Below are 55,030 nucleotides of genomic sequence, written 5' to 3' on the forward strand. Positions count from 1 at the left end.
ACGGAATAATCGTTACTTTCTCTGGAGTAATTATGTTCATTTGCGATATTAATTCCTATGAAAATTCGTCACAGCTCATCTTTATAAATTAATTAAATTATAGATAAGTGATTACCACTGAAGTGAAATTATATCACCACGTCATAGTAGCCAATCATCCTAAGACCTAGAGCAGACCGCTTCCAGAAAAGCTGCAAACCGTTTGAAAGAACTCAGCTCATGAACAATACTAGGTTGCCCATCCTTAGCCGGTAATCGCGTTGCTTACCTTTGATTAAATACTACAGAATAAAACTATTATATGTTTGACTTTCCTCGCTTGCCCGACCATTTTAATCGAAATGAATGATATAAATACTTGTTTCTGAAGTAGATTACTTTTTATTGAAGAATTCACCGTCTTTGACACTGCTTTTTACAATCGCCACATCAATCAACATAATCTCCACTCAAGCTTTTCACAGCCATTTGATACACGCCCTCTCGCGATGCAGCACCACCAATAAAACCCGTTACATGACAAAAGTTTGCATCTTCAACACCTGATGCCTTTCTTAATTCCTCAGCACGTATTCCACGCCAGTCCTTATGCAAAAATTTTCTACAAATAAAACTATCTGGTTTGATCGGAACACACATAACCCGCCAATCATTTGGTTTAACGTCTTTAAACAGGACATATTTCGTCTGACCCAAGATTTCACGCTCCTGTTCTAAATCGAATAAATGCTCCTTCCATGGGCAGCCACTAGACAGCTCCATAATTGATAAACTTTCATGAATTTCTTTCGCATTATTCAAAGCATCGGATACAATATCGCGAGCTGGGAGCCATACGGTCGCGTAATGTAAGATTTTGTCCACCAACTCTGCGCCTACGTACGATTTGGCCTTTTCGAATTGCTCATTCTCCTTAAGTGTGCCATCATGATTCCATGGTGGATTGAAGTAGCCAACTCTTGCGCTGATGCCAGTTGTAATTTTGTATTTTGGTTCGCCGTCGCATATTGGAACACCATTGTCGATGGCATCTATTTCTTCAATGAAGTTCTCATAGATTTTTCGATATATACTGTGGAGAGATTTTGGGGGGAGCTCGATTTTCCGAGATTTTAGGATATTCTTGATGGCTTCTTCACCGAAGAAAGTGTAAACTAGACCAGCTGAACTTAATCTGAAAAATGAATAAACTTTAGTTTTTAATATAAATCCAAACGTAAATTTCAAAAAATAAAGAAAAATTGTTCCTTAAATGATGATTTTTCCTCTATGAATATAGTGGAATGGAATTATTCAATTCTGGCAGACCTGACAAGGGGAAGGGGTGTAGAACAGGGGGCTGATGCCTTTTTTGGGGGGCCTGAAATGGAAATTTGAATGAAAAAAATGGAGAATGGGTTTGTGGGTAGATTTCAGTTCAGCATTCAAAATGGAATATCAATTAAACAATTCGAATTTCGACGCAGGTGTTGAGGCGTGGGGTCAATTTATGATTACCTCAAAAGTTTCTCGTCACCCCCTGCCGTCGGTTCTTCAATTCCTCGTCTGTTGAAAACACTTTCTCCAACCATATGCACCTTCAAGGATGTGAACAGATAGCAATCTAAAGACGCCAGACCAGGGAATGTATCAAAACGTCCCATTTAAACGAGTTCAAGAGATCCTTCGTGGTGTTGGTCGTGTGAGGTGTGGGAGCATTCTCGTGCAGCAGGCAGACTCCCTTTGTTAGCGTGCCCCTCCTTTTATTCTGAATCGTCCTGATCATTCTTTTGTAGATATTTACAGTGTCTTGCCTAGGTAATCGCCTCCCCCTAAGCCAATGATATTCAATCAAAATTATGTTTTTTGGGCCCCAAAACGGAGATACCATGATTTTTTGGCTGCTATTGTGCACTTAAGTTCGTATAAGGACTTCAGTTGGGAGCAGTGTACACAGGAACAAGAAAAAGAATCACGTGCATAAATCAAGAAGTTGTGTTTGATGAAGACGACGTGTTGCAAGGTGAGCATAAAATTAACTTTGAGGACATTCAAGTGATTGGTGCCACCTTCTCATATTATCACCATTTATATAATAAAGCGAATGAAATTTGAAACAGAAACAAGGATGCAGTCTTAACGGGCTAATTACACTTTTTAAAATGATATTCGGGGAGTCCACAAACCAGAATAAATATCAGAACGAAATCTTCATCGCTAACCACAGTGGTATGTTGAACGGAGGAGAGGGTAGAAATAGTTCACGACTTCCACCACCACCCTAATTGACCGTAAGCAAAGAAAGAGAAGACTATGGCAAATTCCGCGTCGCCTTTGAGAATATCTCCCGATGTCTTCGACGATGTCAGTTAAAAATACCACTCGGCACGAAAGTTGCTGCTCAACAACTTGAATCTTGAATTTAATTGAACTAAATTGAATTAAATCTGTCTTATGCATCACATTCAAAATTATTCCTCAGATAATAGACTTCAATATTCTGTTCAAGGTGGCCAAAGGTTAATATAGGTCCCAAGACGAAACGTGAATTGGTACCCACGACGGAGCATAAAACCTGGGAAACGCCTGTTGAACCAACACCAACAGGTCTACTACCAAACTCTATCTCCATCTCCACGTGGTGACGGCTGGGAGCTCTTTCTTAACGAAAAGCTGCAGACGGAGAAGGATGAAGGCGAGTCTCGCGCGCCGAAAAACGGGACAAATTGTACCAACTGGTCCTCCAGGTTGGGGGTTGGGTAGGGCTGACAAACCTACATGGAAAGCAACTTGTTACGAAGCCACAACAGGAGCCTTGGACTAGACGGATTATACAACGACGAACCCGGCAACGACAACGGATTAACGATTTGCGCATTTTCTCATGGAAGGTGCGCTCCCTGTACAGAAATGAAGCTGCTGAGCAGCTAGCCGATACCCTGTCCCAATATAGGGCTGATGTAACAGCGTTACAGGAGATGCGTTGGACAGGGATCGATTCCATGGAGAAGAGCCGCTACACCATATATTATAGTGGCCATCCAGTAAACCATGTGCCCGGAGTAGGTTTCTTAGTGTGCAGAAAGCGGTCCAAAACCTACGTGGCCCTCTCCAGACGGAACCACTTTGAACCATATGACCACGTGTTGATCGAACGCCACCACCTCTCAGCCTTGATGAATATCAGAACATATAGAGGGACCAATATAGACTCGGATCACTATGTCGCTGGCATGGTGCTCCGAGCTCGAATAACAACACCACCCAGAATTCCCTCTGACAATCAGGTGAGAGTTAACACTGAAGCCATCCACAACACAGCCCTCCACAACACTTATAAGAGGGAAATGGATGCCGCAATAACCGCAGTCAACAGTGATCCTAGAGATGAAGCATCAACAAATGATCTTCACAATTATCTGAAGAACACTATCATAAATACGGCCACAAAAATACTTGGCCCCAGCCGCAAAAAGAGTCAGAACGGCTGGTTTGACGATGAATATAAGCTAGCTATGGAACGGAAGAATGCTGCATTCCGCGGGTACGCGCGGAGTCTTATCACGAACTCCGGCTAGCGTTGAAGCGACTTCACAGAAGGAAAAAGGAAGCCTGGGAGAATCAACAGGTCTGTGAACTCGAAAAGTACAGGGAGCAAACGCACCAGGCGCGCAAGTTTTACCAACAAGTCAGCAGGATGAAGCCTTACACACCTCGATACTCACCCTGCCGAGACAAAGAGGGAAATCTGATTTTCGACAGAATGGGCATATTGGAGCGATGGGTTGAGTAGTTCTATGAGCTACTGAACAACCAAAACATTGGCGAGTTGGAGGTCCCGCCAACTGAAGACGACGGACAAATACTGCCACCCCCTAGCATAGAAAAAACAGTCCGTGCAATTCACCGACTTACAAATCATAAGTCGCCAGGCATCGATAGAATTACAGCCGAATTGGTGAAATATGGAGGCGACCAATTACACCAAGTGGTCCATCAACTTGTGCTCAAGGTGTGGGACAGCGATCCAATGCCTGACGATTGGCAAAAAGGCATTATCTGTCTCATAGATAAAAAGAGATATCACACAGTCCAGCAATTATAGAGGTATCACGTTGCTGAGTACCATCTATAAGATATTCTCCGCTATCTTGCTAGGCCGAATAGCCCCAAACGCCCAGAACATCATTGGCCCATACCAAAGAGGCTTCACTCCAGGCAAATCAGCAACAGATCAGATTTTCTCTCTAAGACACGCGATGGAAAAAATGTTGGAATATAGCCATCAGTTGCACCATCTATTCATCGACTTTAAAGCATCCTATGACAGCATAGCCAGGGTGAAACTATATACGGCCATGAGAGAATTCGGTATCCCGACGAAATTGATAAGACTGACTAGGCTGACCCTGACCAATGTGCGATGCCAGATAAAAGCACCAGCATCACTTTCCTCTTTAACCTGGCCCTGGAGAAAGTGATCTATGATGCTGAGGTAAATGCGAGGGGTACGAACCTCTTTAAGTTCACTCAATTACTGACCTATGCTGACGATATCGACATCGTGAGAAGAACCACCCGAGACGTACAAACTGCCTTCATCCAGATCGAGCAGGCGGCGCGAGGTCTTGGGCTGCACATCAATGAAGGTAAGACAAAATATATGGTGGCAAGGTCAGCACCAAAAACCAACCGACCAGCAACATCAATACAACTTTGAGACCGTTGATAACTTCTCCTATCTAGGATCGAAAATCACAACCGCGCACGGTTGCTGTCATCCAACAGAGCCTATTTCAGCTTTTACAAAAACTGCTCCGCTCGAAACGTCTCACCATAGGGCCAAAGCCTTTACTGTAAAAGACTATGATCTTGCCAGTTCTCATGTATTCCTCGGAGACTTGGGTTCTTAGCAAGAAAAATTTCGAACTCTTGGCCACGTTCGATAGAAGAATCCTCCGAAGAATTTTTGGCCCCGTACATGAGGATGGACGATTCCCTAACCTACATAACGACGAAATCTATGAACGATACCATGACCGTCAAGTTGTGGATAAAATGCGGCTCAATAGGTTACGGTGGCGGGTTACTTAATGCGTATGGATGAGGGTGATCCAGCCCGGAAAGTCTATAAGGGCAATATCTATGGTAGAAAAAGAAGACGAGGCAGACCCCGCCTGAGATGGAGCGATAGCGTAGGTCAAGACGCCAGATAGCTCTTAGGGATATCGAATTGGTGGACCTCGGCGCAAAATCGGGATGTCTAGAGTTCCTTATTAAGGCAGGCCTAGACCGGATACCGTCTGTTGCGCCGTTGATGATGATTTTTTACAGAAAACCAAACAACAGTTCGAAAGGATCGAGCAATTAAGAGGAGGTCCAATTGGGAAGTTTGATTCTATTATTACAATGGAGACAACGCACAAGAGCAAACAGAAGTTCGCTGGCAGATAGGTGGATTTGGTGCATTAATGATAAAGATGTTCCCTCAGTGAAGATCTTTAACTAAGTTGTTGATTTTAATTAACGTTTGAGAGGACACTCACCGGATATTGTATTTATTACCCAATTCTGGTCGCAAGCTGCTGAGGGTCTCTTGAAACGACTTCTGATGATGGTCGAACCGCTTCCGTTCCGGATCGAAAACATCTCCAACATCCACGACAATATCACAACCATTCAAAGTGTCAATATCACGTGTACGAATGATTTCAGCATCTTTATACTGGTCCAATTGTTGCAGCATGAAACAAGCGAGCGCTTCATCGCAATGGAAATTGCCGCTGTGAGTACCGATTTTCTGAACGCCTGTTTTCATTTTTTTCGCTTCAGTGCTCATAGCCACCTTAATCAAAATATTATTTGCCACACTTCCACCACAAGTTATCTCAGGAAACACACGGCATGCAGTTTTGTTTAATACGTCGGCGAACTTCCTTGCCGCCAATAAACACCTTGGGCTGTGGAGCATATTGACCACTCAAATGTCATGCTTTCGGGGTGCCAGATGAGTATGAATGATCCGAGCTCACCACGAAAGGTAACCAGAGCCCAGCAGAATCAACTGGCCATATATTGCCGACCTCGTCCTTATTTCTATAAAACTGTACCTTTGTCTTCAATTAGTTACTTTATTCAATAAAACTGTTTACATTAAATGTTTGGCCTAACAATTCTTACACTTAATGGTATTCTCATCGAAATATTTGTTGAACTTCTTCCACTCCCGTCGCTTCTTTGGGTCCTTCTTGCTGTTCTCTGGGGTTAGATTTGGCATGAGGCCAGCTTTCTGTGCCATAGAGACCATTGTCCCTATTCGCTTCTGTTGTCTTTTGCAAAGGCCCGTGATCCGGCGAGGGAGCATGCAGCCATCAGACCGGACGAACTGACTGAGTACGAGGACGTCGGTGTGCTTGATATTCAATCCTAGTGTGCACTCTGGACAAAAATTCGGTTGACAAACATCTTTCATTAATTTTGCAGACCTTGGAGATTCCATGGAGACTGCTTTGATGACGATCGCGTTATTCTCCTGTCCAACTTGAACTGGGGGGAATGGAGCAAAGTTATTCGGTGATTATGCATGAAGAAATGACTTACTTTCCTTAATGTTGCACGAAGGTGTCGTAGAAAGGCTTCGTACTATTCCGGGCCGCACAAAAGGCAATATTTGTCTCTGAATGTTTCGAATTAAGGACATTTTCGCTTGGTTCTGCGCCGCCTGACTTCAGAGGAGATTGACAACCGGTTTGACAGTGACAGACAATCTCTTTTGACACTCGACTTCACGTGCAGCATGGCAGTGCGCTACTGATTGTTTACATCGGTCTTTCTTAGAGCACTTTCCTGATTTTGACTATTAAAACGGCCCCTCCGTGCGAGAAATGCTAATTCTGCGTAAGGCGCTTCAAACTATCAAGGCAGGTAAATCCTAACATAAGTAATTTTTCTATTTAATTCAGAACAAACACGTTCCCTCTAGACACCTCGATTCGACACATAGGAAGCTTTAGCGCGGCAATGGCTGAAGCTCTAGCAAAACATGAAGCCGAACAAAAGGCATTTCAGGCGAAAAAGCAGCCATATAAGCCACGCTACAACGGCCGAGTAAAGAAAAGACAATGGGAACAAAGTTCCGAAACAGAAGAAGGCGCGAGCAAGCGACCGGCCAACTTCGATCCGGCTGACCGCGTGAAACGACGTAAATATGCAATGCTCCTTGGCTACAGTGGGGCAAACTACTTCGGAATGCAACGGAATCCCGGCATGAAGACAATTGAGGAGGATGTATTTAAAGCAATGTTCGAAAACAAACTCGTCACTGAAGAAATGTTCAACCAGGCGCAGTTGATTCAATTCCAACGAGCTGCTCGCACTGATAAAGGAGTCTCCGCTGCCCGACAAGTTTGCTCTTTAAAATTCCGTAAGTAGTAGGTTTTCCATATCAAGGAAACACCCATGTAAAAGTAATGTCCTAATTCTAGCTGACGAGTTTGATTTGAAGGCCCTAAATGCAAGTCTTCCGGACGAAATTCGGATTTTTAGTATTGTCCGCGTGACGAAAGGATTCAATTCGAAAGATCAATGCAATTCTCGGACCTATACATACACCTTGCCGACGATCTCCTTTGCTGAGCACCAGGAAAAGGAAGTCCAAATGGAAAGTTATAGAGCACCGAAAGAGAGAATCGACCGTCTCAATGAAATTTTAAAGCAGTTCGAAGGCACGAAGAACTTCCACAATTTTACAAGTCGAAAGTAAATTTGCTTAGGTTTTACATAACTGCAATCCCCAACTGAACATATCCACACTTTTCATTGCAGAGATTTCATTGATCCATCGTCCAAACGCTACATCATGTCCTTTGCATGTTGCGAACCATTTCTCAGCCCCGATAATATTGAATTCGCCACAATCACAATCCAAGGACAAAGCTTTATGTTACATCAAATCCGTAAAATGGTTGGTTTATCTCTGGCCGTCCTTCGTGGCCATACAACCGAAGAAACGATAAAACGTTCATTCACAGAAGAACGTCTTGACATACCAATGGCTCCGGGTCTAGGGCTGGTACTTGACCGAATTCATTACGATCGATATAATGAACGTTACGGACAAGATGGTGTGCACGCACCATTGACGTGGGAGAAAGAGGAACCTGAAATTCAAGAGTTTATTAATAAATATATTTTTCCAACTATTTATAATATTGAAATGAAGGAGAAACCAATGGTGGCGTGGCTTGAGACGTTAGGATTTCATTCATATGATGTGAGGACAGATCAACAAGTGGATGAGGCGGAGGAAATCCGTGAGATTAAGGCTTCGGAATGCTCAACGGAGACGGCTGAAGTGCAAAATGACACTGAGACATCTAACTTGCAGACAGTTTAGCTGTAAATTGAACAAGTTTTGTAATGTGGGTGAGAGTAAATGTACGGCTAGCGAATGCATTGTAACGAATAAAGCTCATTGTTTTATAAAATGGAATCAATTTCAATTTTCTCTGATCTTTTACGTACGAATCAATATAAACAGCATCTAAACTTTCCTCTTGAAACAGTTGAGTGTAAGGAAAAGACTTACAACAGTTTAAATGCTCGTTTCGATCAATCTCCGTTTGGCCGCTCTGATGAGTTCAATTAGCACTGTGGTGCTGTAGGGAGGAAAAGGGGAGCAGGGTCCAATCGGCTCAATGCCGGTCCGTAGCGTATACAAAAGATTACAGCTCCCCAGAGATCTCTTTGAGGTTCTCGAGGAATTATTTACCTGGTATCCGCAGTCTGGCAATCGCAAAGGGAGTGGCTGTGATTATCTCCCCTCCTCTATGCAACTTCAGCAAGATATGGGTATGTGCAACTCTTCTTCTGCGCTGTGTGAAAGCGTTAGCCGAAACTATTGACAACAGTTCATAGCAAACATGCAGACTAGGGTTATAATTTTTTTTTGAAATTCAAATGCCTGAGGTGGCATACGATGAACTTTTGTATAAAACTTAAAATTGAATTTTTGTTGAGGATCCAGGGAGTCCTGTATTGAAGTGAAATCCGTCGTATGTTGAAACCTACTAAGTCCTTAGGACCCCCTGCATCCTCAACAAAAATTCACTTCGGCCTAGTTTAGGTCTGAATATGACGGATTTCATTCCAATATAATTCGTACGACGAGCCGACCTCGCGTGTGAATGGGACAAAGGCTGAAGAAAAAGAAGAAGATAATTCGTACTCATGTTGTATTTACGATTATATATAAAATGGAGCGATTACCACCTGTCGCCGCGTTCGGTCACGCTGCTGCCAGGGCAGAGGTAAAGCAGCGTGTGAAGAGTTGGTTCTGCCCTGGACGAAACCGTCAGTCAAACTTTTGCTTTTTTTTACTAAAAATTGATTTGAATTTTGTAAAGGTATGAAACATGTCCGGATAGCTGAGTGGTTAGAGCGCAAGGCTGTCGTACGGAAGGTCGCGGTTCAAATCTCACTGGTGGCAGTGGAATTTGTATCGTGATTTGACGTCGGACACCAGTCGACTCAGCTGTGAATGAGTACCTGAGTCAAATTAGGGTAATAATCTCGGACGAGTGCAATGCTGACCACATTGCCTCCTAGTGTACCGTTGCGGTCTTGAATGAAGTGCTCTAACACACTTCAAGGCCCTGATCCAACATGGATTGTTGCGCCAACGATTATTATTATTATTATGAAACAAATTCCCGTGTTAATAACATGGCATGCTGGTCCCAAGCTCAGGTAAAGGAGGAGGGTTTGAGACAACGTACTTTGTACTATCCTCAGTAAAATAAAATGCTAAGGTCAGGAAAAAAGATAAATAAAGTATAGTTGGAGTTATATCACTATGCGAAATCCTATCTGATCTTTTTTAGTCACAGGTACCGCGACAGGCCGACCAAAAAAATGCATCCAATGTCGTTACAAACAACATGATCGGATCGAGTAATAAGCCTCGGAAAAATACTAGGGCGTCCAACTCAGTCGAAATGGGCAAGGGTTCTTGACGCATGAACGGCTTCAGGACGTAAGCTAGTTCGAGCAGAACAAATATATGTCTGCACGCTAAATATTGGCACCCTAACTGAGAAGACCGACGAATTTACAAGAGTCCTTCGGAAAAGACATATTGTTATCAGCGCTCTGCAAGAAACCCGATGGTTTGGTGACAAAAGCTGTGACATTGAACGCGAATGCGGTAAAAATTGCTATAAATTTCTCTATTTTGGTAGCCCACACACTCAATATGGTGTTGACATTGCCATCTCAGAGGGTTTCCATTATCCCATTAAAGAAGTCGAACGATTTGATGATCGGCCGATGAAGCTCACCATTATATCAGCTGATCGCACTATTCACTTTTTCACCGCGTACGCACCACAGACAGGTCGACCTGATCCCGAGAAAGATGCCTTTTGGCCACTTCTCGATGCAAAGACTTGCAACGTGCAACTGCTGATGACTATACCGTCATTGCCGGCGACCTTAATGCGGGTCATGTGGGTGAAAAGGTAGAAGATAACAAATGCCATGGGGGAAAGGGATTTGGAGCGAGCAATGAGGGTGGCGGGCGTATAATCGATTTTGCGAAAACCCATGACCTTGTACTTATGAATACATGGTTCATTAAACGATTGTCTCATCTTCCCACATTTTATAGTGGGAATAGTAAAACGCAAATCGAATATATACTCATAAAACGCCGACATTTTACCACCGTCACTGATTGCAAAGCCGTTCCTATGAAACCATTGCATTTCAATATGAACCGTTGATTGCCGACCTGCAAATCAAGCCACCTATAAAACAACATGAGGAATGCACTGCCGGCCGCACATTAAATGGTGGCGATTTCATGAGAAGACGGAAGAAATGATCTCACTTACGCGATTACCAACCATTAATAATAATAATCGTTGGCGCAACAGCCCAATTGGATCAGGGCCTTGAAGTGTGTTAGAGCATTTCATTCAAGCCCCTAACGGTACACTACAGGATTATAGTACCCTATAGTACAAGTCTTGTAAAGTAAGAGTTTTGACCGTATAGTGAGACGTTTCGAGCGAAACAGTTTTTGTTAACTGAAATAGGCTCGGTTGGCAACCAACAACCGTGTGCGGATTTCATCATCATAGCTGTTATCGGTTGTGATTTTCGACCATAGAAAGGTAGATTGTTGTCTCCTATCGTTATTGTTTTCGTTTGACCAGTGCGATTCAATGTTGCTTGTTCTTTGGTTTTTGGTGCTGATGTTGCCACCATGTATTATACTTCGTCTGGCCTCCATTAATGTGCAGCCTGAGATCTCGCCCCCGTTGCCGCCTGCTCGATCTGAATGAAGGTAGACTGTACATATCGGGTTGTTCTTCCCATAATGTCAATATCGTCAGCGCAGGCCAGTAATTGGGTGGACTTAACGAGGATGGTGCGTCTCGCATTTACGTCTGCATCGCGAATCACTTTTTCCAGGACCAAGTTGAAGAGGACGCGTGATAGGGCATCTCCTTGCCTTAGACCATTGTAGATATGGAATGGTCTCGAAAGTGATCCTGCTGTTTTTATCTGGCCTCGCACATTGGTGAGGGTCAGTATAGTCAGTCTTATCAATTTCGGCGGGATACTGAATTCTCTCATGGCGGCTTTAAAGTCGATGAAGAGATGGTGCAACTGATGTCCATATTCCAACAGTTTTTCCATCGCTTGCCGCAGAGAAAAAAAATCTGATCTGTTGCTGATTTGCCTGGAGAAAAGCCTCTTTGGTATGGGCTAATAATGGTCTGGGTGTATGGGGCTATCCGGCCTAGCAAGATAGCGGAGAATATCTTATAGATGGTACTCAGCAACGTGATACCTCTATAATTGCTGCACTGCGTGATATCCCCCGTGATAACGCCTCTTTGCCAGTCGTCAGGCATTGATTCGCTGCCCCAAACCTTGAGCATCAGTTGATGCACCACTTGGTGTAGTTGGTCGCCTCCATATTTAATCAATTCGGCTGTAATTCCATCGGCTCCTGGCGACTTACGGTTTTTAAGCCGACAGACTGTGTCTTCCATGCTTGGTGGTGCTAGCATTTTTCCGTCATCTTCAGTTGCCGGGACCTCCTACTCGCCCATATTTTGGTTGTTGAGCAGCTCATTAAAATACTCAACCCATCGCTTCAATACATCCGTTTTGTCGGAAATCAGATTTGCCTCTTTATCTCGGCAGGATGAGCATCGGGGTGTATAAGGCTTCAAACTGCTAACTTCTTGGCAACCTTGCGTGCCTGTTGCGATTGCTTTCTGTACTTTTCGAGTTCACAGACCTGTTGTTGAAGTCTCCAAGTATGATTTTGATATCATACTTGAGACAGACTTCGAGGGTCCGCTCAACTGCCTCGTAGAAGGTATCCTTTTCAGACTCTGCAGTCTCCTCTGTAGGGGCGTGAACGTTTATGAGGCTTACATTTCGAAATTTGCCTTGAATAGCCTTTCGCTTATATTTTCAAAACCGATAACAGCAGGTTTAATTTTTTGGCTGACTAAGAAACCCATTCCAAGCACATAGTTTACTGGATGGAGGCTATAATATATGGTGTAGTGGCTCTTCCCACAGAAAAGTGGTCCCTGTCCGGCGCATCTCTTGTAATGCTGTTACATCAGCCCTATATTGGGACAGGTTATCGGCTAGACGCTACACAGCATTCGGTCTGTACAGGAAGCGCACGTTCCATGAGAAAATGTGCAAATCGTTATTCAGTTGTCGTTGTCGGCTTCGTCGTTGTGTTATCCATCCAGTCCGAGGCTCTTGTTGTGGCTTCGTAACTTCGGTTTTCCGTGTAGGGTTGTCAGCTCTACCCAACCCCCAACCTGGAGGACCAGTTGATACGATTTGTCCCATTGTTGGGCGCGGAAGACTCGCCTTCATCCTTCTCCATCTGAAGTTTTTCATTAAGAGAGAACTCCAAGCGATCACCACGTGTAGGTGGAGATAGGGTTTGGTAGTAGAACTGTTGGTGTTGGTTCAGCAGGCGTTTCCCAGGTTCTATGCTCCATCGTGGGTAATCCAGGTTTCGCCCAGGGACCTACCTATGCTACCCTTTGACCGCGAATAGAAAATTGTCCTTAAATTACAACCAATGAGGTCGGTATATCTCAATCATATGACGTTTAATATCTGGGAACACAGCTGGATAGTAGGCAAACAGCTGGATGCTACTGCTGTGAGTTTGAAGCTCCGTGAGAGAAATGAGAAAAAACTGAGGTAGTGATGAATTTCAAAAGATACTAAATATGGTACCTTTGGTAACAAAAAGTCAGCACTGCATACAGTGCTACTCACCTTTAATATTTAGAAATCTTGTCTTACTCCATTCATAGAAACATTTTAGTTATCTGTCCTAGGGCACCCAATCTTCCCCTGCACTATTTTCAAGCGAAATTAAACCTTTATGTACCCATTATATGTTTCGAATCCTATTAAATTAATATTGACAATTCTGGTGCGTATTCTGTGACGTAATTTCATCAGATTCACTTGTGCGTCTTTTGACTCTTGACGAAAACAAAAATCATAGGAAAACCCTCCACTAAACGATCCCTCATGACCATTTCCATTCGCCAAATTCACACTGAAATCTCTTAACACAAATCTCTGTAGGTGTCCAGTTTCAAATAGTCACTTTCCGTACCATTTCGCATTGATGTAATGTTTATTTCTCCATTTAACGTCTCCGGAGTCCAAATTATTTATTTTTTAGCGTTTTGTGCATACTCGGACCTCAGACTATTTTTAGTGCAGTTTCGACTTTTAATACTTTAAGGTGTCTGGGCTTAGCTTCTGGAAGAGGTTGTAGTTGTGCTCGAATATTTTGTTTAATCCGGGAAAAGTGGTTTCTTTGTTTATGATTTGATAATTAGCAACAAATGGAGACTCGATTTCGTTCCAACCGAATAGCAACGGGTAAAAACCTTCCGCAACCACCAAAAATGTAAGCCAAAAAGTATCTTCGTCTGAATATGAATGTATCCCTCTGCGTCAAAAGTGCGCAAACTAAGAGTGCCCAATGCTCCTCTTGAGAGTGAACGAAATAAATTAATATCTATGAATAATTTAAAACTCCTAAACAATTTTTCCTTAGAATATGAACAAATTTTCCTCTTCGGTACTGATAAACGATTGTTCCCAATAATTGAAGCTCAGTGAATCAGAATTTCAAATAAATATTTGCTTGAAGCAAATAACGAACTCCGCGTAAAGTCTGCTACGCGTGATCTATTGGGAAATCTAAATAGCAAATTTTTAACAATAATAAATGCAAATACGAAATCTGTAAATGGAGATTGGATTATTTGTTGACTTTATAACTTTGAAATTGGGTTGGGATTAGCAGTACTAACTGCTAATAGGGGCGACAAACCCTCCATATGATTTAAAATATTTGAATAACATATGTAAGTTATAATTGGTATAATATTTAAGATAAATGTTTGAGTAGTTGTAGCCTATCATCATTGCTACAAAAAGATGTTTTCCTGTTAGCGCTTTTCATGCATTTACGAGGTCTAGCAATTCGATATCCCTAAAAGCTCTGCGGCGTCCTAGCCTACGCCATGGCTTCATCTGGGGCAGGGTCTGCCACATCTTCTTTTTCTACCATAGATATTTCCCTTCTAAACTTTCCGGGCTGGTGACCTGCCCAGCGCAACCTATTGAGCCAAATTTTTGACTACGAGACAGTCGTCGACAGTTCCTCGTTAATATAGACTACAGAACCATCCATTTCTTCAGTAGGGGATTCTTTGGAGGATTCTTCTCTCCAAGGCGAATAAGAGTCTTTTTACCAGGAGCCCAAGTCTCCGGGGAACACATGAACATTGGTAAAACCCTATCGTAAGATATTTCAAGCGGGATAGTTTTTGTAAGCTGAAAAAGGCTCTGTTTATTACCAACAACCGTGCGCGGATAGCAGAAATTACATTTTTATTGTTCTCAGTTGACCTAACATTTGATGTTGTTTCTTTCGTTTTTGGTACTGTTGTTGCCAACATCTATCCCATTTTGAAAATATAAAAACAATAAACTAAATTATCTAAATGCTTACAACCATCTCCCAGCTGTTTCGTGATGAAACATTCGATAGCGGAATCGTTGAAATTTGCAGCAGCTTCTGCTTCCCAGACCAAGGTAATGGTAGGGTAGGTAGGTAGGTATCAGTGGTCGCTCCGTGGAGCCCAATTAGCGCTGTGGTGCGCCGTTTTGATGCCACAAACTCCTAAGACCGTGACTGTTGTTATATGAGCAGGGAGGCGCAGTATAGCCGGCTCCAATCTTCAGAGTCAGCTCGTCGCATTCACGAAGAAAAGCAGCTCTCCCACCCTGCAGCTAGAAATCTCTCTGAGGTCCCCAAAGAATGGTTTACCCAGTGTTCGCAGCCTGACTCTAGCTAGAGCTGGGCAATCGCAGAGAAAGTGCATGAGGGTTTCAGCCACCAGCGGAACACCGACTGTATTCACCGAAGGGCTGCCAAGAGCAGAGCTTCGCCTGGCCAATCCGTCAGCCCGCTCATTCCCCTCTATGTTCCTATGCCCGGAAACCCAGAGGAGGGTAACATTGAGCGTGCCGCCCAGACGGTTCAGCGCGTTTCTGCACTGCTCCACCAGCCTGGAAGTTGTCGTCGCTGAATACAAGGCCTTGATGGCCGCTTGGCTGTCGGTCAGAATGGCTACGTAAGGCTTGGGGCTCGAATCTCGTTCCAGCCATCGACAGACTTCCAATATCGCCAGTACTTCCGCCTGGAATATACTGGAGAAACCTGGGAGACCATACGTCTTGGATATACTGTGTATACTCAAGGAAACCCCCACGCCGACCCCACAGGCCATCTTTGATCCGTCGGTAAAGAATACTGAGTCATGACCTTGCAACACGCCTTCACTATTCTCATGTAGGAAAATGAGACAATCATTTGATAAAACATCTATTAACAAGTGCAAGATCATGGGTGTACACAAAATCGACTATACGCTGGCCACCCTCATTGCGCACTACAAACTCTTTTCCCCCATGGCACCTGCCATTTTTTTCGCAATGCAAGTTCATCATCATCATCATCAACCCCCGCAACAACCGGTATTCGGTCTAGACCTGCCTTTTAGTTTAATATAGTTTAGTTTACTGGGGGAGCCGTAGCTCCGAGCACTCAGGCCATTGTTAGGCCCATTGTACTATCCCCGTAAATTGCCTATTCAATGACTTCCCGCCTACAATGTTCGCAGGCTTTAGCGAATCTGAGAATATTCTCCAGAGGCAGAGAGTGTGCAGATTCTTCATTGAAGAAAACCTTGCCAAGGTGTCTTCTTCTGAGATCTAAGGATGCCGGGCAGCTACATAAAAAGTGCAGGGTCGTCTCCTCTTCCTCCTCACATTGGCTACACATAGCCGAAACCACTACCCCAATCTTTTCCATATGGTAATTTAAGGAGCAGTGTCCCGTTAAAAGCGCTTCTAGGGTTTTCATTTCCCACTTCTTAAGGGACATCAAAATTGCCGCTCTAGTGGCCCTAGGCTCTTTCACAAGGATTCTCGTTTGCCGACAAGATTCTCCACGCGGTTGCGTGAATCCTTACAATTTCACCCTTCAGAGTAGGCTTGACCGTAGATGGTCGGATTCCAAGAGCTGGTTCTGACCCCACCATTGTGGATCCAGACCCTCGGCGAGCCTCGTCATTACCGGCCATGTTAGAGTGCCACGGCACCCACATCAGGAATGTTTCGTTCAGTTGGTCAAGTTTCAGCAGCACCTGATGACAACTCCACACCAACTGGCTTGATATGTCGTTGCCATTTAGCGCTGATAATGCCGCCCAGCTGTCGGAACAGATTCGAAGTGCGACCCTCCACTTTTGTCGCAGACATTCTTCTGCTGCCAATGAAATGGCATGTATCTCCGCCTGGAATATTGTCGTCATTTTTCCGAGGGGTCGGGCCAGTTTTCTAATCAGATTCTGCGAGAACACTCCTGCGCCCGATCCATCCTCCATGACTGACTCGTCGGTGAAGATTATTAGGTCTGTAATCTGAAAAGACTCACGGCCACTTGCCGACCATTCTTCTCTTTCGGTGATAACGACAGTGTATGTGTTTTCAAAGACGCATCTGGAAACCATATGATTGGTCAGCATCAGGGCTACCGGATATTTTTTCGAGGAATTTCCAGATAGATGCATGACCGTGTGCCTTAATAAGGAACTCCAGACATCCCGGTTTTGCGCCGAGGTCCACCAATTCGATATCCCTAAAAGCTGTCTGGCGTCCTGACCTACGCCATCGCTCCATCTTAGGCAGGGAGTGCCTCGTTTTCTTTTCCTACCGTAGATATTGCCCTTATAGACTTTCCGGGCTGGATCATCCTCATCCATACGGATTAAGTGAGCCGCCCACCGTAACCTATTGAGTCGGATTTTATCCACAACTTGACGGTCACGGTATCGCTCATAGATTTCGTCGTTATGTAGGCTACGGAATCGCTCGATCTGGATGAAGGCAGTTTGTATGTCTCGGGTCATTCTTCCCATGATGTCAATATCGTCGGCATAGGCCAGTGGTTGGGTGGGCTTAAAGAGGATCGTACCTCTTGCATTTACCTCAGCATCACGGATCACTTTCTCCAGGGCCAGGTTAAAGAGGATGCATGATAGGGCACCCCCTTGTCGTAGACCGTTCTTGATGTCGAACGTTCATGAGAGTGATCCTGCTGCTTTTATCTGGCCTCACACATTGGCCAGGGTCAGCCTAGTCAGTCTTATCAATTTCGTCGGGATACCGAATTCTCTCATGGCCGTGTACAGTTTTACCCTGGCTATACTATTATAGGCGGCTTTAAAGTCGATGAAGAGATGGTGCAACTGATGTCCATATTTTTTTTGAGAATTGTGGGGTCCTAAGTTCGGATCAACTTAATGGTGGACCGGACCAAATGGGGACCAACTTACCCCTTGCTTAGGGCTTGCACCCAAACATTACAAAAATGTCAGGCGATGACGGCTTTACGGTTTCTTACCAGGGCAGAGGCAAATCGTCAGCCGCTGCCTCACCTCTGCTCTGGGAGCACCGTGACCGAAGCGGTTCGCAGATGTTGAAAACTCCTTTATATAATTCGCAGAACACGACATGACTACGAATCGTCAGGCATTGATTCGCTGTCCCACACCTTGGGCACAAGTTGATCAACCACTTGGTGTAATTCGTCGCCTCCATATTTAACCAATTCGGCTGTAATTCCATCGGCTCCTGGCGGCTTATGGTTTTTAAGCCGATGAATTGCACCGACCGTTTCTTCTATACTTGGTGGTGGAAGTATTTGTCCGTCGTTTTCAGTTGGCGGGACCTCCAACTCGCCGATGTTCTAGTTGTTCAGTAGTTCATCAAAGTACTCAACCCATCCCTCCAATATGCCTATTCTGTCGGAAATCAGATTTTCCTCTTTGTCTCGGCAGGATGAACATCGAGGTGTGTAAGGCTTCATCCTGCTGACTTGGTGCGGTTGCTCCCTGCACTTTTCGAGTTCACAGAAATGTTGGTTCTCCCAGGCTTCCTTTTTCCGTCTGTGAAGTCGCTTCTCCGCTCGCCGGAGTTCGTGATAACTCTCCGCGCGTGCCCGCGTTCTTTGAGAATGCAGCATTACTCGGTATGCAGCATTCTTCCGTTCCGTTGCTAGGTTACATTCATAGTCAAACTAGCCGTTCCAACTCTTTTTGCGGCTGGGGCCAAGTATGTTTGTAGCCGTATTTATGATAACGTTCTTCAGGTGATTGTGAAGATCATTTGTTGATGGTTCATCTCCAGGATCTTTGTTGACTGCGGTTATTGCGGCTTCCATTTCCCTCTTATGTCGTGGAGTGCTGTGTTGTGGATGTCTTCAGTGTTAACTCTCACCTGATTGTCAAAAGGGATTCTGGTTGGTGTTGTTATTCGAGCTCGGAGCACCATGCAAACGAGATAGTGATCCGAGTCTATATTGGCCCCCCTTATATGTTCTGACATTCAATAAGGCTGGGAGGTGGCGGATTTCGATCAACACGTGGTCAATTTGGTTGAAAAGTGTCCCATCTGGAGAGCCCACGTATGTATGTTTGTGGACCGCTTTCCGCGCAAACCAGTACTTCCAACAACCATTTCGTGCGACACTGCTAATTGAATGATCCGCAGTCCGTTATCATTTGTATTTTGGTGTAAGCTATGGGAGCCAACGTATCGCCTGAATACTAGCTCCTCCCCTACTTGGCTGTTAAAACCCCCAAATATGATTTTGATATCATATCTGGGACAGGCTTCGAGTGTTCGTTCCACTGCCTCGTAGAAGGTATCTTTCTCCGATTCTGCAGTCTTCTCTATAGGGGCGTGAACTTTGATGAGGCTTATATTTCTAAACTTGCCTCGCAAGCGCAGAGTGAATAATGCATAGCCGTTCGCTTATATTTTCAAAGCCGATAACAGCAGTTTTCATTTTTTGGGTGACTAAGAAACCTACTCCGAGCACATGGTTTACTGGATGGCCACTATAATATATGGTGTAGCGACTCTTCTCCAGGAAACCGGTCCCTATCCAACGCATCTCCTGTAACGCTGTTACATCAGCCCTATATTTTGGACAAGGTATCGGCTAGCTGCTCAGCAGCTATACCTCTGTACAGGGAGTTCACGTTCGTCGTTGTGTAATCCGTCCAGTCCGAGGCTCCTGTTGTGGCTTCGTAACAAGTTGTTTTCCGTGTAGGGTTGTCAGTCTTACCCAACCCCCAACCTGTACAGTTGGTACAATTTGTCCCGTTTTTAGACGCGGGAGACTCGTCTTCATCCTCTTCCGTCTGCAGCTTTTCGTTAAGAAAGAACTTCCAGAGGTCACCACGTGGAGGTGGAAATAGGGTTTGGTGGTAGAGCTGTTGGTGTTGGTTCAGCAGGCGTTTCCCAAGTTTTATGCTCAATCGTGGGTACCAATCCACGTTTCGCCCCGGGGCCTATACTACTCTTTGACCACCATTAAGAAGTTGTCAGAAGATATCTTTCTCGGCATTAGGTCGTTCTGTCTGTGGTACGTACGCGGTGAAGAAGTGAATAGTGCGGTCAGCTGATATAATGGTGAACTTCATCAGCCGATCATTAGATCGTTCGACTTCTTTAATGGCACCAGAGATGTATTGAGTGCGTAGGCTTCCAAAATAAAGAAGTTTATAGCCATTTTTACCGCGTTCGCGTTCTATGTGTCAGCTTTTGGCATCAAACCATCGGGTCCCTTGAAGGGTGCAAATGTCTATAATTGATTTACGTTCTGACGCCGTCCATGGATCAAGAACCCTTCCCCATTCCTCGACGTGACCGGGGCCCGTGTCGCCGGAGTTAGACGCCCTAGCATTTTTCCGAGGCGTTGGATATCTCAACACGATCATTTTTTTTTAACGACATTTAATGCGTTTTTTTGGTCAGCTTGTCGCGGGATCTGCCAACAAGGCATAGTGGAGTGACAACAACTATATTTTATTTATCTCTCTTCCTGACAAATAGATTCGCCTGAAAAACAATGGTATGTTGACCTAGAGGCTGTAACATGTCGTGCCTCGGGTTCACGCCCCATGTTTCAACCCCAGTTCCGTCTTCTGTCTTAGGTCCACCTGTGTATCACTGTATGCGATTCCTCAGATGAATGATTCCAGATTGCTTCGTTTATAAAATTTCACTAATTCAGCGCAAATAACCTGATCAAAATGAAAGTTATATGGGTATCATACGCTCGCCAGGTCCTACTACTTCATGGTTAGCGGATGAGTGATGCTACCTGATTTACAACCAATCAACCTGCACAACATCTAGCGCTTACCTCATCGTATTCAGGGGGAATCTGCCACCTTCCGCTTAATTTAATTATCGACTTCCGATCATTTTGTGTTTATTTGCTTCTTTCTATTGAGCACGGTACCGGGGACTGTTTGCAATGCTGTAAATAGCGTAGAGTCGATCGCTTTGCTGGTACCAAATGGGAAGAATCAAATGGAAATTCAATTCCCATTATGGAGCCATGACCCGTTTGTATTCACTTATGCAAAATTTAACCATCGCTATCACGTGAGTACAAGAAAGTAAAATATAAATGGTTCGTGGGTTATTTTGCTTAGTTTCTTCACATGTTTTGCTTCTTCGCTCTTGTGTTTCCATAGCTTTTTCCGCCCGTTTGGAATGAGAAACGGAAGGTCGGCTTTGGGCTAACTAATAGGGGATTGAACTGAGTTGCAACAGATCCCAAATCCCCTATACAAAATTAATTATCATCAATTATCCACGGCAGATATCAGTGTCTAAAGAAGCTTAAAATTATTCACAACAATGGAATCTCGTTGGTTACCGACGGCAATTAGTCTGACTTGAGCTTACTCAACATCAATAACAATTTCAGATACAACCATTAATGCTAATTAGATATTCAACAATAAATCCAAGTACTTCTGCCATTGCAGTGCTAGCAGTGGATCGAGAAATCAAGTGTGAAATGGGGTGCGTGGAGAAGTGCTCAAAACGTATGCTAGGGTTCTTTGCTTGCGAGTAATTTCACTTTATTGATTCGTTGCAATTTAAAAACCTCAATGTGGTTCTAATAATTCTACCTTTGTTTCATTCCCAGATTTGTCAACGATCGCCCTCACAATTTCTTTCGAAATGGTACTAGACGCGTTGTGGACAACCAACCGGAACTTGGCGAATTTCGACGTGCCTTACCACAATTTATAGCTGTTGGTGTAAAAAACATTTTGCTCTTTGGTAAATATTTTCATTTAAGTTATAAAATTTAGATGTAAAATTATATGGGTCGGTTACTACTATTAACTATTGGTAGTGATTCCGGTCCTTAATGTTTATGTTTCTTTTTTTGGGTGGAGGTGGAAATCTTAAAAAGACGCTACGCTGCACCAGGTTGCAGCAGTATGTGGGATTCTCACCCACTAAAACCACCCCCACTTCTCCGCCCCTATCCCCGCGGGACCACCGTGGAGTATTACTTCGCGAGTAGGGCTTTGGTTTACACCAGCACAACTAAGTCGCGCTTTCTTTTCTAGGCTCGGTTCAGCTCCTGCAGCTTTCCTTGTATCGTAGTTATTGTTGCGTTTATCGCACTCCAATTTCCTTCAGATTTCACCATCTCCTCCACCAAATTGTGGTATCCGATAATTACGTTCATTTGTGAATCTCGGACAATGGAACATAACATGCTTTGGGTCCTCGGATGTAGCGGCGCATTCAGAACAGTCTGGGACTCATCGAATTCGAAGCGAAGCAAGTACTTCCTGTATCCACCGTGTCCCGTAGCGAATTGCGTTAGATGGTAATTCAACTCTTCATGCTTCCGCTCGACCCATCTCTCAATACCAGCAGCCTTTCTCGGAATTATCTCACCGTTGCTGTCATCTCCTGTACAACTTCTTCCCAGTGGCTTTTCAGAAGCCCACAATTACTTCAGCCGGATTCGCCATCTTTCTCCGGTGAAGACAGTGTGCCTCATCCGCCAGAAGATCCAAGGTAATCGTCCCCGCGACACACACTACCTCATCGGATACTGTCCTGTATGCACTGCACATCCTCGGCGCGATTAGCCGGTATGCCGAATTTACCCTTCCCTGGTTCACTATGTTATTTAGTGTGCACGTCCAGACAGGAGGCGCGTATATCAGGACTAGATCATCCTTGCTAGAGATGAACTAGTCTTTGGTTCAGTTTTCCCATTTCCAGTTTCACCATTTTGGAGCCATGCTTAGATGGCATGAATTGTTTCACTTCCATACAGTTCCGCGTCCTGGGACTGTTTTGTAACTACTACCACCGCCAGGTCGTCTGCAAACCAATCAACTTTACCTCCTTTCGCATACAGAGGCCGAGGACTCCGTCATACAATATGTTTCACAGCAGGGGCCCCAATACGGAGCTTTGGGGAACAGCTGCTGTCACAACATATTCCTTCGGTCCGTCGTCGGTTTCGTACGAAATAAGGCTCTTCGAGAAGTAACTCTCGATTATCCGAACTATCTAAGTGACACCTAGTTTATCCAGGGTGCCTTAGTCCAACCTCAGTTGACTGAGTTAAGGGCATTCCTGACATCCAGCGTCACCGCCGTGCAGCACTTACCGGCGGCGAATGCCTCCCGAGCCAGGTCCACTACCGTTGCATCGACAGTGGACCCTGCTCTGCGAAACCCATACCGCCGCTCCGATAGACCACCCGTTCGCTCGACGAAGGAAAGCAGCCTGTTGTATATCACCCTCTCCAACATCTCTCCCACAGTGTCTGAAAGACAGACATGAAGAGGGTGCGCTAGGTGGTTTTTGAGGCTTCGATAACAGAACCACTAGGCGGAAAACACTCCTTCTGCCATGCACGATTCAAATGTGCTTATGAACTATGTGGGCTTGATTTTAGCAGCCAACTTCATGGTTTCGTTCGGAATCCCATTCAAACCCGTAGCCTTATTATCCCCAATACGTCTACAAAACCCTCGTAATTCCTCCTCGGTCACCCAGAGATTGTGAAGATGGCCTGTTACATCGTTGGTTGAGGTCCATTTTCTTCCTGCTGGGGGAAAGGGATTCCGATTATTTTGAACAAGAGTCGCGAGAACATCACTTGGGGTGATTTTCGCCCACGAATCTTGTTCATTACAACCTTGTAAGTAGCGCCCCGTCCGGATAGCTGAGTGGTTAGAGCACAAGGCTGTCGTACGGAAGATCGCGATTCAAATCTCACTGGTGAAGTGGTATTTGCATCGTGATTTGACCTCGGATACCAGTCGACTGAGCCGTGAATGTGTACCTGAGTGAAATCAGGGTAATAATCTAGGGCGAGCGCAATGCTGACCACATTGCCTCCTAGAGGGTACTGTAATCCTATAGTGTACCATTAGGTTTTGAATAAAGTGCTCTTCACACTTCACCTTTCAAGGCGCCGATCCATTTGGATTGTTGCGCCAACGATTCTTATTATTATTAAGCAGCGCCCCGCGGGTTCGTATTTGCCTCAAGTCACAACTCATCATCATTCATCATCAACGGCGCAACAACTGGTATTCGGTCTAGGCCCGCCTTAATAAGGAACTTCAGAAATCTCGGTTTTGCGCCGAGATCCACCAATTCAATATCCCTAAAAGCTGTCTTGCGTCCTGACCTACACTATAGCTCCATTTCAGGCAGGGTCTGCCTCGTCTTCTTTTCCTACCATAGATATTGCCCTTATAGACTTTCCGGGTTGGATCATCCTCATCCATACGGATTAAGTGATCCGCCCACCGCAACTCGTTGAGTCGGATTTTATTCACAACCTGACGGTCATGGCATCGCTCATAGATTTCGTCGTTATGTAGACTACGGAATCGTCCATCCTCATGTAGGTGGCCAAAAATTCTTCGCAGGATTCTTCTCTCGAACACGGCCAAGAGTTCGCAATTCTTCTTCCTAAGAACTCAAGTCTCCGAGGAATACATGTGGACTGGCAAGATCATTGTCTTGTATAGTAAGAGCTTTGACCCTATGGTGAGACGTTTCGAGCGAAACACTTTTTGTAAGCTGCAATAGGCTCTGTTGGCTGCCAAGAATCGTGCGCGGATTTCATGGTCATAGCTGTTATCGGTTGTGATTTTCGACTCTAAATAGGAGAAATTGTCAACGGTCTCAAAGTTGTATTCTCCTATCTTTATTCTTCCCGTTTGACCAGTGCAGTTTGATGTTGTTGGTTGATTGGTTTGCGGTGCTGATGTTGCCACCATATACTTTACCTTGCCTTCATTAATGTGCAGCCCAAGATCTCGCGCCGCCTCCTTGATCTGAATGAAGGCAGTTTGTACGTCTCGGGTGAATCTTCCAATGATGTCGATATCGTCAGCATAGGCCAGTAGTTGAGTGGACTGGTCGTACCTCTTGCATTTACTTCAGCATCACGGATCACTTTCTCCAGGGTCAGGTTAAAGAGGACACATGATAGGGCATCCCCTTGTTGTAGACCGTTGTTGATGTCGAATGGTCTTGAGAGTGATCCTGCTGCTTTTATGTGGCCTCGCACATACGTCAGGGTCAGTCTGATCAATTTCATTGGGATACTGAATTCCCTCATGGCCGTGTACAGTTTTACCCTGGCTATGAAGAGATGGTGCAACAATTATTCATATTCCAACAGGTTTTCAATCGCTTGCAGCAGACAGAAAATCTGATCTGCCGCTGATTTGCCTGGAGTGAAGCCTCTTTGGTATGGACCAGTGATGTTCTGGGCGTATGGGGCTATCCGGCCTAGCAAGATAGCGGAGAATATCTTATAGATGGTACTCAGCAATATGATGTCTCTATAATTGCTGCACTGTGTGATATCTGGTATGAGAGAGTAAGTTGCTCTCCATTTGGTCCGGTCCAACAGCAAGTGGTTGTGGACTTAGAATCCCTCACTTATCCTAAACAATGAGATCTATAAACAGTGCAAAGATCTCGATGAGGTAACACCCAGAGAAGAGATCTGCACTGCCTTGAAGCAACAATTTAAGTTGGAGGAATTCAGCGTGAGCCTAAGGAAAGTTTATGGCGGTACTCAAACGGCCACAATGCGACTGCCAGTGGAGTCAGCACAGAAGTTGTTGACCGTGGGGAAGGTTCGGATTGGATGGGTTGTTGGAAACAGATCTCCTAAAAAGGTGCTTCAAATGTCTAATGTCTCGACATTTCGCGAAGGCATGCATTAGCGGTATGTCGAAGGTGTGGGAAGAAAGGACATATTGCCCCCAAAATGCATTTTGTGCGAAGGAAAGAAGGGAAGGGGTAACCGGCATATTCCCAGAAATGGTAAATGCCCGGAATTTAGGAAGGCGTTAACTGTAGTGAAAAAATGAAGTTAATGGAAATAAACCTTAATCATGGCAAGATCACACAAGATTTGCTTGCGCAGACCACTTACGATTCTGCGATGGAGATTGCTATCATTAGTGAACCATACAGAAATTTTGACGGTGGTGTATGGGTCACAGATTGGACTGATGGAGCGGCGATATGGGCATGCGTTCGTCAAGCTATACAATATAGCATGGGTCAGGCGGCTAGTGGCTTTGTGTGGGTAAAAATAAGCGATATATGCATATACAGCTGCTACGCCCCACCGAGCCTCATACTGCCTGAGTTTGAAAACCTGTGAGATGGCTTTTGAACTAAGAGCGGAGCCACAAAGCAGGAAATCCTCACCCTGGAAGCATCCAAAAGAACACCAGGATGATCTACAAAAGCGATGGATGAGTGAACATTCATGGAGGTGTGGTTAGACCTGCCTAGCAAGGCACCTCCACGGATAGAGCTCTCCATGTTACACAAAGCACATCTCTAAAGGATGTGACGCGTCGATGCCTAGGAGATGCTCATTCTCCACTAGAAACCCAATTATTGGTGGAATAGTGAACTTGCCGACCTTCGATCGACTTGCCACAGAGCCAGACGAACGGCTCTTAGAGCAATAGGTAGAATCGATCAAGGGGAAAAGAAGCATCTCTATAAGGCAGCCCGCAAGAACCTCAAGCTCGCCATCCAGCGGAGTAAGAGGGAATGTTTTAAGGAGCTCTGTTCGGAAGCGAACATAAATTCATGGGGTAGCGCCTATAAAATCATTGCAGGACGATTCAGAGGCCGATCATCTCCGCAGATCACGAGCCCTATGCGCTTATTCAAAATAATCCAGGGGTAATTTCCCAACAAGAGAGGGGTACTGATACCTTCCATCACCCCCTGAATGTGACGGCGATTCCACCAGTGACAAACTGCTCGAGATCTGCAGTCGAATAGGCGACAGCAAAGCCCCGGATCTGGACGGCATACCGAATTAGGCCCTCAAACTTGGCGTCATTAGATAGGACGGGATATGTAGGCGGAGCTTTTCGAAACGTGCATGTCCGAGGGTATCTTTCCTGCACCATGGAAGCGGCAGAAGCTGGTGCTGCTGCCTAAGGCTGCCAAACCTCCAGGGGAAATGTCCTCATATAGACTCATATGTCTTCTAGACACTATGGGGAAAATGTTGGAGTGGGTTATTTATAATAGACTACTCCCGGTCGTCGAGAGCCAAGAGGGCCCTTCAGATAGGCAGTATGGGTTCCGTAAAGCCATCAAAATGGTTACTGGATTGGCCGAAATTGCAATTCACGGAAGAGGTTGTACCAGCAAATATTGTGTGGTGGTGATCCTGGATGTGAGGAATGCGTTCAACTCGGCCAATTGGAACCTTATACTAAAGTCTCTGGCGACCATATATTTTTGTTAAACCGTCTTCTATCTATTATTCTTTTTTTCCGTCGTATCTCCGATCGAGATTCCTTTTTATCAATCTTAAAGTGTAAAACTGGAAAAGTGGAAGGTTTCAAACCTATTTTCACACACACACACATGGATTATGGAAAATCTTCGTCAAGATTCATTCCCAATTTTCTTATTTGTGTAGGATTGCAAGCTATAGTAACAAGTTAGTAATTGCGTGTTACCATGCTCGTCCTACACGTTTAGCCAAATCTCTTCCACATCGTTGTTTGGTAATTTTGATCTCCTTTTCTCAAAACCTATTTAATAATTTCTTTATTCCAGTATATGGCATGACCCTTGGTTTTCCAACGATTGTTATACCCGCTATCCAGGGTGGCGATGGACGGGAACCTAGCGACATCGTTCTTAGTAGAGATGAAATTTCTTGGTTTAGTGCGTAATGAAAATATTTACCCCTTACGCTGAGTAAAGTCCTCCTGACAAATTTATTACCTTTACAGGTTCCATTAATCTGATATGTGTTCCACTGGGATGTATATTTTCTGGAGCATTCACATCACCGATCGGGAAAAGGAAGGCTATGCAGGTATTAATTTTCACAACATGAAATTCGTTGGTAACTTTATACTTTCAGCTGGTAAATTTCCCTATCCTGGCTTCCTGGCTGCTTTTTCATTTTTCCACTAGTACTGGATATTTATATGCTGGGCTCTGCTTATCTGGCCTTAGTGGTGGTTTGATGGAAGCCCCGGTACTAACATATGTAGCTGAAATCACGGAACCGAAATATCGTGGAATGCTTGCTGCTTCGGGATCAGCTTGTGTTATCCTTGGAGTCTTCATACAATTCGTGCTGGGATCAATATTAGATTGGCGGACCATTGCCGCTGTCAGCACTGTTTTCCCCGTCATAAGTATTATTGCTTTATTCTTCGTTCCGGAGAGCCCACATTGGTTGATCCGAATGAATCGCTTCCCGGAAGCTGTGAAATCACTTACTTGGCTACGTGGATGGGTTCCTGAATATAAAGTCGAAGCCGAGTTCAATGAACTGTATGATAGTATCATTGTGAAACCATCGCAAGAGCAAGCGGCGGAAGAAGTAAAAAGGTCGCCAGTTATGAAATATTTACGACTATTCAAGAAACGATCTTTTTTGTCGCCATTCTGTCTTATTTTGTTGACATTTTTCATTGGGCATTTTTCTGGGAAGACCACATTACAAACTTATGCTGTTCAGGTAGGGTGGATTAAGTATTATAAGGAAGCACGTGTACGTTAGAATTTCATTCATAGATTTTCCATACTCTGAAGACGCCGGTGGATAAATACCATGCTACTATCTTGCTTGGTTTGGCAGAGCTTATTGGTACAATATTGTGTATTGTCCTTATACATTTCACTGGCAAAAGGCCATTAGTCTTCGCTTCAACTATTGGCTGTGGTTTATGCATATTTGGTATATCTATCGCACACTCTAGGTCGTAGAATTTACACTCAAAGATATTTATTTTCTTTCACAGGTACGGCTACATATGCTTACTTCTTGAAATCAGTTCCCGGATTTGCAATAGCCAATGTTGTAACAAATGCATCATCATTAGTACCGCAGGAAAACATCATTACCCTTCAAAATGTAACAGACATTTTCGACAAAGAAGAGGAAGCTTTGGAGAGAAGTGAACTCTTGAGTGTTTTGAGGCTTAAACCTGAAACCATTATTACAACAATCCCTCCTGAATTACCGGAAACAACTACGATTTTATATTTAGACTACTTCGATGGTGATTTCAACGCAACTAACAGTTCCCGAAGGTTAATTCGTAGCGCTGACTTCGAGGATAATTTCAATATAACCGATGATTACTTTGATTTCACCAATACCGGGAACAGTCCTGATTTTGAAGTGGATTCTAACCAGACAGATTTTCTAAACTATGATGTCTTTAATGAAACGACTCAGGACAATACAGAACCACCAGTGCTCATTGACCTTGACGAGATTCTCAATCCTCTAGAAGACAATCCTGAAATACACAAGAAAATCCTGGTTCCCGTGCCTAAACAGAAAAAAAAACAAATACCTCTGGATCCCGCTGATATTACTTTTGGGCTCCGCATTTTTCGCTCATTTGGGAATTCGTCTTATTCCGTGGATGCTTATTGGCGAAGTTTACCCGGCCGCGATTCGAAGCAATGCATCGGGAATATCAGGAGGAGTAGGGTATCTTTTTGGATTCTTAGCTAATAAACTCTTCTTACAAATGCTTTCAACAATGACAATGCCTGGTACCTTTTGGTTTTACTCAGCTGTAAGTTTTGTTGGCACAATACTGTTATATTTTCTGCTTCCGGAAACAGAGGGTCGGTCTCTGAGTGTAAGTGTTTTAAGTCTCTGGTACCCAATTATTTACAAATAAATGACCGTTGCAGGATATTGAAAAAGAATTTTCCGGAAATAGAAACAAACAACCAAAGGAATCAGAAGATAAGAATGTTGAAGATGAAACCCCACCGAACGCTCGAAACAATCTTCAGCAAATGGTCAGTTCCGGAGAGACAATGTGGACTATCCCGACTGACAGACTGAACTTTGATGCTAGTCGCCTGGCAAATGGTCGCGATTTAAAACAAACTCGAACGAGATGGGATTGTGGGGAGGACAACAAAGCATTTACTACGGATGAGTTTCGACAGAATACCACGAAATTGTAGCCTTAATGTTGTGTAGAACTATGTACATATTTGTAGTTTTTAAGAAATAGATAAAAGTTAAATTTCATTTTATTGAATTAGATTTGGCGAGATAGTTTGGGTAAAGTTTCTAGCATGCATTTAGTATGCAATGCGTGGTTGACTGAGAACAAAGTGCCTCTTTAAATCCCCTACAATTAAAAATTTTCGGATCCCACACACTACTATATTAAATAGCAAAGATCATAAAGCCTTACCACGAAAAACATCGATAAAAGTGGTTCCATACAATCTATTAAAGTCTTATTGGATCGCAGTTTAAGAATACACTCTAAGTATTCACTACTTGTCATAAAAGACGGCTAAAAGGAGTATACATTTTTAGGCTAACAGGTATCAGTGGCTGCTCCGAGTAACCCAATCAGCGCTGTGCCACAAAACTCTTAAGACTATGACTGCTGTTATGAGAAAAGGGAGGCACAGCCAAGCCGGTTCTGGTCTTCAAGCAGCTCTCCCATCACGCAGCTAGAAATTTCTCTGAGGTCCCCAAAGAATGGTTTACCCTGTGTCCGTAGCCTGACTCTAACTAGAGCTGGGCAATTGCAGAGGAAGTGACTGCGGGTTTTCCTCTCTTCGCTGCCGCTGCAGCAATGCGAATAGTAGGGTATGCCGAGCTTGGCGGCATGGTCCCCTATGAGGCAGTGTCCCGTGTAGACCGGCGTAACCTTGTCCGCCTTTGCACGCGTCTGGCACTGGAGTTCTCGTGATCGGATTTTGTTGTAAGCGGGCCAAATCCTCCTTGACTTGGCACAGGTGATAAGCCTTCGAGATCTAAGGCCCGTGGCTGCTAAATAGTGTGAATAGATGCGGCCTTGACAATCACCAGCGAGACAACGACTGTACCCAAAGAAGGACTGCCAAGAGCAGAGCTCCACCTGGCCAATCCGTCAGCCCGCTAATTCCACTCTATGTTGCGATGAACCCAGACCCAGTCACCTTGCGCGTGCCGCCCCGAATGCTCCAAAGACCTAATCAGAGCGATCAGATCCGAGTCTGCACGGGGACTCATCTGAAGTGGCAATTGGTCACGAAACTTTACCAGGGGTATACTGGTACCATGGGAATCGGGATAGCCCCTGGACTCACATACTTCGAGCGAATTCATATTGTATGTGAGTACAGCTCGGATGTTTGCCGTTGGTTCCCTAGTGGGATCTTCATATGGGTTGTGGTTACATTCAAGCGAACAGAGACCTTCGGGCCTTGGCATGGTGTTGCGTTTCAACACGGGTGTCGTACTCCTTAGTTCGGTAGAGATTTAGGTAGGTCTTGCATCTACCAATATAGATGCTGAGCCATGCACTTGGTATAGACTGGTACCGTCATAGCTTGCTTCGGCGGGGCTGTGATTGTGGTCACAAAATCAATCCGTGTTTTAAAAAGACTATGGGATTAAGTCTCTATGACAGGTACTCACGTAAAACCCCCTACGACTGACTGCCCCACCAGCCTGGAGGATGTCGTCGCTGATTACAAGGCCTTAATGGCCGCCTGGCTCTCGGTCAGAATGGCTATGTTACGCTTGGGTTACACTAGCAAAACCTGGGAGATCATATAACTCGTATACACTGTGTGTATTAAAAAAACCCACAGTGACTCTACAGACCATCTTTGATCCATCGGTCAAGAATTCTTTGTCATAACCTTACAACACGCCGCCGATCTTCCACTCTGCCCTGGTTGGAAAGTCCACAGCAAAGTTTCTCGTGAAGTTCAGCTTGCGTGTAGCATAGTCCGTGCGGAAAGCCCAGATTTCCTGAGGTACTCCGTCTAGGATGTTACTGAGGCCGTATGGCTTCGGTGTCCAGCATCCAGATTTACATAGTCTGACGACACTGCACGCTACAACGTGGTTAATGTGGGGGTCTAGGGGTAGGAAACGCAGGAGTACATTGAAAGCATTTTCCGAGCAGGATTGCACAGCCCCAGTAGCACTTGTACTTTTTACTCAAAGCCTGCCACCATACAATAGAGCCGTACGCAACGCAGCGGTGTACATCTAGAAAACCATCTTCGGCCGGAGACCCCAATTCTTGCAAAGGTTCTCTTGCAGGCATAGAAGGCTCCTCACCTTCAGTTCTATATTCAATCTCCAACTTAGTTCTGGATTATTGTCTCCAATTCGTCCACAGATCTCCCGTAGTTCCTCCTCGGTCACCCCAGGGATTGTGAAGACGTCCTGTTGAACCATTGGATGAGGTCCGCTTTCTTCTTGTTATGGGAAATGGATTGCGATTATTTTGAACAAGAGTCGCGAGCACGTCACCTGGGGGGGCTTTTTGTCCGACATTCATTACAACCTTATAAGCAGCGCCCCACGGGTTTGTATTTGCTTCAAGGTATAACTGCTTGTAGCAATTCCTCTTACTTTCCTGTATAGCCTTCTTAAGGCTACTTCGAAGATCGCGGTATTCTTTCTCCGACTGCTGATCTTCTGGCTTCCCTCTGGTACTTTGGCAAAGCCTCCTCGCTCGCAGACACGATGCTCCCTACAGCGCGATTTCTTGGTTCCACCAGTAGTTTGGTTTCCTACTGTGATGAAACTTCCGTCGCGGCATTGTAGAATCGCAGGCTTCAGTTATCCGTTGATATATTTAGCTCACTTTTTTTTTACAGCGCCGTCCCCTTCGGGTCGGGACCTCCTTCTGAAGTCGCCAGGAATGTCTCTTTCTCGAAAGCTCCACTGGAGCACCCAGCTATCCTGGTTTTTCCGCTTTTGACGCTCACTCGACTGTAGCCTCCTCCTGTTCCTGATGTCGAGAAAAATAGTCTGATGGTCACTGCGGGTGTAGTGCTCACTCACCCGCCAGACCATCCCTCTCGCCAACCAGATACTGAGGTAGGCTAGATCGACGATTGAGCCTAATCCTCTGCGTCGGAAAGTGGGCACGCATCCAAAGTTGGCGAGTACGATGTCCAGCTCCGTGAAGGTTTCAAGGAAGATTTGGCTGGGATCTTGGGGCTATGGTCTCTAGCATCCAACACTAAGCCGTCTAGCATCTCTTCATATTGCACTAGGAGGAGCATAGCAGCTGTAGATATGAACGCCTTTGACATTCGCTCGTACAAAGCCAGCTCCCGGAAATGCCATTTTTTCTCGAATGGCTTGCCGTCCACATACCCATATCGCCGCGTTTTCCGATGAATCTTTCACCCACGTAGCACTAACGTAATTTCGGTGCGGTTCACATATTACCGCCACGTCCACATTTGACTCTCGAGTGGTTTGCGAGAGCAAGTCTTGAGCTACCTCGCAATGATTGAGGTTGATTTCTATCATTTAGTCTTACGATCCAGATCCCTCTTACATGCCGGGCACCTGCCACCACCTGCAACGTGCCGGTCATCTACTCCCGTTCTCCCTTTGCGCAAAATGCTCCAGTGAAGTATTTGATAAGGTGGCCCTCTTCACCGCACTTTCTGCACCTTCTCCTCCTCCTATCGTACTCGCTAGTACATGCTACCGCAAAGTGACCGAAATCGAGCCGTCTGAAGCATATCTTTAAGTCTATTCTTACCTTGCCCGCGGTAATCAGTTTAATCCCTGATTTCATCGACAAGCTAATAATAGCGTGCACCTCCATATGCCTTCTTCATCCTTTTGATGGCACTGTCTTCTAGGTTGAATTGTTCCCTTAGCCCAGCACAGTATCCCCTGGTGATGTGACCTCGTCTAGTCTTTGCACTCGATCACTACTTGTTGCTTCCGAGCTTTCACGCCTGCTTGCTCATCTAGTACTTTCTTCACCTGCCCGCGAAAGCTATCCACTATCTTCTCGCTAGATTTGTTTAGTTCCAGCAAACAGATCCCCATTTTGCGTACGCCTGATACGGCTCACACTACCACCCAGGTCTGTCAGATCCGGATCGGCTTTGATTTTCCGAAGGATGTCGACGTATGACATATCTCCTTTCTTGGAAATGGTGATTACTTCCGGACGAGTCTTTTGTTTCTCCTTGTGCTGCTTTTTTGCCGTCCACCTTTATCCATTCTTCGGGTTTATGAACTGTAGGTTGTATCCCTTTTGTCACGATTGGACCCGTAATCGAAGAACAACCCGGAAGTTTCGTCGGCGCAGCTTTCTTTGGCGATGAGGCTTTTTTCTTCTTGGCCGCTTGTTGGGCACCAAGGGATTTACTTACTCCATCGCTACTCCGTTTGCCCGCGTTCTAACCTTTCTTACGTTAAGGTGGCGTCACTTGCGTCTCCCGTGTGACTTTGCCACATGACGCTTGGGCGCTTTTCTCCTCCACCGCCCTAATATAGGACAATTTAATACCTCGTATCAGAGCCCTGATATTTTGGTGGATATTCCGCCTCTCTTTAATGAATTCACAGAGTTCATATATGCGTTCCCCCAATGAAACAAACGCGGTTGCAGTTTGCTGTCTTCCACGATCGCATTTTACAGCATCGATAGTTATGTCAGTCCAGGGACTCTCCAAGTTCCTTTCCGAGTCCCCCGACGAATCTCGACTGCCGAACTGTAGTAAAGTTGCCTTCCGTGGTGACCTCCCAAGTTTTGAGCTTTTTCGGAAAGGATTCGGTGTAGATCTCATTTCCACTCCACTAAGATCTCTTGTAGCATTAGATGCCAAAGTAGCCTAATTTCCCACTACTGAGGCACTGCGGTCGCTGGATATCGACGGCCGGGGACCGCTTGCCCACTCCCAAAAACCGCCGGTACTGGGTTTCCGAAGCCCTGCACCGTAAAAAAACTACCCATCCCGTTCTCCATATTTGGATTGATTTCTGGGTGTCCTTCCCATAGCCAATTTTTATCCACGGGTGGGCGTTTACTTCCCACCTACCCGGCCTGCGCATAGGCATGCACGCACATCTCCTGATGTGTGCATGTGCATGCCCATAACGCATCCACCGAGCATTCCCTTATCCGCACGAAGGGACTGCGTTAATGACGAAACTGAAACGTGGTCCTATTACAACTATGCAAAATGAAGAGACTATTTTACGATTTGCAAAGGCGGAGCAGGTGACATACAAGACTAAACCTGCAAATTGCTGACAGAACTAAATTTAAGATCATTGTTTTTAGCCAATATTTTGAATGAAAACAATAAGAAAACTTCCCGTTGCGGGCCCTTTTTTGAAAACACAGCAAATGGCCCCTTTTTAGTGTGGTATAGCTCTTCAAAATAAAATTTTAACATACAACAGATTTAAGTCTAAACGTATCCAGGAGGGTTCTTCATAATCCTCTCAAGGTACTCAAAACACAATATATTGCAAAACAATAAGCATTTATTCCGTATAAGAATCAGTCATGCACAGAAAACGAACATTTAATGGCGACCCTTCTTCTTCTTAGTCTGGCCGCCCTTCCTATGCTGGTGTCTAGGTCCAGGGGTCGATTCTTGATAAGCAGGAGTAGCTGGAGAATTCTTGCTCAAATTATGTTGCTTCGACATATCACTGAAAAGTAAAACAAATCGAAAAATCAACATAGCATTACTGATTATGCTTTAAATGTGTTCGACAACTTACAATTGATCCGCCGCACCAGACGCCATTCCCTGCGATCCCTTGATAACATCCTTCGTCCTACGATCACGCTTTCTCCTATAGCCAGTACGCTCATACTTAGGCAACCAACGCTCCGGATCGGGTAGAATATCGACATTGTAGTTCTTAGGCAATTTACCCTTCCGCTTGCGTTTCGTTTTGCGTTTTTGCAAGTCCGTGCCAGGAGTGCCAGGTGATTGATCCGATTTCGTTCCAGTTTTCTTAGCGGCCTTGGTATTCATCATCCAATTAGCTGATTCTAGACTGTCAATTTCAGAGGCAGTGGTCAGTGTTTCTAAGGCAGGAAGTCGTTTACTGGCATCTTGTGCCTGTTTAGGATTGAATTGAGCATAGGCGATAACTAGCTGCGCCAACACTTTCATGTCCTTCGGGTTAGTTTTCAGCAGTTCTTCAAGTGAGGCCGCAGCCGTTTTTGCTTCACCACCTCGTAAGTGGAACTCAGCGGCTTGCCGCCACATATCCGACAAGTCACCACTGTTATTCTGTGTATGTACAAACGCAATGTTAAGGTTAGTTTTAAGTGATTGAAGTTACATAAAACACACACACACCTTGCTCTTCTTATACCAGTCGACTGCTTCTTTCAAAATGTTAGAAGCAGCTTGTTTGTTATCCAAGCCTAGGTACAATGTGACCAGCGCAGAAACGACACCTGGTTTATATTTTGATTCTCCCAGCGACAGAAGAACATCCACAGCAGCTTTTCTGTTGCCCTAAATTAACTAATTAATTATTTGATATTACCTCCATGAAATCAGCTACTTACACTCAGCAGTTGCAATTGCACGATAATAAATTTACAAGCGAACGCCTTCTCTGGGTCGGCAATGGCAGTTTTTTCGAGGATATCGACAGCTTCCTTGTACTTTTTCTCCTTGGCTAAACGACTACATTTGATCAACATAGCCTCGAATTCGGCATCAGGATACGTCTGTATAAGCTTGTTAACAAGCTGCTGTTGCTCGGCGGCATTCGTGTACAAGGCCAGGAGACAATTGTTCAGCATTATTGCCTTCTTCTGCTTATTAGTCAACTTATGCTCGCAAGAGTCTGACATTGCGGCGCGCATTTTCTTCTTCGAATCAAACATGTTCTGGTCTTTGTTAAACACAACCGAATTATTACTTGCGACTGCTACGAGGGCAACATCGTTCGGTTTGTTTTTCAAGACTTCAGCATAGATTGCCGCGGCTTCTTTGGATTTGCCTTGCATTTGCAGACAATATGCAAGTTGAACGCTGAAAATGAAAGAATTTGTGGATAATTAAACAGGAAGAAATAAAAGAAAAATATGCTACCGTATCACAGCAATTTCATCCTGCATTTCTTCTTCGCTCATACCATCGTCTTCGAGTGACTCGCGGCACATTTTCTCGCATACTTTCAACTTCTTTTCGGCTTCGTTAAAGTTGCCTTTGTTCGATAATGCGCAGGCGGCATTGAAGCAGAGTTCGTAAGAATCCTCCTCTAAATTCGGTAGATCTCTTTTCTGAAGTGGGTGATTGGTAAAATTCGAAGAGGTTAGTGAATTACTTCCATTTATTATAATTTGAAATACACACTGTTGGCAACCTAATATTCCGGGAAGAACTAGATTTAATACTTGATATTAGAAAGGGATATTCTGAAAAATAATTCAATTTCAGTGCTAGGAGTAAACAACATATTTATTAATATATTGGGTTGGGGAAAAAGACATGTCGTATTTGTGATCGAAATTTGACGCTTTATTTAACATACTTAGAATTATCCGATTTGAATTAAATATGCGCCGTTTTGTTCGCAAACTTGTTGTCATTTAGACGACAAGTTCATAATCTCCCCCTCCTTATTTGCAAAAAACTCAGACAGCCAGTTTTCGCAAGCCTCTTTTGAGGCCAACACCACCAAGAGCGTTTTGCATGAACCGGAAGAGATGGTAATCACTTGGTGCCAGGTCCGGACTATACGGTAAGTGCGATAGGACATCTCATCCGAGCTCCCGTAGCTTCTGGCGGGTCATCAAAGATGTGTGAGGCCGAGCGTTGTGCTGGTGGAACACAACACCATTCTTATTGGCGAATTCTGCCCGATTCTGGTCAATTGCCTGCTTCAAATGATCGAGTTGCGCACAGTAGAGGACCGAATTGAGGGTCTGGCCATAGTTGAGCAGCTCATAGTGGATGATTCCCTTCCAATCCCACCAAACACACAGCAAAACCTCCCTGGCCGTCAATCCGGGCTTGGCGATGGTTTGGGCCGGCTCGCCGCGCTTCGACCATGATCTTTTTTGCTTGAGGTTATTGTACGTGATCCAGTTTTCATCATCAGTCACCATCCGCTTCGAAAATGGGTCGAATTCGTTCCGTTTCAGCAGTGCATCTCAGGCGTTGATTCGGCCCAAGAGATTTTTTTGCGTCAACTCGTGTGGCACCCAAACATTCCGCTTTTTTTGGAATCCAATCTTCTGCAAATGGTTTCGAACGGTTTTATGGTCTATACCCAGTTCCTGGTCAATCGAGCGAATGCTCACATGCCGGTCTACTTGGATGATTTCGACGATTTTATCGGTTTCTACGACGATTCGCCTACCAGTACGAGGTGTATCTTCGACATCCACTGCACCAGAACGAAATCGATCGAACCAACGCTGTGCTGTGCGAATCGTTACAGTATCGGGCCCATAAACTTCACAAATTTTGTCGACCGCTTTCGTTGCATTTTTACCTCTCAGGTAGTAAAAACGTAAAATATGACGAATTTCTTGCTTGGTGAACTCTATCTTTGACGCACTATAACATGAGACTGAAACGTACGATCACAACACTATCAAAGAGACACTTGTAACGCAAATTGTCGTCTTCAAATCGCCGTATAGTATGACCCGATGCGATTAGTACAACACAAGATATATTACAGTGTCGCCATCTATTGACAAAATACGACATTTCTTTTTCCCTAACCCAATATAATGAATATGGAGTTTTGGTCTGATTATGCTTCAGGTTCAGGTTGCATAATTGGCAAATCCTTACACGACCTCCTCGCGGTGGCCGACGGAAACAATCTTCGGATGGGCCAAGAATGTGCACGGCTGAACTGGGAGTAGTTTCATGCAACTGATGAGGATCTGCTTCTAATCATGTTTTAGGGCAAGTAGATCTGAGGGAGGAAAATCGAAGTAACGGCCCGGGGATCATTCTCCTTACGTTCGAAAAGGTGTTAATAGGAATCCAAAGCCATTTTGGAACCTTACACGCAAAGGGCTAGATTGCCAAGAGACTGTTTCGACAATTGAAAATGGTAAGTTTGAGCTTTATTATAGTTTCTGCTTTTAAATTGTAGAATAGGTGAATTTTCTTTATTTATATTTAGTAGTAAGAGATTAAGACTCCTACTTGTCGTGGTGGAAGAGCTTGTGGTAGTTTACTACTACATTATGGGTATCTAAACACATGAAGGTGGAAACAAAGGAAGAAGTGGTAAGAAGCCACAGACTTCAAATCCACCGGCGACTCTGAGAAATCGCGTCGTGGCCATGGAGAAATCTGTGGAAGACAAGCTCTCCAATTCAGTGGAAAACCTACACTCGGTATCTACGGCGCGGTCCGGCAAAAAGGATAGTAAAGCAACTTCTTTAATGAGAGGAACTGGAAATCTGACTATGGCCGACCTGTCGGTGACAGTGTTCTTAAATACGGGGGAGGAAGGCTCGGCATGATAATGATGATGATAATGAGGACATGGACGTTGCTACAACACCAAATGTGGCGATATCCAGAGAAATCGGACGCAAGAAAGCGGAACTTTCGGCGGAAGGTGAGGAAAAGCACGTAACCCCGGTGAGATCCACAATGAACGCAGCAGACTTTTCAGTTAGCGGCGGTTTTCATATTAGGCTGCACTTTTGGCTACAAACGTAAGAGTTAGTCAAATCAACCTGTAGCATGCCAAAACTTCTTACTATCTTCTGGCGGCAAGGCTGGTAAAGTTGCAGGGCTGTCCTTATATATTTTTGGTTCAAGAGCCATGGGTTCGTTTTAACAGAATTATATTCTTCGATGAAAGATCATGGAGACCGAGGGCCTGCGTTCTGATGTCAAAATTGTTAGAGGCAACCATGCTCAGACAATTCTGTTCCCAGGAACTTGTTACGGTCATCATACAATACCAGATAAATGGCGAGAGAAAAACATCATAGTTGCCTCCGCTTATTTACCTTATGATTCTTTGTATCCTCCGCCGGCGCAAGAACTAAGGTATCTGATAGTGTATATAGAATCAAGTGGTCTTCAACTTTTAATAGGTTGTGATGCGAACGCTCAGCATATTTGAACAGTAGCAAATGCAGTCCTAGAGAAGGGAAGCTGTTTGATTTTATCACTTCAGCTGGTTTGATGTTCGCGAACGTAGAGTGCGCCCCTACGTTCGTGGGGCTAAGAAGAAGTGAAGTAATTGACTTAACAATCTGCACTTCAAAGTTGTTAGAGTTGATTACATACTGGCAAGTGCTAGATGAGGTCTCACTATTGCGGGCAAAGAGTCTGCAGTACAAAGACCGAACCCTAGGAAAACGGATTCGACAAAATTCAATGAACTTCTTGGCAATAAAGTACAGTTCCCTAGACCACTAAGGACTCCTTTGGCGATAGAAGATGAATTGAAAACTTTGTATTACGCACTTTTAGAGTGCTATGAAGAGGCTTGTCCAATTCCCGAGGCTAAAGCGGCAGGGAACTGAAAAACTCAGGAAATCAACCAGGTGACTTCTGAACCAGGCTTGCAAAAGTAATAAGAACGAAGACTGGTTAAATTTCAGGAACTCACAGCGTGAATAGGTCTTTAGATGTTAGGAACGAGACACCTCTGGAGCTTACTGGGAGGAACTGGAAAGCGAAAGAGAGAGTTCAAGGCTGTGCAGAGTCCTCAAAAGGGATGAGTCGGCTAAGTTGGACTCTCTTAGAAAACTCGACGGTATTTCACGAGCTCCAGACTGAATTCAGTACAGACCCTCCTGGAAGTACACCACCCGGGAGAATAGGTGAGAGAAGTGGCAGGGGGAAAGTTGAAGGTTCTTACAACCCCTTCAACACGCAAGTGCTGCAAGGGGAATTGGAACACTGCGAAAGCACTTGTTACCCATGAAAAGGTGAGAGCTGCTACACTGTCCTTTGACCATTTCAAAGCACCTGGCATGGATGGCATCTATCCAGCAATGCTAAAGGAGGGTATGGAGCACTTAGAGCGACTCCTAAGAAATATTTTTCGAGGATGTCTTGCTCTGGACTACGTGCCTTCCTCTTGGTAAAAGGTTAAGGTAGTCTTCATACCGAAACATGGGAAAGATGACTATTCTAATCGAAAGAACTTCAGACAGATCAGCTTGACTTCATTCTTGCTGAAAGGTTTGGAGAGACTGGTGGAGCGTCACATTCATGGAAACGTACTTAGGTCGCACCCACTTAATGAAAACCAACATGCTTACCAACGTGGAAAGTTCTGTGACTCTGCTCTTCATTCTTTGGTCACAAAGATAAAGGATGCAACTTTGAATGGTGAGTACACGATGGGGATGTTCGTGGAAATTGAAGGGGCTTTTGACTGTGCGCCTTTTCAAAAACTTTGTGATGCCGCCGGAGAGCATGGTGTTGATGATGCTTTAATTAAGTGGATCCATGCTATGCTAACGCAGAGATTGTTGTGTGTTGAGGTGGGTGTCGATCGCTATCTGACTGCAGAAGCAACGAAGGGCTGCCCCCAAGGAGGTGTGCTTTCGCCACTTCTGTGGAGTATGCTGATCGACTCACTACTATGCGAACTGCAAAATTTGCGGATCGGGATCTTGGAACGGTGTGTAGGAATATACAACGTGCCGTTGATTTGATAGACAGTTGGTGCCACAGACATGGTCTTTCAATTAATCCAAATAAAACCACAATGGTATTATTCACAAAAAGGAGAAAACTGAATGGACTTTGCCTACCCTTCAACTCTCCGAAGGAGTGAAATATTTCGGAGTCACTCTAGATAGAAAACCTCTTTGGAACAAACAAGTAGAGGTAAAGATGAAACGAGCTCCCACAGCTTATGGAGACTCAATCAGGTGCTGCTGAAGCGTGGCTAACTGAACGAAATATTTCTGATGTGGATGCCGGGGCCCTCAAGCATCACTAGTAATAAGTAGGCTGACAGACTGGCTCGCCGATGGTCTGGATCCACAATGGTGGGGCCAGAACCAGTTTTTGGAATCCAGCCATTCACTGTCAAGTCTACTCTGAAGGGTGGAATTGCAAGGATTCACGCAGCCGAGTGGAGAAATTTGAACTCTTGTCGGCAGGCGAAAATTCTTGTGAAAGAATCTGGAGTCGTTAGAGCGGCATTTTTGTTGTCCTTTAAGAAGTGGGACATGAAAATGATCCTAGTATGGCTTTTAACAGAACACTGCTCCTTAAACTACCATATGAAAAAGGTTGAGAGGGGGGGGGGGGGGGATTGAGGGGGAGATGGTTCTGCACTTTTTATGCAGCTGCCCGGCCTCCTCAAATCTCAGAAGAAGACACCTTGGTAAGGTTTTCTTCAATGAAAAATCTGCACACTCTCAGTCTCTGAAAAATATTCTCAGATACGCTAAGTCTGCGAACGCCTTAGGCGGCCATTGAATAGGCGATTTACGGGGTTAGTACAATGGGCCTAACAATGGCCTGAGTGTTCGGAGATGCGGCTCCCCCAAGTAAACTAAAGTAAACAGTCTGTTCTCTGTCGACCACGGATTCAATGTGTTCCTTGATGCATTTCAGGATGATTTTAGCTATTTTCTTTGCGACGGCAAGCAGCACGCCGATATCCCTCCAATTGTCTTACTCAAGATGGTTGCTCTTTTTTGAAATTAATTATCATTTACTTGTTCCGCTCTCTGAGTAAGGTTTCGGATTTCCAGAATTTCTGCAAGAGTGGAAGTAGCAGATCTGCAGAAACTGCAGGTGCAGAAATGAATAACTATGCAAGCGCAGTGGCTGTACTCTGTTTTAGTGCACGAAATAACTTACACTCTACTATAAATGGCGACCATTTGTTCAGATTGAGTGATGACGTAGTCCCTAGCAAACTTTATTGAATTGGTTCTGATCCGACACGCATTTAAAAATGCTACAAATCTGCATGAAAGCAATTCACTCAAACTAGCGAAACCTAATGATAAATTACTCGTTTATATTGTCTTATTTACACTATTTGATACCCTAACAAAGCAATAATTGCTTTCCAATGGTTAATAGTTTGGATGCCAATCAAAAGCAGAGAAGAAGCTCCTACGAGAAGTGTTCCCTCCACTTTTTCGAAAACAATTCTTGCCTTAGTTTCACTTACCGACTCTCCTGATAAATTAGCAATAACAGCGCTCAAGTTCGTCTTCCTTTCATCATCGTAGTCGTCATGAGTGTTTTTGATAATCTCACGATACGAATCGAAACAATCACTGTAACGCTCCAGGCGGTACAAGACCTGAGCGTAGAGTTCCTTCAATCCTGGCGATAGATTATTTAACCCGACACTCTCGATCGTCTTCAGCGCCTTCTCCGGGTGATTCAGTCGATACTCACAGTACGCCCGTTCGAACACCAAATGCGACAATTTGTTCTTCTCAATGAACTGGTACGCCTCCTGAAACTTAGACACTTGAATCAAACAGACGACTTTGCAGTGAAGGGCCTTTTCCTCGTCAGAGGCTACTCCGAGTACTAAAAACAAAATTAGTTTGAGATATTAATTAGCCTGGGACAAGTCCAATAAATCGCAACTTACTCCTGTTGGCTGCCTTCAAAGCTTTCTCATATTCACCGCTCTGTCCAAACTTATTTAAATCGGCATAAGCCGCCTTTAAAATACTTTCTTTATTAGACTCCTTCGACATTTTGCTCCAACTTGGCAATCGGGAAACACGTTTGACACCTCACACCTCACCATTCATAAAGCAGGGCTGAGTTCAATCTTCATGATCTTCTACATGACTCCCAGCAGACACTTCAGTTTCCATTGTGAATTGTTTTGTGGCTCATTAATTTGGCTGGACTGATTTGAGTGTCAAAACAAGTCATATTTCCATTTAACAAACAGAGAAACGTCATAGAAGTGAGTGAAGAAGGAGAGTTGTATTTTCTCCATTTTCACGTACAGAAAACAATCCAGTAGTAAATTTTCAAGCGTAAAGCGCGTCCCGAATAATGTTTGATATTACCTTTTGTGGTTTTTTACTGCTATTAAGTACGTTTCACAACGGTGAGTGTATTTATCAAGCGGGTTTTGATCCCAAAACTAATCGCGTGAATTAAATATTTCGACGGCAAAACAAACAAATGTTGAACGGGACGATAAAATTACGTTTTTTCCTCCCGCAGTGGTTGAGGCGTCAACGTACCATGTAGAGATAAAGTCAACTGCGCCAGCGGTGATAGGCGCTCGGATAAATTTCACTGCGGAGTTATACCAGGACGGAAAAATCGCTCCGCGGAGGCAATACAACTTCAGGTGGTCGGACAGTGCATTCCCCAAACATACGCAAGTAAGTCGCCTGTTATCTTATGTTTATTACTCATTCATAGACGTACTTGTTTCTGGTATCTTATCGGCTGCAGTTGTTCATTAATGTAATGGGATAGGGGACAATTCCTGTAATTTACTCGCTTTGGGAAGTGACCAAGTCACGTTGAGAAAGCACTGCTGCGTTTCGTCAGCAGAGATTCATTTCTGATTGTATAAATTGCAAAGTGTTTTGCAGCCGTGGAGATATCAGCATTATCTTTCTGCATGATCAAGTGGAAGAGACTGTACTCGCGGAAATTTCTACGTCATTCGGCGGTGAACTGGGGACAATTAATTGTAGACGAACCAACCGTGAAATGAATAATGATAAAATTGCCTAAAGCAATGATTTGACTGAATCTTTGTTTGGCCACAACTAGAATTGTCTATGTATCATCCGAAACTAATTAAGGGGAGCTGTTCTTGGTACCTTATTCTCCAAGGCTATCCGATGATAACAAGAGGCTAATTGACAAGAATTGGATGAAATGTGGCATTATTCCAACTGACTTGCACTTGCATGAAAGGCAGTAATTTTATAGTTAAAAGTTATATTTTGCACTTTGCTGCTATTAAATCAAACTACAATTGCGACAATTGCATTGTAAGCTTCCAGATATTACGCTGAACTTGATTTAGTTATCTAAATATGCAGAGTTAGTTCGGCGTTGTCACTGATTTCAAGTTTTTTATGTGAAGAGAGTGTGATATTTTCAAAGAAAGCTAAGCCTTTGTGTAATAGGGTGGGTGTTAGTAGTGTAGTGTCAAACCATTTAAGAGAAATTTGTAAACAATATTTCATATTATCGTTAAATTATCGAGCCTATAGTTAATGTATAATATTAGGTTGGGGAAAAAGTAATGTCGTATTTGTGATGAATGTTAACGCTTTATTTAACATACTTAGAATTATCCGATTTAAATCAAATATGCGCCGTTTTGTTCGCATTTAGAAGGCAACTCCATTATCGCCCTCTTATAAAACCCCCCTCCTTATTTGCAAAAAACTCAGGACAGCCAATTTTCGCAAGCCTCTTTTGAGGCGAACTTAGTAGCACCAAGAACATTTTAGATGGACCGGAAGAGATGGTAATCACTTGGTGCCAGGTCCGGACTATACGGTGGGTGCAATAGGACATCCCATCCGAGCTCCCGTAGCTTCTGGCGGATCATCAAAGATGTGTGAGGCCGAGCGTTGTCCTGGTGGAATAGATCACCATTCCTATTGACCAATCCTGGCCGCTTCTGGTCAATTGAATGCTTCAAACGGTCGAATTGCTCACAGTAGAGGACTGAATTGAGGGTCTGGCCATAGTTGAGCATTTAACCGTTGATTCCAAAATATCTTTCATGAACCTTTACGGTTAATGCTAGGCAGAACAAAGTTTCACGTTGTCTCTTTAGTTATAGTTGGGATTAATTGTTAAACAATTTCAATTTAGTTCTACGTCTGTTTTTTCTTTGGGTTAAATAAAACGATACACCAAATTTAGTTAGTTACTAATTTTTAATTGAACTTGATTTTATAAAACCGCTACACATTAGAAGAATACTTCGATTTGGATAATCGATGAATTTTGTTCGAAAAGAAAGCGTACTGTGCGTACTTGCCGGTGGTCAAGACAGAAGAGAACGGCTTATCTCTATGCGATCTTTTCCTGTCCCAACCAACGGCACCGTCTCACCGCTAGTCCTCCACACCCGTGGCGAGTTCTAAAGAGTTCGGCGCGCCATCTATTTGCTCGCATTCGCAACATTTGAAATAAATTTCGGATGCTGCGAATCCTGCCGCACCACAAGCAGCTCATAGTAGATGACTCCCTTCCAATCCCACCAAACACACAGCAAAACCTTTCTGGCCGTCAATCCGGGCTTGGCAATGGTTTGGGCCGGCTCGCCGCGCTTCGACCACGATCTTTTTTTGATCCACTTATCATCACCAGTCACCATCCGCTTCAAAAATGGGTCGAAGTCGTTCCGTTTCAGCAGCGCATCGCTGAGGTTGATTCGGTCCAAGAGACTTTTTTCCGTCAACTCGCGTGGCACCAAAACATCCAGCTTTTTTGGAATCCAATCTTCTGCAAATGGTTCCAAACGGTGTTATGGTCCTTACCCAGTTCCTGGCCAATCGAGCAAATGCTCACATGCCGGTCTACTTGGATGATTTCGACAATTGATTGGCCTACCAGTACGGGCTGTATCTTCAACATCCACTACACCAGAACGAAATCGATCGAATCAACGCTGTGCTATGCGAATCGTTACAGTATCGGGCCCATGAACTACACAGATTTTTTTGGCCGCCTTCGTTGCATTTTTACCTCTCATGTAGTAAAAATGTAAAATATGACAAATTTCTTCATTGGTGGACTCCATCTTTGACGCGTTATATCTTGAGACTGAAACGTACGATCATAAAACTGTCAAAGAGACACCTGTAGCCCAGATTGTCGTCTTCGCCGTATAGTATGACCCAATGCGATAAGTACAACACAAGATATGTTTAAGTGTCGCCATCTATTGACAAAATACGACATTACTTTTTCCCCAACCTAATATATATTGTATTCCTCATTTAGGATAGAATCATATATTTAATACAAATTTTCAGATTTTTATTTCATTTTTAAGGTCTTGTGTAAAACAAACCCTTATTAAACCGATTCACTATCTGTCTGTCTGTCACAGGCACTTTTCTCCAAAACGGCTAAACCGATCCGAATGAAATTTGGTGAACAGAAGAGAACTATGAAATCCCACGGAAATTTTTTTTCAGCCAATGTAGTCATGAATGTCAAATGAAAGGTCCCGATTAGCACTTTCCGAAATTGATACTTTAACGTAGGTTTCAAAATGTATAATTCATCATCATCATCAACGGCGCAACAACCGGTATCCGGTCTAGGCCTGCCTTAATAAGGAACTCCAGATACCCTGGTTTTGCGCTGAGGTCCACCAATTCGATATCCCTAAAAGCTGTCTGACGTCCTGATCTACGCCATCGCTCCATCTCAGGCAAGATTTGCCTCGTCTTCTTTTTCTACCATAGATATTGCTGTTATAGACTTCCCGGGCTAGATCATCCTCACCCAGACGGATTAAGTGACCCGCCCACTGCAACCTGTTGAGTCGGATTTTATCCACAACCTGACGATACCATGCTCATATATTTCGTCGTTATGTAGGCTACGGAATCGTCCATCCTCATGTAGGGGGCCAAAAATTCTTCGGATGTGTCTTCTCTCTAACGCTCTCTTGCTAAGAACCCAAGTTTCCGAGGAATACATGAGAACTGGTAAGATCATTGTCTTGTACAGTAAGAGCTTTGACCATATGGTGGGACGTTTCGAGCCGAACAGTTTTTGCAAGCTGAAATAGGCTCTGTTAGCTGCCAACAACCGTGCGCGGATTTCATCGTCGTAGCTGTTATCGGTTGTAATTTTCGACCCTAGATAGGAGAAATTATCAACAATCTCAAAGTTGTAGTCTCCTATCTTTATTCTTCCCGTTTGATCAGTGCGGTTTGATGTTGTTGGTTAGTTGGTTTTTGTTGCTGACGTTGCTACCATATACTTTGTCTTGCCTTCATTGATGTGCAGTCCAAGATCTCGCGCCGCCTGCTCGATCTGGATGAAGTTTGTACGTCCCGGGTGGTTCTTTCCATGATGTCGAAATCGTCAGTAGTTGAGTGGACTTACAGAGGATTGCACCCCTCGCATTTATCTCAACATCACGGATCACTTCCTCCAGGGCCAGGTTAAAAAGGACGCATGATAGGGCATCCTCTTGTCGTAGACCGTTCTTGATGTCGAATGGTCTTGAGAGTGATCCTGCTGCTTTTATCTGGCCTTGCACATTGGTCAGGGTCAACTTAGTCAGTCTTATCAATTTCTCTCATTGCCGTGTATAGTTTTACCCTGGCTAGGCTATAATAGGCGGTTTTAAAGTCGATGAAAAAATGCTAAAACTAATGTCCATATTCCAAAAGTTTTTCCATCACTTTCCGCACAGAGAAAATCTGATCTGTTTCTGATTTGCCTGGGGTGAAGCCTCTTTGGTATGGGCCAATGATTTTCTGGGCGTATGGGGCTATCCAGCCTAGCAAAATGGCGGAGAATATCTTATAGATGGTTATTCAGGAACGTGATACCTCTATAATTGCTGCACTGTGTGATATCTCCCTTTTTATGTATGAGACAGATAATGCCTCTTTGCCAATCGTCAGGCATTGATTCGCTGTCCCATACTGTGAGCATCAGTTGATGAACCACTTGGTGTAATTGGTCGCCTCCATATTTAACCAATTCGACTGTAATTTCATCGGCTCCTACCGATTTATGGTTTTTAAGCCGGTGGATTGCATGGACTGTTTCTTCTATGCTTGGTGGTGGCAGCATTTGTCCGTCGTTTTCAGTTGGCGGGACCTCCTACTCGCCGATATCTTGGTTGGTGAGTAGTTCATCAAAGTACTCAACCCATCGCTCCAATATGTCCATTCTGTCGGAAATCAGATTTCCCCTTTGTCTCGGCAGGATGAACTTCGGGGTGTATAAGACTTCATCCTGCTGACTTGTTGGTAAAACTTGCGCGCCTAGTGCGGTTGCTCCCTGTACTTTTCGAGTTCACAGACCTGTTGGTTCTCCCAGGCGTCCTATTTCCATCTGTGAAATCTCTTCTCCGCTGGACGCAGTTGATAAGTTTCTGCGCGTGCCCCCGTTCTTTGAGATATACAACATTACTCGATATGCAGCATTCTTCCGTTCCGTTGCTAGCTTACATTCATCGTCAAACCAGCCGTTCTGACTCTTTTTGCGGCTGGGGCCAAGTATGTTTGTGGCTGTATTTATGACAACGTTGTTCAGGTGATTGTGAAGATCATTCGTTGATGCTTCATCTTCAGGATCTCTGTTGACTGCGTTTATTGCGGCATCCATTTCCCTCTTGTAGGTGTTGCGGATGGCTTCAGTATTCACTCTCACCTGATTGTCGAGGGAATTCTGGGTGGTGTTGTTATTCGAGCTCGGAGCACCATGCCAACGAGATAGTGATCCGAGTCTATATTGGCCCCCCTATATGTTCTGATATTCATCAAAGTTGAGAGGTGGCAGCATTCGATCAACACGTGGGCAATTTGGTTGAAAGTGGTCCCGTCTGGAGAGGCCCACATATGTTTGTAGACCGCTTTCCCCGCAAACCAGGTACTTCCAACAACCATTTCGTGCGATACTGCTAACTGAATAATCCGCAGCCGGAGCCGACGTATCGCCTGAATACGGGCTCAGTTCCTACTTGACTGTTGAAATCTCCAAGTATGATTTTGATTTCATACTTGAAATTTGCCATACAAAATCAAAGGGGACTCAACGAATCCCCGACGATGCCCCTCCCTATACAGATGGGCTCTGAGGTATTAGCACCCTCAGATGTACGCACTGATAAGGTGGTATGCCCCCCTCTATGACTGTCTCCAAAAACTTTATTAGTTTCGGATCAATGCGATACAGATGTAAGACATCTATTAGCCAGGTATGCGGGAAGCTATCGAAAGCCTTGGCATAATCGACATAGCAACTAAAGAGGTTTCTTTGGCCTTTAGTTGCTTGTCCTACAACTACCGAGTCGATAATGAGTTGCTCTTTGCAACCCCTTGACCCAACTCGGCAGCCCTTCTGCTCGTTGGACAGAATGTTGTTGGTCTCGAGGTGCGCATTGACCCTTCCACTAATAATGGACGTAATGAATTTGTAGAGGGTTGGTAAGCAAGTAATTGGTCTTGTGTCTGCGGAGTCCTGCACCGTGTCCTTCTTAGGGATAAGGTAGGTAATCCCCACAGTGAGGAAGGATGAAAATTCTTCCGGCCAACTCATGATCTCATTTATACTGTGGGCCAACCGAAAAATTTCTTATACCAGAAATTCTGCACCCGATCCAGACCAGAGTCCCTCCAATTATTTGAGCTGTTTATGGCTCGTCGAACTTCCTCTTCGGTAACATCCGCAAAATTCATGCCAGGCGTATTGGCATGGCGGGTGCCTTCGGCGGTGATCCACTCAGCATGCTGGGTGGGTAGCCCCCAAAATCCACCCCAATACTCTTTCGCTTCCATCATCGAAAACTGTGCTGTCTGGACGCTCTGTTGGGATTCGTTGAGAAATCTGAAAAGGCTCCGCTGGTTCCTCGCGTATGTTGCATTCTGGACACGTCTGGAATGACTTTCGCCATACCGTCGTAACAGACTGCATATGACAGAAAGTTTCTGCTTTAGTGTGTCCAGAATTTCAACTACGGGTGTCTCACTGGGGATGGCATAATTTCTGTAAACCCTCTGCAATTTATTTCTCACCCGTCTGCTGGCATTGCCAGTGCTGATCTCGATCAGTTTAGCAATGTCTTGCCTTAGTGAGTCTCGCCGACGTTCCAGACGAATTTCCCATGGTGGATCTCTTCGATCATCATCATCATCATCAACGGAGCAACAACCGGTATCCGATCTAGGCTTGCCATAATCAGGAACTCCAGACATCCCGGTTTTGCGTCGAGGTCCACCAATTCGATATCCCTAAAAGCTGTCTCGCGTCCTGACCTACGCCATCGCTCCATCTCAGACAGGGTCTGCCTCGTCTTCTTTTTCTACCATAGATATTGCCCTTATAGCTTTCCAGACGGATTAAGTGACCCGCCCACCGTAACCTATGGAGCCGGATTTTATCCACAATCTGACGGTCATGGTATCGCTCATAGATTTCGTCGTTATATAGACTACGGAATCGTCCATCCTCATGTAGGGCGCCAAAAATTCTTCGGAGGAATCTTCTCTCGAACGTGGCCAAGAGTTCGCAATTTTTATTGCTAAGACCCCAAGTTTCCGAGGAATACATGAGGATTGGCATTGACACGAAAGCAAATCTTCTGACCGTGGAATCTGATAGCCGTAACTGCACCACAATATATAAGTGATTGTAGTTGCAGCAGTGACATATCAGCACACAGCCAAGATGCAATCTCATCATTTATTTGAGATAGAAATCCCGGAGTTGCTGGAGATGCATAGAGCCTGGTAAAGGATCCATTTCCGAGAATTCTATACACGCTACGCGAACCTGCTGGAGTGGTCGCCATAGATTGTAGCGAAACAGCTGCTGCTGCTGTCGAACCGCCCCACGACTAACGGTTTCGACGTCATGCTGTTCATTACGGGAACCCGACCCAGTCACCAAGTCAGACGACTCCCGCCGGTTATCTGTACGGGTCTCAAGTTTCTCTTTCCTCTCATTAGGTGGATTTGCACTTTATACTTAACTGCTAGGTGTGGGGATAGCTTCCTCAGTGAGTAATCTGCAAGTCTGCTGTACTTTCCTCACCTACCCCCGGAGACGCTGCGATGGCGTACAGCCATTCAGACTGAAGCCATCCATTTTTCCACCTTTTACAACAGGGCTTGGGACCAGCTACGCCGCAGTTATTATTATTATTATATAAGGCAAATGGATCGAAATTTCTTGTCTGATTTACATGTTTTATTCTATTACAGAGTGTCGAAACAGAAGAACCCTTTTCAAACTTCTCTGTGATTTATGATAAATCTAAATACCCGGCCAGAACGTACGAAATGCGAGTTGATGTCGATCGATATTTTGTTGGGTTTTATGTTAACGTAGCCGTGGGGTCACTCCTGTTTGATATAAATCCACTGCTAAGTGGAAACCTAACTTTAACACAAAACGGCAAGGAAAGACCGAATGACTTTGTCGCCATAAAAGTACCGACTAACCAAACGATTACCCTATCTCCCTCTGACGCGGAATTTATAAGAAACGCCACCCAAATAACGACATATTGGTTCCGCAATTGCACCTATTTGGGTCCGACGGCTGGATTATCGTCACTGAACAGTTATGACAAGGAAAATGAATCATACGAATTAGAGGCTTTAGTAGAAGTGTCATTTGAGAAAATTGAGCCAACAACAACAGCGCCGCCCCCAACAACTACAACAACAACTAAAAGTACCTCGGCTGCACCAGTCACATCGCCTTCTCCCGCTCCCACGCCAACATCCGTGCCAACAACTGCAGCACCAGCTGCTAAGTCATCAGATGAAAAGAATAGTAACACAGTTACTACTATATCACCAAAAAGCGAAGGCAGTGGGAGGCGTAAACGCGAAGCGGAAACTAATTCAACAATTGCGGTTAAGACAGGTAAATATAGATGTGTTTTAAATTATGCTTATTTTATAGAAATCCCAAAACCCCAATTTCTTTCACGAACAGATGTTAAGACAACAGTGAAACCTAAACCAATTGAAAAAGAGATATCGGCATCAGGGGAGGAAATCGAAGTGAAGCAATCTGCTTTCAACACGACCGACAAACCGATCATAGAAACTACTACAGTGAGCAGATCAATTGATGAAAATTTCCGAAATCATCCTGGTTCATGTTTGAATTTTTCCGACTTTTACCATGACCCTAACAAGACGTACGGTTATTTCAGACGAGAATTTAAAGCGATAAGTATGTCGAAATCCCTATAGCCATTGTGGTTTTAATTTGATGATATTTTCATATTTTTTCCAGTGCCAGTGAACAATGTAACGATAACAGGAGGTGGTTGGCTACAGTACGGAGAACTTCTTCATTTGCAAGTAAAATGCTTGGGAACGAAACCATTCAAATATTGCATTAAGATTTTTGAAGGCAAGTCTTGATGTTTCATTCAGTTGGGATAGCTTTTCACGTGTTACTGTTTTATAGGCCCTTACAACACTACCGGCAATGAGAAGTGCACCGCCACCGTAGATCTAGATCCTTGTGAATTCACTTTCCAGCATCTTTTCCAATTAAGTACAACCAAAACAATTGCTATCATCATAGAAAATGACTACAATAAAGTCGTTTCGCAAATTGCTGTGAATTTTTACAAAGGTAAATTTCATTAGATGAGTATGAACCGTTTGTTATTGAGAGTAAATGTGTGTTTATGGTCATTTCTAGCGAAGAAACAATCTCAACTATCTGTAATAGTTGTGCCTGTATCGTTCAGTCTAGTTGCCGTCATCCTAGTAGTTTTCGGGGTAGCGTATTACATACAGAATAAGAATAGGTAAGTCCTTAAGGGCGATGAGTTGAGAAGAAGTGCTCCATGTAATGTCCTTCCCATTCGCATTGTAGATACATTATAGAGGTAGCAGATTTCAACTTCGGCGACTCACAATCAGTAGATATGGAGTACAAAACTTTCCAGGCCAGACTTCTGGACAGCATTCGAGAAGTCATACCGTGGCCGCGCCGACATGTAGACAACGAAACGGCCGAATCTCACTCCGGGGATGATAGCTCAATCAAATATGGCTCGATGACGTAAGAAGGCGATAGCAAAGTATTAAGATTAATGAAAGTAGAGATACATTGGTAGATAAAAAAGGCATATTATAATACATATAATTACTGAGGAATCTTATACATATATATTAATACCCCTAAGCAAAATGATCACCATTTATATATTATGGTTGTAATATAGACTGCAGACATTACATAAATATTCACATAGCTCCTAAGTATACGTATTTCATACAACTAACTCTACAACGGTCTATCGTGAACAAAGAAAATTTTGCAAAAGTAACTACTTAATCTGCAAAACACTGTCCATAAAGAAAAAACAAAAGTTGTTTCTAAAATTGAACCCTACTTATTGCAACAAAACTGAAGGGAGCCAACTGCAAAATGATAAAGGTCAATCTAAAGCAATAGATTAGCTCGTGGCAAAGGGGTTTTTACTATTAATTCCAAACTGCCGTTTCGATGCTACCTTAAAATTTCTAATAAATGAAGTTCGTTACTCGATGCGTATTGCAGTTGCTAAGCCATATTTAGAAATTTCAGAAGAACATAGCGGGCCAGCTTCCCACTTAAGTTATTGACTACACATTGAATCGTCGTTGGCATTGAAATGGCGCCGTATTGTGATCTTTTTATATATTTGGTAGTTTAAATTTTATATTTATTTGATAGATAATTAACAAAAAGAAGCTTTTTCCCTCCCGATGGTTTTTTATTCTTCTAATCTGAATTGTTGTACATATAGAAAGTAATTGGATCAATGCAAATGTTAAATTTTGGGTCAATTACTATGTAATACAAAAACTGCAAGCCAATCACTTTTTAATCATGCGCCAATCTTCTTGCAGAAAAGAAAATTGAATGCATGCAATATGCAAAGTTGTACATCCGTTATTACTCAGCCCTGAAATCGAAATTATATTTTTTGTTCTTTTTTGTTATATACATATTATTATATAATATATTGTTTTAAAAATTGAACCATGTGTTTTTATTTGTGTCGGAAGAGTGACCTCAATGGACTCAAGGAGCTGGCGTACGTCATGGTTGGATCACTGCAAGTAGAGGAACCTATTAAGACAATCGGGTCGGATGTTTGCGTGTCGAAGGCAAAGTGCATGGCCTGCATTCGAAAAGCATATCTGACCAGGCCAAAAAGCAAAATCAATTTAGTGTCCTTACTATCAACAGATTTCATATCAATATGCTCAAAAAAACTACGAAGTTCGCTTGTGACCGCCTAAGCGAATGGTTCGTTCTGCCGATTGCTCTCGCGTGGGTTCGGATCAGGCTGTTGCGCTGTTACCAAGTTTATGAATATCGTTTTTCAGCTGTTTAGCCGATCTAATGGTAAAACAATGCCAGTTAGAGTCTTAATACACGCGACTTCTCGATAACAAAGTGAAGCCGGTACAAGCCTCGCGCCGCGAGTGCGGAACTCATCCCTATTCGAGGGACACGAAACCACAAAATGTAAAGGACGCGGAATTAGCTTATACTGTCGCCGCCCATGGACTGGGCAATTCCAACATCACCACACAAATCCTCC

The 55,030-nt window shown here is 44.1% G+C and overlaps 6 protein-coding genes across 9 annotated transcripts; 3 read left to right on the forward strand and 3 right to left on the reverse strand.

Annotated features, from left to right (window-relative positions):
- Positions 1 to 361: 361 nt before the first annotated feature.
- On the reverse strand, positions 362 to 6,070 carry LOC119659366 (MYG1 protein). Its single transcript, XM_038067422.1, has 2 exons — positions 5,526 to 6,070; positions 362 to 1,174 (listed from the first exon to the last, which is right to left on the reverse strand). Exons 1-2 carry the CDS (start codon positions 5,948 to 5,950, stop codon positions 430 to 432), a joined length of 1,170 nt encoding a protein of 389 aa, XP_037923350.1. The 5' UTR covers positions 5,951 to 6,070; the 3' UTR covers positions 362 to 429.
- Positions 6,071 to 6,090: 20 nt separating this feature from the next.
- On the reverse strand, positions 6,091 to 6,768 carry LOC119659368 (28S ribosomal protein S18a, mitochondrial). Its single transcript, XM_038067423.1, has 2 exons — positions 6,580 to 6,768; positions 6,091 to 6,525 (listed from the first exon to the last, which is right to left on the reverse strand). Exons 1-2 carry the CDS (start codon positions 6,677 to 6,679, stop codon positions 6,146 to 6,148), a joined length of 480 nt encoding a protein of 159 aa, XP_037923351.1. The 5' UTR covers positions 6,680 to 6,768; the 3' UTR covers positions 6,091 to 6,145.
- LOC119659365 (tRNA pseudouridine synthase A) lies at positions 6,752 to 8,470 on the forward strand. Of its 2 annotated transcripts, none has more exons than XM_038067421.1 (4): positions 6,752 to 6,899; positions 6,962 to 7,402; positions 7,464 to 7,737; positions 7,804 to 8,470. In XM_038067421.1, exons 2-4 carry the CDS (start codon positions 7,000 to 7,002, stop codon positions 8,372 to 8,374), a joined length of 1,248 nt encoding a protein of 415 aa, XP_037923349.1. In that variant the 5' UTR covers positions 6,752 to 6,899; positions 6,962 to 6,999; the 3' UTR covers positions 8,375 to 8,470. The 2 variants fall into 2 exon arrangements, with proteins under 2 accessions (XP_037923349.1, XP_037923348.1); XM_038067420.1 differs by having other exon boundaries at positions 6,766 to 6,903.
- Positions 8,471 to 20,975: 12,505 nt separating this feature from the next.
- Positions 20,976 to 30,061, forward strand: LOC119660361 (facilitated trehalose transporter Tret1). Its single transcript, XM_038068869.1, is given in 9 exon segments — positions 20,976 to 21,084; positions 21,638 to 21,774; positions 27,601 to 27,711; positions 27,780 to 27,865; positions 27,914 to 28,519; positions 28,576 to 28,738; positions 28,803 to 29,347; positions 29,349 to 29,657; positions 29,713 to 30,061. Coding segments are annotated over 9 exon segments (2,328 nt in total). The 5' UTR covers positions 20,976 to 20,995; the 3' UTR covers positions 29,995 to 30,061.
- A 5,215-nt stretch (positions 30,062 to 35,276) lies between these two features.
- LOC119658778 (signal recognition particle subunit SRP72) lies at positions 35,277 to 43,573 on the reverse strand. The gene is made up of 7 exons (XM_038066476.1): positions 43,358 to 43,573; positions 42,923 to 43,293; positions 36,877 to 37,067; positions 36,345 to 36,816; positions 36,130 to 36,291; positions 35,540 to 36,060; positions 35,277 to 35,467 (listed from the first exon to the last, which is right to left on the reverse strand). Exons 1-7 carry the CDS (start codon positions 43,464 to 43,466, stop codon positions 35,338 to 35,340), a joined length of 1,956 nt encoding a protein of 651 aa, XP_037922404.1. The 5' UTR covers positions 43,467 to 43,573; the 3' UTR covers positions 35,277 to 35,337.
- An 86-nt stretch (positions 43,574 to 43,659) lies between these two features.
- On the forward strand, positions 43,660 to 54,386 carry LOC119658779. 3 transcript variants are annotated; one of them, XM_038066477.1, is made up of 8 exons: positions 43,660 to 43,831; positions 43,951 to 44,114; positions 51,666 to 52,335; positions 52,408 to 52,650; positions 52,714 to 52,833; positions 52,891 to 53,061; positions 53,131 to 53,239; positions 53,308 to 54,386. In XM_038066477.1, the coding sequence occupies exons 1-8, from the start codon at positions 43,777 to 43,779 to the stop codon at positions 53,498 to 53,500; spliced, it is 1,725 nt and encodes a 574-aa protein (XP_037922405.1). In that variant the 5' UTR covers positions 43,660 to 43,776; the 3' UTR covers positions 53,501 to 54,386. The 3 variants fall into 3 exon arrangements, with proteins under 3 accessions (XP_037922405.1, XP_037922406.1, XP_037922407.1); XM_038066478.1 differs by lacking the exons at positions 43,660 to 43,831; positions 43,951 to 44,114 and adding an exon at positions 44,725 to 44,877; XM_038066479.1 differs by lacking the exons at positions 43,660 to 43,831; positions 43,951 to 44,114 and adding an exon at positions 44,778 to 44,920.
- Positions 54,387 to 55,030: the final 644 nt, after the last annotated feature.

The sequence above is a fragment of the Hermetia illucens genome, chromosome 6 (genome assembly GCF_905115235.1).
Source record: "Hermetia illucens chromosome 6, iHerIll2.2.curated.20191125, whole genome shotgun sequence".
Classification (NCBI taxonomy): domain Eukaryota; kingdom Metazoa; phylum Arthropoda; class Insecta; order Diptera; family Stratiomyidae; genus Hermetia; species Hermetia illucens.

Excerpts from the sequence above, each read along its gene's own strand:
- LOC119659366 (XM_038067422.1), bottom strand. The coding sequence starts at position 5,950 with ATGCTCCACAGCCCAAGGTGTTTATTGGCGGCAAGGAAGTTCGCCGAC. Across the intron at positions 1,175-5,525 it reads GGTAATAAATACAATATCCG|ATTAAGTTCAGCTGGTCTAG; the intron begins GTGAGTGTCCTC and ends TTCATTTTTCAG.
- LOC119659368 (XM_038067423.1), bottom strand. The coding sequence starts at position 6,679 with ATGTCCTTAATTCGAAACATTCAGAGACAAATATTGCCTTTTGTGCGG. Across the intron at positions 6,526-6,579 it reads TTCGTGCAACATTAAGGAAA|TTCAAGTTGGACAGGAGAAT; the intron begins GTAAGTCATTTC and ends CATTCCCCCCAG.
- LOC119659365 (XM_038067420.1), top strand. The coding sequence starts at position 6,864 with ATGCTAATTCTGCGTAAGGCGCTTCAAACTATCAAGGCAG. Across the intron at positions 7,403-7,463 it reads AGTTTGCTCTTTAAAATTCC|CTGACGAGTTTGATTTGAAG; the intron begins GTAAGTAGTAGG and ends TCCTAATTCTAG. Across the intron at positions 7,738-7,803 it reads CACAATTTTACAAGTCGAAA|AGATTTCATTGATCCATCGT; the intron begins GTAAATTTGCTT and ends TTTTCATTGCAG.
- LOC119658778 (XM_038066476.1), bottom strand. The coding sequence starts at position 43,466 with ATGTCGAAGGAGTCTAATAAAGAAAGTATTTTAAAGGCGGCTTATGCC. Across the intron at positions 36,817-36,876 it reads GATGAAATTGCTGTGATACG|CGTTCAACTTGCATATTGTC; the intron begins GTAGCATATTTT and ends TTTCATTTTCAG. Across the intron at positions 36,292-36,344 it reads TGCAATTGCAACTGCTGAGT|GGCAACAGAAAAGCTGCTGT; the intron begins GTAAGTAGCTGA and ends TAGTTAATTTAG.
- LOC119658779 (XM_038066477.1), top strand. The coding sequence starts at position 43,777 with ATGTTTGATATTACCTTTTGTGGTTTTTTACTGCTATTAAGTACGTTT. Across the intron at positions 53,062-53,130 it reads TGCTGTGAATTTTTACAAAG|CGAAGAAACAATCTCAACTA; the intron begins GTAAATTTCATT and ends GGTCATTTCTAG. Across the intron at positions 53,240-53,307 it reads TACATACAGAATAAGAATAG|ATACATTATAGAGGTAGCAG; the intron begins GTAAGTCCTTAA and ends TTCGCATTGTAG.